This window comes from Moschus berezovskii, chromosome X, assembly GCF_049115385.1.
Source record: "Moschus berezovskii isolate FMDL1 chromosome X, NW_MosBer_1.0, whole genome shotgun sequence".
In the NCBI taxonomy this organism is placed as follows: Eukaryota; Metazoa; Chordata; class Mammalia; order Artiodactyla; family Moschidae; genus Moschus; species Moschus berezovskii.
In genome coordinates, this window is record NC_142488.1 from 47,334,158 (window position 1) to 47,406,246 (window position 72,089).

At 39.9% G+C, this 72,089-nt stretch overlaps 1 protein-coding gene and 1 long non-coding RNA gene across 2 annotated transcripts; one reads left to right on the plus strand and one right to left on the minus strand.

Annotated features, from left to right (window-relative positions):
• The first annotated feature begins 12,967 nt into the window (after positions 1–12,967).
• On the plus strand, positions 12,968–16,940 carry LOC129534865 (uncharacterized). The gene is made up of 3 exons (XR_008681511.2): positions 12,968–13,114; positions 14,038–14,216; positions 15,791–16,940. It is a non-coding gene; the product is annotated as an uncharacterized LOC129534865 (long non-coding RNA).
• Positions 16,941–17,524: 584 nt separating this feature from the next.
• VSIG4 (V-set and immunoglobulin domain containing 4) lies at positions 17,525–48,639 on the minus strand. Its single transcript, XM_055393376.2, is given in 8 exon segments — positions 17,525–19,305; positions 19,642–19,663; positions 22,862–22,966; positions 25,678–25,755; positions 26,386–26,448; positions 42,360–42,638; positions 43,409–43,765; positions 48,488–48,639. Coding segments are annotated over 8 exon segments (1,197 nt in total). The 5' UTR covers positions 48,543–48,639; the 3' UTR covers positions 17,525–19,067.
• Positions 48,640–72,089: the final 23,450 nt, after the last annotated feature.

A 72,089-nucleotide genomic window follows, 5' to 3' on the forward strand; every position in this document is an offset into this window, starting at 1 on the left:
CTGGCATTTGGTATAGAAGAACGTAAGAGTATTGGTTTGATCTTCAAGTACTCAACTGCTAAATGAATGACTTGACATGTATCATTTTGAGCACTCTGAACTTCATTTTTCTCATTTGTGGAAGAGGAAGAACAACTCCTACCTCCTAGAATGATTGTGAAGGTTACATGAAAAGATGTGCATAAAGCATCCATCACAGCGCCTCAGACATAATAGCCATTATCCAACTGTTAGCTACCTTCCCCCACTTCCTCTGTTTCCCTAATCCTATCAACACAATGCTTGAGTCTCCAGATGCTGCTCCCCATTTCTTCTCCCTATTTATACTTAATAGATAATGAAAATGTGAGAAAACCTGTGGATGCTGGGAATCCATGCCACAGTGCGCAAGAGCTGAGATGTCTTGGATAGAGTCAAACTATCCAGAGGGGCCCACAGAGCACCCCTCATCCCACCTCCTTTACCAAGCACTGAGACAAACCAGGCAGCTTTCTAAGATGTCTGATAGCATCAGTGGGTCAGAGAAGTGGGCCTAATTAGTACTTAGAGACTTTTGGGCTTCTGAATAAGTCTTTGCCTGTCAGACAGATGGCATTTGCTTTACACTACTAACAGAAGATTCCCCTACAGGAAGACTCAGGGAGACTCAGGTTCAGGCTCAGGTTCAGCCTCAAAGGGTCCTAGAGTAAAGTCCCAAAACAGGTCCAGTGAAATCCCCAGCCATATGAAAAATGTCATCCCTCACATTCATAGTATCATTTTACAGTTTAGAAAATTTATTTCACATCTTAGGTTAGAATTTATGTATATATTTTTGTGTTTAATATAAATATTGTTTATAATAAAATTGCAAATTATATAATAAATATATATAGTAAAGAATACGATATATACATGAAATAATTTTAATGTATATATCTATATTACATAAGGACTTCCTGGGGGCTCACTGGTAAAAGAATCCTCCTGACAATGCAGGAGACACAAGAGGTGCCAGTTTGATCCCTGGGTCAGGAAGATCCCCTAGTGGAGGAAATGGCAATCCATTCCAGTATTCTTGCCTGGAGAATCTCATGGACAGAGGAGTCTTGCTGGCTATAGTCCACAGGGTTGCAAAGAGTCAGATATGACTGAACAGCTGAACGCATACACACATACATATTAAATAAGCCAAACCCAGAGAACTTTACTTAGTCTGGGTCATCCTCGAGATCTCAGTTTTAGACAGTTTGGAAGGAAGACTTACCTCAACTCATGCAAAATTAGATTTACTATTATTTTCTCTTATAAGGCTCTATATTTATCCTACATAAATCTTGATTTTTTACTGTGAGATTGTTTGGTGAATGCCTTTTTCTCTCACTAGAGCAAGAATTCTGGGAGTGTAGTGTCCTGGTCAATTGTATTATCTTTGGTATCTCTATCACTCAGACCATTTGACAAATTCATAAATGAGAAAAGGGGGTTCGTGAAGACCATCTGTGCTTAGTTGTTCAGTCATGCCAGACTTCTTGTGACCCTGTGGACTGTAGCCCACCAGGCTCCTCTGTTCATGGAAATTCTCCAAGCAAGAATACTGGAGTGGGTTGCCATGCCCTCCTCCAGGGGATCTTCCCAACCCAGGGATCAAACTCAGGTGTCCAGTGTTACAGGCAGATTCTTTACTGACTGAGCCACCAGGGAAGCCCTGAAAATAATCTAGTCTGCCAAATTTATAAACAAGAGCAAAGAAGGGAATTCCCCAAGTTCATACTATAAGCCATGACATATAGTATGCCATGGTTGAGCCTGGAACTCAGCTCTCCTGCCACTGTTTCCAGAGTTTTCTTCAATGAATCTTTAATCTTGATTAATTAAGATCCCAGGTCATTAGGAACCAGGGTCAAGGGATGGTCAAGTCATTCAGTATTTACATGTCACCTCATTTTCAGGCCTGTACAACAGGAATAATTATTTTTCATTAACAAATATTTATTGAATGTTTACTATAAGCAAGGCACTAGAGTTTTGTCTGTGAATAAGTTAAAATCACTGCCCTCCTGGAGTTTGGTAGAAGACAAATACAATGAGCAAAAATATAAAATGTTAGAAGCAAGGTCAAAAGACAAATGGTAAACTATTGAAAACATTTGCAATTCTTATTATGTACAAAGAGAGAAATCTATCTAATATATAAAGAACTCTCAACTACAGGAAATATAAATCACTAACTTTATAGAAAAAGTGGATATTACAGAGCTGGTTCTTGACCTCATGGAACTTGTAATCTAGTGGGAGAACCCCCTTTTCTCAAAGGTTAGGGAGAGTGGCTGGATTGTATGGTTTTAAGAGACCAAAGGAGATGGTGAGCTTTGAGTAGCTCTTCTCATGCTTTCTTAGGTGCACATCTAATAAGAGTCTAAATCTCAGCTCTGTCACTTACTAAATATGTGACTCTAAGGGAAATTGCTTAATCTTTTTGAGCTTCTATGTCCTCATTTTGTGAACAGGGAATAATTCTAATTCTACAAGTTTATTGAGAGGAGTGATAAAATAGATGTGAGAGTATGAAGTATATAAGTACTCAACAATACTTTTTTTTTCTCTTCCATTTCCCACATCTCATTCTGCCTAGAACTGAGAATAGAAGAGCAGTGCCTTTTCTTCCACAAATATTTAGCTACTTTTTCTTCTTACCTTGTAATGTCTGGCCTTGAAGGAATTCTCAGCTATGTCATTCTGCTGAGTCCCATGAAGTACCTGTTTATTAGTTACATTTTGAGATGGGGAAACGCATAGTCAGAAACATTAGTAATTTACCTACAGCTGTCAAGTGGCAAACAGAAGTTCAAATCCAGGTCTTTGAACTTCAAACTCAATGCTCTTGTCACTATAGTACAAGTCTTTAGGTGACAATCTGCAATGTCTGCCACCAATCGAGTGCCCACTTTTAGCATCTTTGTTATTTGTAACTTAATCTAACTGTAACACTATTAGCAAGAGACATTTGACCATCTACATTATAACACCTTCTTAGGGATTAGAAAATTTCAGAATATTCATTGGAGATTCTGAATTACCTATTGCCATACTAATAGCTGACACTCCTTAGATGAGCCTATGGAAACTAACATGCCAATATAGGACAAGAACATTAAGCAAAAAGGTTCATGGTGATTATTAGCTGTGGTGTAAGTACAAAGATTTGGCCTAAATTCTTTTTTTGTCCCCACAAATTCACCATTCTTGCCCTTTGTTTAGTCAGAGGAAACACTAGGAAGATGAAAATGGGATGAACATGGTTTGCATGCCAAGTCAGTGATACCAGGGGCACCCATCCCAGTCTGAATTTAGAGACTATATATTTTAAAGAAATGCAATTTTATTTCTTCCAGATATATCCAATGGGCTATGACAAGTTTTTCCTAGTTCCTTCATTCACTGTCCACAACTGTTGCCTATGGGTTTTTACCTTTAGGTGAACCATTGTAGGAAATAGATAGGAGTGTGTGGCTAGTTTCTTCAGTTAGTTCTGTCATAAATGGAAGCTTCTGAAGAACTCTGATTGGTGGTAAGGTATCATCACAATAATGTAAAGTAATTATCAACCAGTTAAATAAATTAATTAATTTTAAAAAGAAGAAGTGAAGAGTACAACCAACCTGCTTTTCTAAGTCTTAAACAACTCTCTAGAACTCCTATCTTATTTACTTTTTTTGACTGCACTGCTTGACTTGTGGAGTCTTAGTTTCCTTTTCAGGTGTTGAACCTGCACCCTAGTCAGTGAAAACATGGAGTTCTAACCACCAAACCACCAGGGAATTCCCATTCATATATTTAGTTTTTTCTTTCCAAGAAGCTAAGCAAAGGTCAGCTCAGACCCTCTAATAGTCATAAATTGGAAATTAATTAAGATTTTTCAGGATAAGACTATCCTTGTAGATTGAGATAATAACTGACTTGAGTTTGCTGTTTGTTAACCAGAGCCATATTAAATATTTTTGTAGATTGTTTTAAAAATCTCACCCTTCTTAAATTGTTGCATAGCCTTTGGGCAAGTGACATGACCTTGAACTTCAGCTCTTCATATGTCATATGAGGTTAATTTTAGTATCTTCCTCATAAAGTTGTTGTGAAGATATTGCATAAACTAATACATACAAAAGGCTTTAGACAGTACCTGGCACTTAATAAAATTTTTGGTAAGTACAAAGCCTTTGCCTTGTTTCTCAGAGAAAACGTTTGGTGAGTTGGACAAACTTTGGGGCTGCTTTACAATATTGCATTGGTTTTGCCATGCATTGACATGAATTCGCCACAGGTGTACATGTGTTCTCCATCCTGAACCCCTCTCCCAACTTCTTCCCCATATCATCCCTCTGGGTCATCCCAGTGCACTATGTTCTTTTTTACCTCTGCAATTTTACTTGTATTCTTCTTTCTGCCTGGAATGTCCTTCTCTGACTATTGATCTTAATTATCTTTCAAGGCACTTTTTGAATGCTGCCTCTTCTGTGAAGTCTCTAGTCCAAGCAACTGGAATTAATTTTTCTTTCCACACCCTTTACTCCAGAGTTCTTTGCTTTGAAGATGAAAGAGTACTGCACCACCTGTACCTTCTCTGGTTTCTCATGTCTCATTGGATAAGTTTCAAACTCTCAACAGTATACAAGGGCTTCTTAAGTTTGATCTCCTCTTTACTTCTCTTACATTGCTTTGAGCTATTCTTTCCTTTCCTTACTCTATTCTAGACCACATCAACCTCCTTATCTTCTTGGAATATGCCACATATTTTCCCACCTTAGAGATTTTACATAAGCTGTTTCTTCTGTCTAGAATAGCTTTTCACAATTATTTTCTTGGCCCATTCCTTTTTATTCTTCAGTCTCACTTCAAAAATTACTCCCTCTGAGAGGTTTTCTTGACCTATTCAAGCCTTGTGGATTAGGTTCCCTGTGTCCTAACTTTCTGAGATTCCCCATTTCTTGTCATATTTACCTATAACTATTTGTTCAACAACTATTTTTCACCACACTGAAAGTGCCAAGAAGGGAGGCATCTTATGCGTTTTGTTCTCTGTATTCCGAGTGCCCCACATCATGCCTGATATTTAAAATAAATATATATATTTGTTGAGTGAATGAATCTAGTCCAGCCTCATTTTAGATATGGCTCATAGAGGGAGAAGGTTTTACTCAAGGTCACATAAAGAATCAGTGGCAAAGAAGACTGTAGTCTACATCTCCTGACTTCAGGTGCAGTGCCCTTTTCCTTATATTCACTCCACTATAGTACTTGTTCTTTGTATTAATCTGGATCCTAGGATAGGCTATAAATTCCTTGAGAGCAGGGACTGCATCTTGTACTTTTGCTATCCAGTTGTGGTAGCTACTAGCTACATGTGGTGATTGAATTTCTTTTTAAATTTATTTGTTTTAATTGGAGGCTAATTACTTTACATTATTGTATTGGTTTTGCCATACAATGACACGAATCTGCCCCGGGTGTACATGTGTTCCCCATCTTGAACCCCCCCTCCCTCCCCATTCCATCCCTCTGGTTCATCCCAGTACACCAGCCCCAAGCATCCTGTATCATGTATTGAACCTGGACTGGCGATTAATTTAACATATGATAATATACATGTTTCAATGTTGTCATGAACTGTAAGTTTAAAATGCACACAACATTTTAGAGTGTAGAATACCTCATTAAAACATATTTTCATTGCTTACTGGTTAAGAAAACAACTTGGATGCATTGGGATGAACAGTGAACAAGAAAATTTTCCATGAACAAGATGGGGAACACATGTACACACGGGGCAGATTCATGTCAGTGTATGGCAAAACCAATACAATAATGTAGGTAAAAAAATAATACTATCAAAATTGCTTTCATCTATTTTTTCAAATTTCTAATGTGGCTATTAGAAAATTTGTGGCTTATGTTATATTTCTATTAGATGTATACTACTGCTCTGTTGTGTATATATATGTGTGTGTGTGTGTGTGTGTGTGTGTGTATTTCCCACCCCAACCCCCAACCGGTACCAATTGTAGAGCTTTGCAGCTGATAAGTACTCGACACACGCATGTTGAATAAACTTGAGCTATAGTTGGTATATTAATTGCTGCCATGTTTCTTGTCACTCTCACTGGGTTTTGGGGAACCTCACAGTGAACCCTCTGCCCTCAAGCTTATGAGTACATGAAGTTCTTCGATCTTGGACTGAGGGTGCCCTATGCATTGCATCAGCCTTTGGGTTTCCTTTCAGAGGAAGCCCCAGTGCAATCATATACACAACAATCACCAAGGTTGAGGTGGAGTGTTTGGACACTGGCTTCTTGCACAGGAAGTGGCCTCAGCATTGCAATTGTCCCTGGGGCCTTTTCTTGACAGGCTTCCTATAGCGGATGGGGGTAAATGAGCAGGAAGTTGAACTCAGTGTTGAGAGGGGCTTCTCATTTCTTTTATAGGAGTGAAGTAGGCTAAGGAATGTGGGGATCTTGCGCTCCTTCATTTGCTTATGCACTGATGCATTCACTTATTCAACTCATGGTTACAGAGCAACTATTTCATTCTTGGTCCTGTGAAGTAAGGAAGGGATCAGACACAGTCTCTATTTAGCAGTTCTTGGGCTGGCAAAGAGGCAGGCAAAGCCAGGAGCAATTAATTTTGTCAAGAGTGGGTGGTCACAGAAGGCTTTCCAAGGACAGTAATCATCATTATTTTCTCTATCCATCTTTAAAAATATAGGTAAAATCCTTCTTTTCTAAGAAGTTTTCTAATCACCACCACCTTTTCAATCCCTGCCCTGGGAGAATCATGGCTTTCTCACTCACTCTTCTGATAGCACTTTGTACCTTCATCAAATTACTTGTCTCACACTGTAGAAGTATTTATTTCCTTGGATGCATGCCTACATCCCTCTCCTCTCTAGCTTGAGAATTCCTTAATATGATGTGGTGGCTGGTGCCCAAATAAGCTGTGCATGATTTTTCAAGGACATATAATTAATGAGTTTCAGAGCTGGATCTATAACCCAGGGGCTATAACACAACATCTAAGACATAGGAATTCTGACTCAAAATTCAGTGTTTTTTTTTTTTTTTCATTCCAGCACTGAGTGAATAAATGAATGTATCTACAGTGTGAGACTCCAGCACCTTCTGCCTGCTCCCCTTATCCACCTCTCTTCCCCCATATCTTGTCTCATAAGTACAGTCAAGCCAAAGAACATCCAAAATGAATGAATTCTATATCTTTTGGTTGGACAACAGACCTAAAGGAAAAGTTCCTTTTGTGTGTTGCTGCAAATTTGGCCCTTCCCAGCATGTTTTGTATTTGTGAGGTAAAAAGAGGCTCTGAGTAGTGCTATGCTATTTGCTTTAATTCAGACCTTTTGCACAGTAGGCATGAGTTGTAGATCCTCCTGACTCAGAACACTCCTTTTTCATGGACCTACTATGAAGCTCAAATTTGCCATCGTGCAGAGTACATCATATGAAACTCCAAGCTGAATAAATCAAAAGCTGGAATCAAGATTGTTGGGAGAAATATCAACAACCTCAGACACATAGATGATATCACTCTAATGGGAGAAAGTGAAGAGGAACAAAAAAGCCTCTTTTTTATTATTGGAGGCTAATTACTTTAAAATATTATATTGGTTGGTTTTGCCATACGTTGACATGAATCCATCCCGGGTGTACATGTGTTCCCCATCTTGAAACCCCCTCCCACCTCCCTCCCCATCCCACCCCTCTGGGTCATCCCAGTGCACCAGCCCCGAGCATCTTGTCTCATGTATCAAAACTGGACTGGCGATTCATTTCACATATGATAATATACATGTTTCAATGCCATTCTCCCAAGTCATCCCACCCTCAACCTTTCCCACAGAGTCCAAAAGACTGTTTTATACACTTGTGTCTCTTTTGCTGTCTCGTATACAGGGTTATCATTATCATTTTTCTAAATTCCATATATATGCATTAGTATACTGTATTGGTGTTTTTCTTTCTGGCTTACTTCACTCTGTACAATAGGCTCCAGTTTCATCCACCTCATTAGAACTGATTCAAAAGTATTCTTTTTAATGGCTGAATAATACTCCATTGTGTATATGTACCAAAGCTTTCTTATCCATTCATCTGCAGATGGACATCTAGGTTGTTTCCATGTCCTCCCTATTATAAACAGTGCTGCAATGAACATTGGAGTACGTGTGTTTCTTTCAATTCTGGTTTCTTCAGTGTGTGTGCCCAGGAGTGTGATTGCTGGGTCGTATGGCAGTCCTATTTCCAATTTTTTGAGGAATCTCCACACTGTTCTCCATAGTGGCTGTACTAGTTTGCATTCCCACCAACAGTGTAAGAGGGTTCCCTTCTCTCCACACCCTCTCCAGCATTTATTGCATGTAGACTTTTGGATAGCAGCCATTCTGACTGGTGTGTAATGGTATCTCATTGTGGTTTTGATTTGCATTTCTCTGATTATGAGGGATGTTGAGCATCTTTTCATGTGTTTTTTAGCCATCTGTTTGTCTTCTTTGGAGAAATGTCTGTAGTTCTTTGGCCCATTTTTTGATTGGGTCCTTTATTTTTCTAGAATTGAGCTGCAGGAGCTGCTTGTATATTTTGGAGATTAATTCTTTGTCAGTTGTTTCATTTGCTATTATTTTCTCCCATTCTGCAGGCTGTCTTTTCACCTTGCTTATAGTTTCCTTTGCTGTGCAGAAGCTTTTAATTTTAATTAGGTCCCATTAGTTTATTTTTGCTTTTATTTCCAATATTCTGGGAGGTGGGTCATGGAAGATCCTGCTGTGATTTATGTCGGAGAGTGTTTTGCCTATGTTCTCCTCTAGGAGTTTTATAGTTTCTGGTCTTGCATTTAGATCTTTAATCCATTTTGAGTTTATTTTTGTGTGTGGTGTTAGGAAGTGTCCTAGTTTCATTCTTTTACAAGTGGCTAACCAGTTTTCCCAGCACCACTAGAAATGGACAAATTCTTAGAAAAGTACAACTTTCTAAAACTGAACCAGGAAGAAATAGAAAATCTTAACAGACCTATCACAAGCATGGAAATAGAAGATGTAATCTGAAATCTTCCAGCAAACAAAAGCCCAGGTCCAGATGGCTTCACAGCTGAATTCTTCCAAAAATTTAGAGAAGAGCTAACACCTATTCTACTCAAACTCTTCCAGAAAATTGCTGAGGAAGGGAAACTTCCTAACTCATTCTATGAGGCCACCATCACCCTAATACCAAAACCTGACAAAGATGCCACAAAAAAAGAAAACTACAGGCCAATATCACTGATGAACATAGATGCAAAAATCCTTAACAAAATTCTAGGAATCATAATCCCACAACACATTAAGAAGATCATACATCATGACCAAGTAGGCTTTATCCCAGGAATGCAAGGATTCTTCAATATCCGCAAATCAATCAACGTAATACACCACATTAACAAACTGAAAAATAAAAATCTTATGATTATCTCAATAGATTCAGAGAAAGCCTTCGACAATATTCAACATCCATTTATGATAAAAACCCTCCAGAAGATGGGAATAGAAGGGACATACCTCAACATAATAAAAGCTGTATATGACAAACCCACAGCAAACATTATCCTCAATGGTGAAAAATTTAAAGCATTTCCCCTAAAGTCAGGAACAAGACAAGGGTGTCCACTCTCACCACTACAATTCAACATAGTTCTGGAAGTTTTGGCCACAGCAATCAGAGCAGAAAAAGACAAAAAGCCTCTTGATGAGGGTAAAAGAGGAGAGTGAAAAAGTTGGCTTAAAACTCAACATTCAAAAAACTAACATTATGGCATCCAGTCCTATCACTTCATGGCAAATATAAGGGATAAAAGTGGAAGCAGTGACAGATTTTATTTTCTTAGCCTTCAAAATTACTGTGGATGGTGACTACAACCAGGAAATTAAAGACATTTGCTCCTTGAAAAGAAAGTTATGACAAACCTAGACAGCATTAAAAAGCAGAGACAACTCTCTTTGCCAACAAAGGTCTGTATAGTCAAAGCTCTGGTTTTCCCAGTAGTCATGTATGGATGTGAGAGTTGGACCATAAAGAAGGTTGAGTGCTCAAGAACTGATGCCTTCAAACTGTGGTCCTGGAGAAGACTCTTTAGAGTCCCTTGGGCAGCAAGGAGATCAAAGCAGTCAATCGTAAAGAAAATCAACCCTGAATATTCATTGGAAATGTTGATGCTGAAGCTCTAATAATTTGATCACCTGATGTGAAGAGCTGACTCATTGGAAAAGCCTCTGATGGGAAAGAATGAAGGCAAAAGAAGAAGGGGGCAGTAGAGAATGAGATGGTTAGATAGCATCACCGACTCAATGGACATGAATCTGAGCAAACTACAAGAGATAGTGAAGGACAGGAAAGTCTGTCACGCTGTCCATGGGACAGAAAAGAGTCAAACACGAGTTAGCAACTCAATAACAACAATTGCTACTTTAATTGAAGATGTTGTTTCCAGAGGGCCCCTGTTAAAAATCTAGGAGAGTACCTTAACTGAAAATGAGAGAAAAAAAAAAAAAAAGAGTGGGTAGCTGAAATTACTCAATCTATAGGATATAAGTAGAGAGGAAGGGTCCCTCCCTAGGACAGAGCTCAAAAGACAACCCTGAGTCCACCCCAAGTTTTAGTAAGAAGCAACAACAACAACAAAGGAACTGAATCTTTCTAGAAGATAGATCTGGGGAAACTAGTCTCAAAGACTAAACCAATAAATTATTCTGGTAGAAGAAAGTTTCGACAGAGCAGTGTGAATGTGAATGAATCCCTATTCAAGCTATCCCCTAGAGCCTCTAGGCCCTGCATATGCAGAGAAGACCATAGTGAGAGAGGAGCAGCAATGGAAGGGGTTATAAAGGAACCAGGGAATGTTTGAGTTGGAGAGGCCACCAAGATCATCTAGTTCAATCTCTGTTGGTTAAGTGGGAAACTAAGATTGCAGCCATGAAATTAAAAGACGCTTACTCCTTGGAAGAAAAGTTATGACTAGCCTAGATAGCATATTAAAAAGCAGAGACATTACTTTGCCAACCAAGGTCCGTCTAGTCAAGGCTATGGTTTTTCCTGTGGTCATGTATGGATGTGAGAGTTGGACTGTGAAGAAAGCTGATCGCTGAAGAATTGATGCTTTTGAACTGTGGTATTGGAGAAGACTCTTGAGAGTCCCTTGTACTTCAAGGAGATCCAACCAGTCTATTCTAAAGGAGATCAATCCTGGGTGTTCATTGGAAGGACTGATGCTAAAGCTGAAACTGCAATACTTTGGCCACCTCATGCGACGAGTTGACTCACTGGAAAAGACTCTGATGCTGGGAAAGGTTGGGGGCAGGAGGAGAAGGGGACGACAGAGAATGAGATGGCTGGATGGCATCACCGACTCTATGGACATGAGTTTGAGTGAACTCTGGGAGTTGGTGATGGACAGGGAGGCCTGGTTGCGGAGAGTCGGACATGACTGAGCGACTGAACTGAACTGAACTGAAAATTAAGGGAGGGAACAGAGCTGACAGATCTGGGAGTAGGACACAAAACTCCTAGCTCCTAGGATGTTGTTTTTTTTTTTTTTCTCTTGAACCTGAATTTATACTACGGTATGTGGCTTGGATAGATTATTCAGTGAGTCTTGAGTACTGCAAAGAGTCCTATTTCTGCTCTGTAGACTAAGGACTGAGACTTGGGCACTGCAATCATTGAGAGTGATCATGCAAATATAGCCTGAAAACATAGCAGGAATTGCCTCTATGATATGCCATCTGCCATGTCATCAGGTTTCACGATGTAGTGTCCTGCATAGTGGGAATTCAGTCTTCCTGGCTGTGAATGGGAACTACCCAAGGATTGCAAGCAAGAGGATCAAGGAAATTATTTACTTTCTCCTCATGACTGTCATGTTCCTCATGAATCCTGAAGTTGAGTTTAAGGTTCTGGCATTATCTTCTCCTTCTCAAGGTCAATTACTTTCTTTGTAATCAACATGAGAGAGTAGAAGAAGCCTAATGTTTGGAATCAGAAAGACTTGAGTGCAAATTCTGCCTTCTCAATTATTTCCCAGTTTTGTTTCTTTAGGCAAGACACTTTACTTCTATGTGTTTCATTTTCCTCACCTATAAATAGGAATAATGATAATACCATACAAGATGGTTCTTGAGTAAATAATACATGCAAAACACATAATGAGAGCATTATGCAAAACATATAATAAATGCTTTGTAGGTGTGAAATTTCTTTTTTCATTCTGTCTTAAATTCCCTAGATGCCAGAATGCAACCTGTGGGCAGAACTGTGATAATAAGGCCAGCTTCAAATGTATGTGATCTGTAAAGTTTCACAGGGCTTCATGCTTAAAAAAGACCCCAAACTTAGCTTAATGTTCTGCTGTCACCATCTTGATTTCCTTTTCTTTTTTTTTTTTTTTACAAGGAGCCCTTCATTTTGTACCTGTAAATTTATCCCTGTGAATTATGTTTTGTGTCAATGGAGTTAAAATGAATGTTTCAGGAACAGGAAACATTCTGACAGGGTGAGAGAACACATGAATTTGGAGTTGACAGAAATAGATTTAAGTTCTATGTATGCCACTAATTTGCTTTTATATATCAGGCATTTTCTTTTATTCTTCAGAGGATTAGTTTCTAAATTTTGCCAATTTTCATTTGACAATGTCTTAGCTTTGACATTTCAGGACTCCTTCAATAATTCTGAGGAAACCTCTCTGGCCATCGGCAGAACTTAGGGCAGCCAGAGTTCTCTACTCTGACTTTCTGAAGCTTGGGGAATTAGTACCTGGTGGAGTTCAGTGGCAGTGGGCAAGGACATAGCAGTGGGGACTGTTGCTGCAGTAGGAGACCCTTTCACAACGGCACTGTTTTGTCATTTTGCACTCAGATTTCCGTTGGCTAACCTCAGCCTTATCTTCCTCATTTCTGTTTCCTCTTGAAGACACCAAAAGCCCTTCAAAACATAGGACCTTCCTGTTCAAAACATAAAGCCCAGTTCCCTCTGACTTCTGCAGGATGGCTCATCATCAGGGAACCTATGCCTCCTACAAGATGAAGGCACCAATTCAGTAACAGGTATAGTATCCACTTGCCCTCTCTTTTTGGGTTCCCAAATTGAGGCAGTGTCCATGGCTACTAAAGGTGGCTTGGATCTACCCATCTCATTCTCTTTGGACACTTCTCATGAATCCTGGATCAAGGGTAGGGGAGAAGAAGGGTCCGATTGGTCCCCTTCTGTCCTGAATCCTAAAATGGTAATAACAGACAGTTTAGGAGATAGCCAAATGGGCGTGGAAATTTCTCTGGAACCAGGAGTCAGGATATTTGAATAGCAGTTCTGGTTTTGCTGTTTATGCATTATGTATCTTTGAATGAGTCCTTTCCCTGTTCTAGGACACATATCTTTGGCCTCTTCTGCAAAAAATAAGAGGGGGAGGATTAGATGAATTGTGTCCAGAGACTCTTTTAGTTTTTATATTTCTTATTTTGAAGGTTGTCAGCCCTCTGTTGAGAAGGGATGTGAAAGTGATGCTGAGTAAATATCTCTGGGTGAGGCTGAGCAGGGGGTTTAACTATGCCTGAAAAAAAAATCCATACTGCTTCCAGTGTGAGGAGGCCCAGCTGCGTCAGTTGCAGGGCAAGTCTTACTACTTGGTGTGTTAGACCTCCCAGGGTAGGCAGAGAACAGATGATATTTTATGTAGTGTAACAGACCAAGAGAAAAACTTTCAGTGTCCCTCAATACTGCTCCATGTAGATATCCACCTCTTCTTCCTATCGATTTGGCCAGCTTTCCTCAGCTAAACCTGCTTTCATTATATTCTATGGGAGAGGCATGGACTAGAACATCAAAAGTGGAAATAAAACCAATATAGTTTCAGCTCAACTACTGATTCTTTCCATTAGTACTGGGACAAAATGGTTTATAAGGCTCTTAAATTTCATGTACTAAAAAAGAATCTTTAACCTCTTCATATCTCTCTTCCTTTTTGATGAAGTCACAAAGGGTGTTCAGAAGGCTGTGGGCACCTCCAGTTTATCCAGGTCTTCTCACAAAAGCTGGTAGTCAATAATGATGATAATAGAAGAAAGACATCAGTACAGTTCTCTCTCTCCAGCCACCCTGAACTCAAACTCTATTAATCAGCTTCCTTGGCTGGCTTCTCCAGGGACTAAGGTAAGCTTTCTGTGAGCTCCTATACGAAAGGCTCTGGAAAGGTCACCAGACACTTTTACAACAATTTTTGCCAGGTAAGTTTTCTTGTTACCATTTCCAGGGGAGACAACTGAAGCTCAAAGGACAACTGAAACCTAAGGGAAAACTTTCCCAAAGTCATGGTTGGCTAATTGGTGCCCACAGCAGCATTAGAATCAAAGTTTGTCTGATTCTTCCACTATGGCATATCTGGTGATCATGATTGCTGCTTTGGCTAAAAAAGCCACACTTCTGAGTTGCTTGGAATGGATTGGGTAGGTAGAGAGGGAAATGATTGGATAGGTAGAGAGGTAGAGGGTGGAAAATACTGTTTAGAGCTTTAAGTTTGAAGTCACTCTCAGATATCAAATTGGAGGAGCATTTCACCCCTTTGAGGCTTCCTGGTGGTGCTAGTGGTAAAGAACCTGCCTACCAATGCAGGAGACATGAAATGCGGGTTCGATCTGTGGAGTGGGATGATCCCCTGGAGGAGGGCATAGCAACCCACTCCAGTATTCTTGCCTGGAGAATCCCATGGACAGAGGAACCTGGTGGGTTACAGTCCACGGGGTTGCAAAGAGTCAGATTCAACTGAAGCAACATAGCACACATGCACACACATCATCCCCTTACCAACATATATTCAACTGAAAGAGTTAAGGTTTATTTTTTTTTTTACAAAAATGCATTTTGCTGTTTCATTTACAGAGAAGTTCCTCTGCCTTGTCTTATCTGGGATAAGGCCTTCTCGCCTCATGGGGCAGTTTTATATTCCTTGGAATATTTGCAATTTTCATGCCAGTTTTTAATATAAGCCAGTTACTTTCTCATAGATCAACTACCTCACCTGGGAAGGGGAAGAATTTGACACAGACAACCCGGAACTTTTAGCAACAGGATTTGGGCATTGCTAAGGGAATTCTCTCAGAAGTTCCAGGCATGCATGATCATGCTCCTGGTAGCTTCTTTATTTTTCTGATGACTGCACTGAATGATCCCAGTACCTGACTGCCAAGTCCACTGCCAACAGTACTTACACCCATTTTGTGGATGTGGAAAACTAGAGTTCAGAGAGATGAAATGATTTATCCAAGATTTCTCAACTACTTAATGGAAGAACCAGAATTCATGCCCACGCTTAGCCTAAAAGCCTTTGTTCATAGCCATAACACTGTGAGAACATAACACACTGAGTAACACACATAGCACACATAGCATAGAACACTGTGCGAACTGTGACAATAGGAAGGTGGGACATGGACATTAATTCTGGGACTTGGTCCTTTCCTGTGCAGAGAACCTCACGGTAGCTCAGGACCCCTAGAAATGCCATAGCTATAGGACTAAGGGCTAAGAATCCCCCAACTGGGCACTGGGACTTCACCTGCAGTATCAACTGGGCTTTCCATATATACCGTAAAGATCCTTCTTCTGGTTAAAAGCCTTATTGCCTATTTCATTTACGTGCTTATTCTGGTCATTCACCTAGTCCCTACAGCCTCTGCAGTTTCCCTGGTGCTCAGAGTGTGACTCCTTTCTCTCTCTTTCCCTCCAAGGTCACATCTTCCAGGAAGGTCTCGCCTCCCCACTGAAGCCCCTGACCCAGCCTCCTGCAGTGCCATGCTCCGTGTATTTGACAAGCTGAGTTGGACACTCCATGTAGTAGTGTCAGTTTGTCAAATACCCCAAGTGCGGCATATGCCTAGCAGCTCCAGGCCGGGACACTTGAGATACAACAGAAGAGAGACAGCTGGATACAAGAACACTCAGCAAATACCAACTAAGTTCTCAGAAGTTATTTTCGGGTGACTTTAAGGGAAATAAACCATTATATGTGAAGGTGTGGGGGAAAAATGAACCAGCTCTGCTACACAGTGTGGCAGCCCTAGGGGGACACAGTAGTCTTGAAAATGCATTTGGGCATTTTCAAGGGATGCAAATGTTCTTTGATTCATTCTTTCTTCACATTCCCCTCCCAGAGTCACCTAGCAAGGACATCAGGACTTGGGCACCCAATTTCTTGACACTCAATCTTGACTTCTAAACACAATTTGACCTTACTTATCTCTCTCCTTTTCCTCATGCTCTTTCTCCTCCTGGGAACACCTTCTTTATTTCTCTCTTCTCATCCAATTCTTTCCCATACTTCCTGGCCCAGCCAAAGTCCAGCATCTCCAAAGACTTTTGAAAGTTAACTTATATTCTTTCCTGCTTCGTTCTTCAACACACTCCTTGCCTGGGTGCTTGTATGTACCCATTTATCTCTTACTGCCCAATGGAACCTTTTGAATTGTTAGTGAACTTCTAAGGGAGGTATTTTTAAATTCTCCACTAGATTGTGAACTCCTAGAGAACGATACTCTTTCCATGATTGCTCTCTCCCCATTTCTACCCTACTCCAACCTCAGCACAGTACTCTAGTCACAGAAAATACTTAATAAATGCTTACTGATTGAAATACTTTCCATGAGTCCCTTAGCCTTGGGCCTTTGGGTCAAATGCTACCCAGGAACTTTGTGAAAAAACAATTAAATTTTTGTAACTACAATGCTATAGGGTGTGTGAGGTAACTGCCAACATGGAGGGTTTTATCCCTGAGAAACAGGGTCAAGAGTTGGAGGATGAGGGCAAAAAAGCAGACTCAGAGAGCAAATAAATTTTGGAATCACTTGGTAGCAAAAAGCTATATAGGTACTTTATGGTAGGATTTTTCAGAGACTTTAATATTGAAATATTGCTTTGGAAATCTCCAAGAGAGCCATAGAGTGAAACATTTCCCATGCCTATCTGCTTATGGAATTTTTTTCTGTGGGTCATTTCCTGGGTTTTGTATTTCATGGAACAAAATTTGAGAAACTACCTTAGAGGAACTTTATATTTTTCCTCTCTTCTGGATATCTTGTCTTTTTCCCAACCAGCTACTTGCCTAAGACAGGTCCAATGTTATCACATCACTTTTAATTATTCTATACTGTGTATTTGGACTAGGTCTATACTTAGGACTTTCATATATATATATATATAATATATATACGATCATATGATTATATATATATATGATCCTAGCTCTGTAATTTTATCTTTTGTGTGACATTTAATCAACTTGTAGTATCCATGTTAACTGGCTTCATTAAAATAATTTAGATGTTTGCTTTCATATTTTTCTATTCTGGAACAATTTATGTAGCAAAAGCAAAAGACATACAGGCCCTGGGGATGGAAGTGCTCCTTGATTCATTACTTTCATTCCTGTAAAACAAAGGGCTCCTTGTTCACTTTTGTGTATAATTTTGACTTTGTAATCAGTGTATGGGGGGCAGCTGTTGGTTAAATCTGAAATGACCTTGGAGTTGCATTGTAATCAAAAGTGGTGCATGTCGGCTTCCACAGAGGGTGAAGAAGTTGATTTGACATGAATTACCTGAGGAAAAATTGAACTTGCCCAGAACAGGTCTTCACTGAGGAGAATGATTTAAAAAGTACATCGCGTGTGTACATATTCAGAAAGATAAACACAGACACACATGCTCACACTCCTAGTATCTATTCCTGCTTGAGAAGAAAGACTTCCATGCTGTGACCTTCACCTCACATTGTAAGAAGGGGTCAGGAGATAAACATGACCTATGAAAAGTATAACTTTTCCAAAGATTTCAGGAATCTAGGAAGTAAAAATCCCTGAGGGTGATGCATCCATAGTTTGGAAAGAAGGAGAGCTCTTTATCTGTGCACCCCCAGCCCCCGAGACAGAAGAAAGTTTCCTTTTTTTACGGTTTCCAATTAACCTGGGAAGAGTCATCCAGGTGGAGCTGGCAGGATGATTAAGAGGAGACTAGAAGGCAGTCGGCACCCCACTCCAGTGCTCCTGCCTGGAAAATCCCATGCACGGAGGATCCTGGTGGGCTGCAGTCCTTGGGGTCGCTAAGAGTTGGCCACGACTGAGCGACTTCACTTTCACTTTTCACTTTCATGCACTGGAGAAGGAAATGGCAACCCACTCCAGTGTTCTTGACTGGAGAATCCCAGGGACGGGGGAGCCTGGTGGGCTGCTGTCTATGGGGTCGCACAGAGTCGGACACGACTGAAGCGACTTAGCAGCAGCAGCAGAAGACAGTTGAATACTCTTTTACCAAAGATTTATTGTGTTTCAGTGAGCTCACTGCTGAAATGAAGTAAGCATAGCATGGGTGTGAGGGAAGAAAACCAAAAAAGCAAAGGTTATATCCATACTCCCAGGGCCTCAACCATCTCAGCTAGTTCCACTTTAATCACTCTTGGTAGGTACTTGAGAGAGGACCAATATGACCAATGTTGTTATTATGCTTAGATATTTATTGAGCATCAAAAGAATACCAGAGCACTAGGCTCACAGTACAGGATCAGAACTGAAACCTGGTCTGTTTCATGATAATCTTGATTCAAAGCTTTCTGGCACTAGAGAAAGGGAAGTGACCTGAACCCAACTCATCCTCTGAGCTGGCAGAGCTGAGTCTCCCTCTGGTCGTTCAGTGGTAAGAGGCCAAAGTTGAGTGGCATCTGGAGGCATGGTGACCAAGTCCTAGTGCTATGGGTACTTTCTTCTGGTGTTTGGAGAAAAGCAATTGAAGCTGTAGGCAGTAATACTAGAAGGGTCTAGGGCATGACCCAGCAGCAGGCTTTCTTGAGGTACATATGGCAACTTCTTAGGCAAAACCAGTTACTCTTAGCAACCCCATTGTTGGCAAGGAAGACATGTTGGACTAACCAGGAAGAAACAGCAAGGAAAGGGGCCATGTAGAATGCCTGGGCTGAATAGGCAATTATGTCAATAGACACCAGCCCAGTAGGACATTTTTAGCAGACATTCTTGCCCTTGGTGACTAGAAGCTCATAGTCCAGGGGATCTGTATGCAGCAGACAAGCATAGTCACTGTTGATCTGGGTGATGCTCTGGTACTCCTGACCCAGGCAAGGCTTATCAGAGTAGTCATTGCCCAGAGTCTGGGAAGCTGGCTCTTCGTTGGAGCAGCCATTTGCGAAGAGGGCCACCCTCATTGTTTCACCAGAGTCACTGGCCTCCTTGGCATGAAACCTGTGGTCCAAGAGCCCACCACCCATGAGAAGAAAATTGAATCTGGTACCTTGGTTTCCCACTTTTCTGTCCCAATTATTGACAACTGACCATGAGGCACCTGCCACCCAAGGATTCTTGGAACAGAGGGCTAGTGGACTTGGATTATTTTGTTTGTTCACTGGGTCAGGACAGTACCACAGGAGGTGCTTCTGAGAGGAAAGAAAGTGCCTTGACCTTGAAGGCCTCTGGTCTTAATATTGGGTCTGTACCAAACCCCCTTGCCTCTATGCCAATAACCAACAAACTTGAAGACAAGGAACAGGTCAGAAGATAGAAGATGAGAAGCTATCTTACCTGGCCACTTCATAGACATGATCTAGAAAAAAAAAGAAGAATCAGGTCAGAAGTCTCCATAGGGAATGGGTAAGGGCCAAACGCGAGTCCCTGTGAAAAGAAAAGGAGAGAGGAGACAGAAAGGGGGATCTTAATATGTCTCAGCCTTCCAACAAATAGGAGCTGTCAGGAAAGTGGTTTGAAATACAGATTTACATGTTTTTCAACAGATGCAGATTTACCCAGGAAAGGAAGAGGAAGCACACTTGATCACTGTCATCTTTGGCACAATCTGACTCTGGACATTGGGCTAGAGCTTGTTGTGATGGGGGGAGGGACACTGGAACTGGATCCACTCTCCACTCAGGAGTCTTGCCAAATATCTTTCAGGGAGTCCTTATGAAAAACATGGCAGCCATTTAGGCCCAGACAAAAGGTCCTGAATTATCAGTCTGATGCCTGGGACTATAGCTTGAGTCATTCTCAAGTGCACTTATCCCCATCCTGCATCCAGGAAAGATCTTGGAATAAGTCACCATTGCCCCCTAGTGTCTGTGGAGGAGAAGTCTCTACATTCCTTGTAGGCTTAAAAGCTCTGTGCTGCTGCTGCTGCTGCTAAGTCACTTCAGTCGTGTCTGACTCTGTGTGATCCCATAGACGGAAGCCCACCAGGCTCCCCTGTCCCTGGGATTCTCCAGGCAAGAACACTGGAGTGGGTTGCCATTTCCTTCTCCAATGTGTGAAAGTGGAAAGTGAAAAGTGAAAGTGAAGTCGCTCAGTGGTGTCCAACCCTTAGCGACCCCACGGACTGCAGCCTACCAGGCTCCTCCATCCATGGGATTTTTCTAGGCAAGAGTACTAGAGTGGCTTGCCATTGCCTTCTCTGAAAAGCTCTATAGCCTGGTACAAAGATGGATGTCTCTTAGTACTGCCCTCTCAGTTCAGTTCAGTTCAGTCGCTCAGTCGTGTCTGACTCTTCGGGACCCCATGGATCACAGCATGCCAGGCCTTCCTGTCTATCACCAACTTCCGGAGTTCACTCAAACTCATGTTCATCGAGTCAGAGATGCCATCCAGCCATCTCATTCTCTGTCGTCACCTTCTCCTCCTGCCCCCAATCCCTCCCAGCATCGGGTGCTTGTAATCTTTCAGAGATGAAACTGGGAATGTATACATTAAACCACAACAAAGCAAAACCAGAATGCTGCAGGTCTTTTGTTTTGTGATAAAGCCTTACATTTCCATGTTTTACCTCCCTGATTGACCCTGCAGCTTTCATATTGTAAGATCTTTTTCATTTTTATATGCTTAGTGCATGGTACATAGTAGGTACTCAGAAACTACATGTTAAATTGAGATGACGCCCTGAGGCTGTCTCCCTTACAGAGAGATAGAATGAAGGAACTGTGGAAAGGCAATCCAGGAAGGAAAAAGTATAAAGACATGAGGTGTGTCACCTATTTGCCTGTTTGACTCCAGTGACTGGGAATGAAATTAGGTCTAAGAGAATGGTGGGGGTTGACAAGATAGGCCAGAGCCACATTACAGAGGGCCTTCAATGGGATGCTACATATTGACCTCTGTCCTCTGAGTCATGGGGAGCTCTGGACTGTTTTTGAAAGGGAAATAATCTAATATGGTTACAGTTTATACTCAGTCTTATTGAGACTATGATGAATGTTTTCCTTTTAGTAACTCCTAGGACTTGTGGGAACTTAAGATAATCCTAGGAGTTACTGAAAGGAAAACATTCATCATAGTCTCAATAAGACTGAGAGTTGGACTGTGAAGAAGGCTGATTGCCGAAGAATTGATGCCTTTGAACTGTGGTGCTGGAGAAGAATCTTGAGAGTCCCTTGGACTGCAAGGAGATCCAACCAGTCCATTCTAAAGGAGATCGATCCTGGGTGTTCATTGGAAAGACTGATGCTAAAGCTGAAACTCCAATACTTTGGCCACCTCATGCGACAAGTTGACTCACTGGAAAAGACTCTGATGCTGAGAAAGGTTGGGGGCGGGAGGAGAAGGGGACGACAGAGAATGAGATGGCTGGATGGAGTCACCAACTCTATGGACATGAATTTGAGTGAACTCTGGGAGTTGGTGATGGACAGTGAGGCCTGGCGTGTTGTGATTCATGGGGTCACGGAGAGTCGGACATGACTGAGCGACTGAACTGGACTGAACTGAAGATATCTCCACTTCCAAGTTTAGCCTCATGGGTCATAGCCATGGTAATTGGCCAAGACAAGAGTTTTTACTTCAAACACAGGAGAAGGAGAAACTCAAGGCTTCCTCCTCTTTTTGGGTTGGAGACACCTATGGTAAAAATCAGACTATTAGGGAGTAGGAGCTACTTCAAAGGAAGAGACACACAAATGCTAGTTAAAATGACTAGTGCAAAAGGAATTGAGGTGTAGTTAGGCTTTACTTAGAAATAATCATTAAGATTATATTTTTCCTCTGTTGGCAAACAGATGTTAAATGACCCTGAACAACTACACTGTAATCCTGTCACTGCCTGGCTTAAATTTTTAAAGTGATTTTTAATGCAAGCCTTAGAGAAGAAATTGCAAATTCCTTAACCTGTCATTCAAGACTTCTAGAATCAGGAATTATCTTATCTTTTCCTTTGTATTTCTCTATTGCTTGGCTACATGAATTTTCTCTATTGATGACTCCACTCACATTTATCTTTTACAATTTCACCCCTTTATTCATGTAATTTCATGTATTTGTAGAATATTGTCCCTTTCAATGGCTTTCTTCCCCCAAGGTATGGTCTAAGTCCCACCTCTTTCTGAAAGCCCTTGATATTCTACCCCTAAATGATTCTCCTGTCCCTCGGATCCCTTTAGCATTGATTATCTTCTCCAAGCTTTGAGTTCATAGCCCTTATAGCTATGTATTATTATTTATAAACTCCATGACTCTACCTTGATTCCATTAGTTAAACTGTAAATAACTTGAGGCAAGTAATTTTGACTTCTCCTTCTCTTGCATCCTCATTAAAAATCCACTATGTAGATACTGTGCCAGGTTGAGTAAAAAGATTTGTGAATTAACTTTCATATGTTTTACTCTTATTGCATGTCTGTCTCCGTGGGTTCTCTATCCTCACTTTCAGGATAGGCTGGGGACCCTTTGAAGTGCCTAACAGTGCTTGATACAGAGATTATGCTCAACTGTACTGCTGAATGAAAGAATAAGCAAAAGCCACCCATTCATATTCATCACTCACCCTGTTGGGATGTCTTCCGGCAGACCATGATAAAAGTCATGGTGATGAACACTATACAGCACAAGGAGATGATGAGAATTATGGCAAAGATAGACAAGCCTTTTCCTAAGGGGCAAAACAAGACCAAGTGGTATCTGGTTGAAAACAGTCCAGAAACAGAGACTCCAAGGATCAGTCCAGACTACCTCACAGTTCTTTCTTTTCCATCTTCTCCTAATTTTCTTAGCTAGCCAGAGAGACAAACAAACCCCTGGATCCATGAGAAAGCCTTGAGAGAAGCTAGAGACTCCATGTATATGCAAGTTATTTCAGATCCACTCATTGATGGCTGATTGGCCTGGGCATTTGAACCAGTACTCAATGCTTTCCATGGGACCAAGACAAGAGGCTTTTCACATCTTCTTAGGAGAAAGTGCTTCCCAGTTTCATAAAAACACTGCCTTATTGAGATTAGGATCAATTGCTTCTAGTCACAATGATTCTTTTATTCAAACACTCTGTCCAAGTATTCAGGTTTCTTAATCCTCAAAACATATTTCCACTGAGTCTCCTGGGTTACCTATCTGAATCATGTCTACAAGTTGAAGGAAATCCCTGGACTAGGCTTCCAGTCCAGGATCTGTTATTTATTTGCTGTACGACTGTGGTAGGCAGAATAAGTGTCCTCCAAAGATGTTCATATTCATATCCCCACTATGTTAATTTACATTGTAGGGAAGAATTAAGGTTGCAGATATATTTAAGGTTGTTAATTCATTGACTTTGAAGTGGGGAGATTATCTTGAAATATCTGGGTGGGCTCAATGGAATCTCAAGGGTCTCCCAAAAGTGGAAGAAGGAAACAGAAGAGGGGATGATAGTGAGATATTTGAAGATGCTACATTGCTAGTTTTGAAAATGGTGGAAGGTAACCAGAAGCCAAGGAAAGAAGGCAACCTCTAGAAACTGAAAGGAGGTCAAAGAAACTGATTATCCCCAGTCTCCAAACAGAACGCAGACCAATTATACCTTGATTTTAGCCCAGTGTGTCAGACTTCTGATGTCCAGAAGTATAGGCTAATACATTTGTGTTATTTTAAGGTGCTAAGTATGGGAGGCCTGGAGTGCTGTGATTCATGGGGTCGCAAAGAGTCGGACACGACTGAGCGACTGAACTGATCTGAAGTATGGGGTACATTTTCAGCAGTCATAGAAGGCTAAATACGTAGAAGTCATAGAAGAATAAATACAATGACTTTAATCAGATTTTTGACTAATACCTTAGTTCCTCCATGCTGCTGCTGCTGCTGCTGCTAAGTCGCTTCAGTCGTGTCTGACTCTGTGCGACCCCATAGATGGCAGCCTACCAGGCTCCTCCATCCATGGGATTTTCCAGGCAAGAGTACTGGAGTGGGGTGCCACTGCCTTCTCCGAGTTTCCCCATAAGTTCAATGAAAATATTGGATGATGTCTAATGCATTTGTAGTTATAATATTCTGAATCTAGGGAGTGAGGTCAGGGGATATGGATGGAGAGGGAAAGGAATCCCAGTGTCCTTAGGATTTACTGCTGCAACTGACTTTGTTTTCTCTAGATCCCAAAATATTATATCTTAGAAATCTGATATTTGTGGTCCTTAGAGCTCTAATTGGATTCGAGAGAACCCAAGCTATAAAAAATGATACAAATCAAGGGAAGGTTCCTCAGTGCAGAGAGTCAAGCTGTAAAATAATTAATAGAAGATGTAGGACATAAACCCCAAATATTAGAGTATCCATTCCTCCAAAAGTTATTTTCTCATCTTCTCAAATCAACTGTCTTAAGGAGTATCTTCTAGCCCCCCTCTTCTATGGATATTGCCATAGGAGAGACATGGAACTATAGAAGTCTTCAAGCCAAAAGTGACAACACAAAAATGGAACACAAAATAAGTTTAAGCTGTGACCTGAGACAACCAAGAAACTCTGCAACCAGGAGGGCAGAAATACAGAGGCATTAAGAAGTCCACCATTAATGACACACAACCAGAGGATAAGACCAGGAGTGACAGTCATCAAACTATTATGTACCTATCAATCAAAACAGATACCTACTGTAGACCTGGAGTCTTAGAGGTCTCCAGGCATCAATACTTTTGTTGCAGAACCATGGGGTTGGTATAGAGAGTTCTGAGGGATGGGCCAAGGCAGCCAAGGTGATAATGTGAAACGGTGATTAAGGGAAACATCTAGCATCAACTAGTATTGTTGATGAAATAAAATGATATAAAATAGAAGTATTTCATTGTTTTAATAATCAATGTAGTTAAACCACTGCATACCAGCTATTAGCTCCAGGTGAAAACCCAAAGAACTTATCTTTGGGGTTTGCATCTCTGAGACTTTGACTTAGGGATCCTTGAAACTTTGAAGGAATCAGAAATCAGCTACAAGCTTCTTGGTGACCTCTGAAGAATAACTCAAGTAATGAAGCCTTGCCACTACCCTTACCTTGTTCAATGCCTGTTTCCCTAGGAGAGCTGGCTGAAGTCATAGTCCCATTCTAATTCTTACATAGAATGTTTAGGAAGTATATTATGCCAACAGAGAACTAAGAACACATCTATCACTATCCTTAAACACATTCTGACTTTGATCATTCCTGTATCTGTATCTTTCTCTCTCCTTTCTCCATTCTAACCACCTCATCTGTCTCTAGGACCTTTGATCATAGCCTAGAACAGAGAAGGTAACAGTTTGCAGAGTAGAATGACATAGAATACTGTGCATACTGGAAAGTTTTTGTTGCAAAGTTAAGAGCCAAAAAAGGAAGAATAGAAGCGTTAACATTTCCCTTACCTGGTCCAGAACTTGTCTTTCCAATATAACCGTCCACTTCAGTTATTCTGCCCCAGGATGTATTCACTTTGGATGTTGCTATAACAACAGGATTATTAGGGTCAGAGGCCTCTCTTCCAGATAGGAACTTTCAAGATGGACGGTGGCTGCACAGATTGCAGTTCTTCTATGGGTATCTGTGCTAAGATTTCCAGAATTCCTGGCCATGTTATTGACCACTATTATTGGGTTGGAAAAAAATTTCATTTGGGTTTTTCCATAATATCTTACAGAAAAACTTGATTGAACTTTTTTGCCAATTCAATACAATAATGTAATAGCTTATATTATTTTTTTTTTTACTGTTGGTGGGAAGAAGGCCCATAGAGGAGAGAAAATATACCTGAAGTCCCATAGCAATTCAGACTAGGAACAGAGCAGAAGTCAGTTTTCTTTTTCCACTTTTCCTATAGGGTTATTCAAATTCTCTCCTTCTTTTTGCCTCAGAAATTTTTACAAAGAAATATATATATATATATATATATATATTGATGATTCACTTCTTCATGACCCTTAAGTCTTTTTATTTCCATGTCTTTATTGCTATGTTTCTTCTGAAGAACCCAGTGACCTCTTATTACCTGTCTAATGGCATTGAGCCTCCTCCCTTGGCGTCCATGACACCATTTCAGACCTTCTCTATTCCCACAGAACCCCAGTAAAACTCACCTTCCAAGGGGGTTTGCATGGTTGGAAGTGACTTAGTCTTGGTCTCAAGTGGCTTTGAGGAATCTGCAAGGAAAAGGGAGTCCATTCAAGGGCCCTGGCACCCGTGAGTGAACAGTTGAATGTTTTAGGAAAAAAAAATGGGAAATAAGTAATGGCCTGTCAGATGCGTAATTAATGTGTATGGGGAAAACATTTTAACTAACTTCCAGCTGAAATTTAGCTACTTATTCTCTTGAGAGGGTCTTAGAAGTATTACAAAGAAGGTGGTTGTGGTGAGTTAGTAAAGATAATAGAGTAAGAACCTCCAAATACTTACTTCTTCACAAAAGCAGTGAAATGACTGACAAAAATTTTTCGTAACTTTTTTTCTTTAAGATTTTGGAAAAATAGCCAAAGATTTGAATCAACCCAGGTAGCATTTATGGAAGAAAAACATTCCAGTCTTGTTAAGTAAGGCAAGTATTGTTGCATCTTAATTTACCCCAGCTCTATTACCCTGTCCCAGAACAGTAGTAGCCTTGAAAATAAGCCTTGTTCAAGGTGCTAGACTTAACAGAACAGATTTAATTCCCCCCCAAAATTGTCATTATTTGACTTCTGTGGCAGTTCCCTGAAAGACCTGATTCAAAAGGCTTGTCTTTATTGATCATCCAGTGCTAAAACTTTTACCAGGGAAGGGGTGTGTTTGTCAGACAGATGCCTGGAGCATTAGACAACAACTGAACTAAACAAGAGGCTTGCCAAAAAGCTTAAAAGAAAAACAACAGCAACAACAAAGTAATTAATGTTCAGAGACTTTGAAAATCTCTGACACATCCCTGGAATCTGGAAAGCCAAGACATGCATAGGATTGTATGCATGCTCAGGAAAGACATGAGAATGTCATATGTTCTTATCTCTGACTAGCCTTGAGGCTCTGCATTAGCAGGAAATGAAGGCTACAGCACAGTTATAAACTTCCTGGGTAAGCGTTGAAAACAGTTAAACAGGCAACAGAACCCTTGGAGTTTTATTGATTCCAAGTATTTAAAGATATCTGTCCAATCAATAGTTGACCACTAAATTGATCAGAGACTTCAGTGGCAATCCATGGCAAGAATACAAGAGACTACATTGAATTAGCTCAGACAGTTACTGAACAAACAAATAGCAATTAGTACAGAAAGCAGTGATAAAAGCAAGCCCTGGAGAGAGAGAAAGAGACTCAGAATTCTAGATTTGTCACATTATATTATTTAAAAAGTCAAATTTTCAACAAAATATGAGACATGCAAAGAAACTAGAAAGTATGGAGCTTCTGGTTCAAGATGGCAGAGTAGAGCACCATCTCCTGCGAGAGAACCAAAATCGAAACTAGCTGTTGATGAAAGTGAAAGAGGAGAGTGAAAAGGTTGGCTTGAAGCTCAACATTCAGAAAACAAAGATCATGGCATCTGGTCCCATCACTTCATGGGAAATAGATGGGGAAACAGTGGAAACAGTATCAGACTTAATATTTTGGGCTCCAAAATTACTGCAGATGCTGATTACAGCCATGAAATTAAAAGATGCTTATTCCTTGGAAGCAAAGTTATGACCAACCTAGATAGTATATTAAAAAGCAGAGACATTACTTTGCCAACAAAGGTCCGTCTAGTCAAGGCTATGGTTTTTCCCGTGGTCATATATGGATGTGAGAGTTGGACTGTGAAGAAGGCTGATCACCAAAGAATTGATGCTTTTGAACCGTGGTGCTGGAGAAGACTTGAGAGTCCCTTGGACTGCAAGGAGATCCACCCAGTCCATTCTAAAGGAGATCGATCCTGGGTGTTCACTGGAAGGACTGATGCTAAAGCTGAAACTGCAATACTTTGGCCACCTCGTGTGACGAGTTGACTCACTGGAAAAGACTCTGATGCTGGGAAGGATTGGGGGCTGGAGGAGAAGGGGATGACAGAGAATGAGATAGCTGGATGGCATCACCGACTCAAAGGACATGAGTTTGAGTGAACTCCGGTAGTTGGTGATGGACAGGGAGGCCTGGCGTGCTGTGATTCATGGGGTCGCAAAGAGTCGGACACGACTGAGCGACTGAACTGAACTGAATCATCAACAGGAGGGTGCTGGAACCTACCAAAAAAGACACTCCACATCCAAAGACAAAGAAGCCAAAGCAAGATGGGAAAGGGGGCACAATCACAATAAAATAAAATCCCTTACCCACCGGGTGGGTGAACCACAATCTGGAGAAAAATCATACCAAAGAAGTTTTCCCACTGTTCTTAAGGTTCTGAACCCCATGTCAGTCTCCCCAGCCTGGGGACCCAACAGACTGGGAATACGCCAGGAATCTGACTCTGAAGGCCAGCAGTATTTGATTATAAGACTTCCACAGGACTGGGAGAAACAGAGACTCCAGTCTTAGAGGGCACAAACGAAAGCTTGTGTGCACTAAGACTCAGAGGAAGGGAGCAGTGAGCCCACAGGAGATTGAATCAAAACTACTTGCTAGTATTGGAGGGTCTCCTGTGGAGGCATGGGTCTGCAGAGAATCACCATAGGGATGGGAGCACTGGCAACACCAGTCTGGGAAGGTCCCCCTTGGTGTAAATCCTTTTGGGTTGCCATTAACCAGAGCACAGAGCCTGTAGACCTGAGGGCTGGGTCACCTCTGGCCAAAAAACTACCAGGAAAGGAGTGCAACGCCACCCATCAGCAGATAATTGAATTAAAGCTTTACTGAGCAAGGCTCTGCCCACCAGAGCAAGACCCAGTTTTTCCCACCACCAGTCCCTCCCATCAGGAGGCTCCTCCATCAAGAGGGCAAACAGAGAAGAGAGAAGATGCACAGTCTGACAGTAACCTAATTACAGAAAGTTAATCATCATGAAAAAATAGAAAGTTATGTCCCAGATGAAGGGACAAGATAAAACCCCAGAAAAATAGCTAAAGGAAGTGGAGATAGGCAAACTTCCAGGAAAAGAATTCTGAGCAATGATAGTGAAGATGATTCAGGATCTCAGATAAAGAATGGAGGCAAATATAGAGAAGATGCAAGAGATGTTTACCAAAGACCTACAAGAACTGAAGAACAAACAGGTAAATAATACACTAGAAGAAATCCATAGCAGAATAACTGAGGCAGAAGAACAGATAACTGGACATAAAGGTGAAAATCACTGCAGCAAAACACAATATAGAGAAAAGAATGAAAAGAAATGAAGATAGCCAGACCAAAAAAAAAAAAGATAATTGCAATTGCAAGCCATAATGGGAACATGATTAGCCTAATAATATCAAATAATTACATACAACTCAGGGGGGAAGATCAAGCAGAGTGATAAGTGGAAGTACACACATTCACATATTTTCATCTACTCAGCCAGTCTATGTCTTTTGTTTGGTGCATTTAATTCATTTTCATTTAAGTGCAAAATTTTACAGTTTTCGTGTTTTGGGTTCATTTTCTGTAGGTAGATCTTTTCCTTCTTTTGCTTCCTGCTTGGAGAAGTTCCTTTAGCATTTGTTGTAAAGCTGGTTTGGTGGTGCTGAATTCTCTTAACTTTTGCTTGTCTGGAAAGCTTTTGATTTCTCCATCCAATCTTAAGGAGAGAGTCTTGCTGGGTAGAGTATTCTATTTTTCCCACCACCAGTCCCTCCCATCAGGAGTCTTACACAACTGTAAATAATATGTATAATAGATATATTTTAGAAAACTTATGAACTTTTGCCTAACTAAAAACAAAATTGTGACAGTTTGATTCCACTTATTTGATTTAGTATGAACAAAATGCTAGATTTATAATTAAAAAAATAGGCAAGAAGCGGCAAAGGTTTACTATGTAGCACAGGGAAATATAGTCAATATCTTATATTACCCTATAATGGAAAATAATTTCAAAGATATTATATGCATATATGTATAACTGAATCACTCAAAAATTTCTACGTTTTGAAATTAAGTATTGTTTACCAGTTTTTCTAAATGTCCTATGGACATCTAATAGCAACATGTGAGATATAAAATTTTAAATACATTTTGTAGGATATAAAGTTAATGTAAATTTATATAAATAGAAATCAACTGTATTTAAATTATTGACTACATCATCAAGATGCTCCTATTATTATCTTTTTCTGCATTTGATAACATTTCTGCATTCTCAGTGAAATGTTAGTATTTCTCACTATGATTATATATTTTTTCTTTTCCCTTATATTTCTTCTGAGATATTTGGTTTATGTATCTTTGTTTCTTTGCTGTTAGGTACCTCATGGTTTATGATATCTATCTTTGTAAATTGTACTTTTAATCTTTAAAAATATTCATCTTTGTTTAATTTAAAAATAAATAAATTTATTAGAATTTTTAAAAAGAAACTAGAAAATATAGTCCATAAACATGTAAAAAATACAATGAATAGAAACTTTCTCTGAGTAAGTACAGATACTGGACTCATTAGAAAAAAATACTTTAAATCAACTAAATTTGTTATTTAAAAGAGAAATAAAGGAAACTATGTCTAAAAACTAAAATAATGAAGGCAATTCAAACCAAGTTGTTGTTCTGTCACTCAGTTATGTCTGATTTTTTGTGACCACATGGGCTGCAACACACTAGATTTCCCTATCCTTCACTGTCTCCCAAAGTTTGCTCAAATTTATGTCCATTGTGTCAGTGATGCTATCTAACCATCTCATCTGCTGAAATGCTCTTCTCCTTTTCTCTTCAAATTTTCCCCAGCATCAGGGTCTTTTCCAATGAGTCGGCTCTTCCCATCAGATAGCCAAAGTACTGGAGCTTCAACATCAGTCCTTCCAAAGAATATTCCATTACTTTAAGAATCTTCCACACTTTGTGGTGATGAACACAGTCAAAGGCTTTAGTGTTGTCAATGAAGCAGAAGTAGATATTTTCATGGAATTCCTTTGCTTTCTCTGTGATCCAACAAACGTTGGCAATTTGATCTCTGGTTACTCTGCCTTTTCTAAACCCAGCTTGCACATCTGGATGTTATCAATTCATGTACTGCTGAAGTCTAGCTTGAAGGATTTTGAGCATAACCTTACTGGCATGTGAAATGAGTGCAACTGTACGGTAGATTGAACAATCTTTGGTATTGCCCTTCTTTGGGATTGGAATGAAAACTGGCCTTTCCTGTCCTGTGGCCACTGCTGAGTTTTCTATATTTGCTTACATATTGAGTGCAGAACTTTTACAGCGTCCTCTTTTGGGATTTTAAATAACTCAACTAGAATCCCATCATATTCATTAGCTGTGTCTGTGGTCATGTTCTTAAGGCCCACTTGACTTCACAGTCCAGAATGTCTGGCTCTAGGTGAGTGACCACACCTTCATAGTGATCTGGGTCATTAAGACCTCTTTTGTAGAGTTCTGACACTTTTTAATTTTTTCTGCTTCTGTTAATTCCCTACCGTTTATGTCATCTCTCATGCCAAACCTTTCAAGAAATGTTTCCTTGATCTCTCCAATTTTCTTAAAGAAATCTCTAGTCTTTCCCATTCTATTGTCATCTTATACTTCTTTGCATTGTTCATTTAAGAAGACCTTATCTCTTCTTGCTATTCTCTAGAACTCTGCATTCAGTTGGGTATATCTTTCCCTTTCTCCCATGCCTTTCAGTTCTCTTCTTCCCTCAACTATTTGGAAAGCCTCCTCAGACAAACATTTTGTCTTCTTGCATTTCCTTTTCTTTGGGATAGTTTTGGTCACGTCCTCCTGTGCAATGTTGCAAACTTCAAACCAAGTAGAAAATGCCATTAAACAAAAATTATAAAACAGGAACACCAAAAAAAAAAAAAAAAACAGGAACAAACTAGAAATCCTGGAGATGAAAGATACAATAACTGAAAAAATGCATGCATGTTGAGTTGCTTAAGTCATGTATGACTCTTTACAATCTTATGGACTATAGCTTGTCAGGTTCCTCCCTTCATGGGATTTTCCAGGCAAGAATACTGGAGTGGGTAGGCATGCCTTCCTACAGGGGCTCTTCCTGATCCAGGAATCAAACTTGCATCTCTTATGTTTCCTGCATTGACAGATGGGTTCTTTACCACTTCCAACACCTGGGAAGCCCAAGCTGAAAGAATAAAACCCACTAAAAAGAACTCACTAAAACAGATTTAAACAGGCAGAAGAAAGAATCAGCAAAGCTGATGACAATTAAAATTAGCAGATTAGAGAAACATAAAGGAAAGTGAATGAAGAAAAATGACCAGCACCTCAGAGAACTGCAGGACACCATTAAATGTACCAATATACACATAATGGAAGTTATAGAAGAGGATAGAAAAGCATAGACACATATTTTAAAATGCTATGTAATGTCAAAAATCTTTTGATATTTTTATTTTTTACTGACATTTTAATTTTCATTACTTTTTAATTCTTATTCAGTTGTGTCTGACTCTTTTCAACCCCACTGACTGCAGCCCCATCTGACTCTTTGCAACCCCATTGACTGTAGCACACAAGGCTTCCCTGTCCTTCACTATCTCCCTGAGCTTGCTTAAACTCATGTCCATTGAGTCCATGATGTCATCCAAACATCTCACCCTCTGTCACACCTTTCTCCTCCTGCTCTCAACATTTCTCAGCATCGGGGTCTTTTCCAGTGAATCTTCTTGGCCAAAGTATTGGAGCTTCAGCTTCAGCACCAGTCCTTCCAATGACTATTTGGGACGGATTTCCTTTAGGATTGACTGGTTTGATCTCCTTGCTGTCTAAAGAATTCTCAAGAGTCTTTTACAACACAACCGTTCAAAAGCATCAATTCTTCGGTGCTCAGTCTTCTTTATGGTCCAACTCTCACATCTGTACATAACTATTGGAAAAATGATAGCTTTGACTAAAAAGATTTTGTAGGCAAACTAATGTCTCTGCTTTTTAATACACTGTCTAGGTTTGTCAGAGCTTTCCTTCAAAGGAGAGAATGCCTTAATTTCATGACAGCAGTCACCATCCACAGTGATTTTGGACCCCAAGAAAATATAATCTGTCACTGTTTCCATTGTTTGCCCATCTATTTGCCATAAAGTAGTGGGAATGGATGCCATGATTTTAATTTTTTTTAAATATTGAGTTTTAAACTAGCTCTTTCACTCTCCTCTTTCATCTTCATCAAGAGGCTCTTTATTTCTTCTTTGGTTTCTGGCATTAGGGTGATATTGCCTGCATATTTGAGGTTTTTGATATTTCTCCTGGCAGTCTTGATTCCAGTTTGTTATACATCCAGCCCAGCATTTCACATGATGTACTCTGCATAGAAGTTAAATAAATACACATACAATGTGTTAAAATGCAAAGACATGGCTATACTGACAAAGGTGATACCACTGTAATGGCAGAAAGCAAAGAAGGACTAAAAAGCCTCTTGATGAAGGTGAAATAGAAGAATGAAAAAGCTTGCTTAATACTCAACATTCAAAAAACAAAGATCATGGCATCTGGTCCCATACTTCATGGCAATTAGAAGGGAAAAAAGTAGAAGCAGTTGCAGATTTTATTTTCTTGGGTTCCAAAATTACTGGTGATGGTGACTGCAGCCATGAAATTAAAAGACACTAGCTCCTTGGAAGGAAAGGTATGACAAGCCGAGAGAGCATATTAAAAAGTAGAGACACCAGTTTGCCAATGAAGTTCTGTACAGTCAAAACTATTGTTTTTCCCGTAGTCATGTACAAATATGAAAGTTGAACCATAAAGAATGTGAGTGCTGAAAAATCGACGCTTTCAAATTGTGATACTGGAGAAGACTCTTGAGAGTCCCTAGGACTGCAAGGTGATCAAACCAGTCAATCTTAAAGGAAATCAGCTCTGAATATTCATTGGAATGACTGATGCTTAAACTGAAGCTCCAATATTTTGCCCACCCCATGTGAAAAGACAACTCATTGGAAAAGACTCTGATGCTGGCAAAGATTGAAGGCAAAAAGAGAAGAGAGTGGTTGAGGGTGAGATGGTTAGATGGCATCATCAACACGATGGACATGAATTTGAGCAAACTCCAAGTGATAGTGAAGGACGGGGGAAATTGGTATTCTGCAGTTCATGGGGTCTCATCACAAAGGTTCAGACATGACTTAGCAACTGAACAACAACATTTCAGTATCAATTTCCATCTGTCTCCTAAAAAAAAGAAGCAAAAATGAACAAATGGGACCTAATTTAATCCTTTTCTACAGCAAAAAAAAAAAAAAAAATCAAAGAAACAAAAGAGAGCCTACTGAACGAGAGAAAATATTTGCAACTAAGAATGATAAAGTGTTAATGTCCAAAATATATATAGAGATGCTCATATAACTCAATATAACAACAACAAAAAATAACTCGATTGGAAAACCATCAGTTCAGTTCAGTTGCTCAGTCATGTCTGACTCTGTGCAACCCCATGGACTGCAACAAGCCAGGCCTTCCTCCCTGTCCATCACTAATACCTGGAGTTCACTCAAACTCATGTACTTTGCATCAGTGATGCCATTCAACCATCTCATCTTCTGATGTCCCCTTCTCCTTCCACCTTCAATCTCTCCCAGCATCAGGGTCTTTCCAAATGAGTCAGTTCTTCTCATCAGGTGGCCAAAGGATTGGAGTTTCAGCTTCAGGATCAGCCTTTCCAATGAATATTCAGGACTGATTTCCTTTAGGATGGACTGGTTGGAACTTCTTGAAGTCCAAGGGATTTTCAAGAGTCTTCTTCAACACCACAGTTCAAAAGCATCAATTCTTCAGTGCTCAGCTTTCTTTGTAGCCCAACATTCACATCCATACATGACTACTGAAAAAATTGTAGCTTTGACTAGATGGAACTTTGTTGGCAAAGTAATGTCTCTCCTTTTTAATATGCTGTCTAGGTTGGTCATAACTTTTCTTCCAATGAGCAAGGCTCTTTTAATTTCATGGCTGCAATAAACATCTGCAGTGATTTTGGAGCCCCCTCCCCCCCCCCGCCAAATAAAGTCTCTCACTGTTTCCACTATTTCACAATCTGTTTGCCATGAAGTGATGGGACCAGATGACATAACATTAGTTTTCTGAATGTTGAGCTTTAAGCCAACTTTTTCACTCTCTTCTTCCAATTTCATCAAAAGGCTCTTTAGTTCTTCTTCACCTTCTGACATTTAGGGGGTGCCATCTGCATATCAGAGCTTATTGATATTCTCCCGACAATCTTGATTCCAGTTGTGCTTCATCCAGCCCAGCGTTTCTCATGATGCACTCTGCATATAAGTTAAATAAGCAGGGTGACAATATACAGCCTTGATATACTCCTTTCCTGATTTGGAGCCAGTCAGTCATTCCATGTCCAGTTCTAACTGTTGCTTCCTGACCTGCATAAAGATTTCTCAAGAGGCAGGACAAGTGGTCTAGTATTCCTATCTCTTTCAGAATTTTCCAGAATTTGTTGTGGTCCACACAAAGTCTTTGGCATAGTCAATAAAGCAGAAATGGATATTTTTCTGGAACTCGTGCTTTTTCGATGATCCAGCGGATGTTGGCAATTTGATCTCTGGTTCCTCTGCCTTTTCTAAATCCAGTTTGAACATCTGGAGCTTCATGATTCATGTACTGTTAAAGCCTGGCTTGGAGAATTTTCAGCATTACTTTACTAGGATGTGAAATGAGTGCAATTGTGTGGTAGTTTGAGCATCCTTTGGCATTGCCTTTCATTGGGATTGAAATGAAGACTGATTTTTCCAGTCCTGTGGCCACTGCTAAGTTTTCCAAATTTGCTGGTATATTGAGTGCAGCACTTTCACAGCATTATCTTTTATAATTTGAAAATGAGTCAAGATAATACACTCTCTTAATAAAATAAAGAAGGAAAGAAATACACAATCATTTCAATAGACACAGAACATGACTTGACATGATTCAATACCTTTTGATTATAAAAAACACTCAGAAAGCTAGGAATAAGGACCTGTTCTCAACACAAGGAACATTTACCAAAATAAAGGCATCTGTCATCATATTTAATGTTGAAAGAAAGAATATTTTCTTGTAAGATCAAAAAGAAGGCAATGATTCCCATTCTTGCCATGTTTTTTTCACCATTGTACTGTAGGTACTAGCCAGAGAAATTGTGCCAGAATAACAAATAAAAGGCATCCAAATTGGAAAGAAAGGAATAAAAGTTTTTCTATTTTCAGATGACAAAAAAATATATAGAAAAATCTAAAGAATCCACAAAACAATGATTAGAGCAAATAAATGTTTAGCAATATTGTAGGATATACGATCAACATACAAATATCAGTTGTACTTCTGCACCCTAGCAACGAACAACCCAAATATAAAATTAAGGAAACAATTTTGAAAATAAAAAGATACCCAAATTGGAAAGGAAGAAGTAAAATTCTCGCTATTTGAAAAGAGACATGATACTGTATAAAGACAATCCTAGGAGATCCAACCAGTTCATTCTAAAGGAGATCAATCCTGGGTGTTCATTGGAGGGACTGATACTAAAGCTGAAACTGCAATACTTTGGCCACCTCATGTGACGAGTTGACTCACTGGAAAAGACTCTGCTGCTGGGAAAGGTTGGGGGCGGGAGGAGAAGGGGACGACAGAGAATGAGATGGCTGGATGGCATCACCGACTCTGTGGACATGAGTTTGAGTGAACTCTGGGAGTTGGTGATGGACAGGGAGGCCTGGCGTGCTGTGATTCATGGGGTCGCGGAGAGTTGGACACGACTGAGTGACTGAACTGAACTGAACTGAAAGGCCACCAGAAATCTTTTAAAATTAATAAATGAATTCAGTAAAATAATAAAATACAAAATCAATATACAGAAATTTGTGGCATTTCTATATGCTAATTACTCTCAGAAAGATAAGTGAAGACAATAATCCAATTTATAATTGTATAAAAAATTAAAATACTTAGCAATAAATTTAACAAAGATGTTAAAAGACGTAAAACGAAAACTATAAGACACTGAGAAAATAAATTGAAAACACAAATAAATAAGGAGATATCCATTTTTTCTGGATTGGAAAAATTAATATTTTAAAAATATACTATACAAAACAATCTACAGATTAAATATATCCTTGTCCAAATTCCAATGGTACATTTCACAGAACTGAAACAAACAATTCTAAAATTTATGTGGAATCACAAAAAAATGCAGAATACCTAAAACAATCTTGAGAAAGAAGAATAAAGCTGGAGGCATCATGTTCCCTGATTTCAAACTATACTTCAAAACTGTAGTAATCAAAACAGTATGATACTGGCACAAAAATAGACACACAGATCATTGGAACAAAATTGAGAGCCTAGAAATAAGCTCACACTTGCACGGACAATTAATTTATGACAAAGGAGCAAAGATGTGAATAAAGAGGTCTTGGTCTTTGGAGATTTGGAAGTAAGTGATGACTCCAGTTTACAAAGTTATATTGGGCTAAATAAGGAGGGACAGACAATAAAAACTACCTGTTTTAGTAGGTTGGTAGTGGCCACAGGAGAGATGGCGGTGGCAGATGTAAAGTTTTATTTAATGACACATATGTTGAAATGAAGGTGTTAGTCACTCAGTAATGTCCAACTCTTTGTAACCCCATGGGTTGTAGCCAGCCAGGCTCCTCTGTCCACGGGATTCTCCAGGCAAGAATACTGGAGTGGGTTGCCATGCCCTCTTTAAGGGGATCTTCCAAACCCAGGAATTGAACCCAGGACTCTCTGTGAGATTCTTTAACATCTGAGCCACTGTGGATGTTATTTGCATATATATGTACTTTCAGTTCAGTTCAGTCACTCAGTCGTGTCTGACTCTTCACGACCCGATGAATCGCGGAAAGCCAGGCCTCCCTGTCCATCACCAACTCCCGGAGTTCACTCAAACTCATATGCATCGAGTTGGTGATGCCATCCAGCCATCTCATCCTCTGTTGTCCCCTTCTCCTCCTGCCCCCAATCCCTCCCAGCATCAGAGCCTTTTCCAGTGAGTCAAATCTTCGCATGAGGTGGCCAAAGTATTGGAGTTTCAGCTTCAGCATCATTCCTTCCAATGAACACCCAGGACTGAACTCCTTAAGGATGGACTGGTTGGATCTCCTTGCAGTCCAAGGGACTCTCAAGAGTCTTCTCCAACACCACAGTTCAAAAACATCAATTCTTTGGCAATCAGCTTTCTTCACAGTCCAACTCTCACATCCATACATGACCACTGGAAAACCCATAGCCTTGACTAGACAGACCTTTGTTGGCAAAGTAATGTCTCTGCTTTTTAATATGTTGTCTAAGTTGGTTATAACTTTCCTTCCAAGGAGTAAGCGTCTTTTAATTTCATGGCTGCAATCACCATCTGCAGTGATTTTGGAGCCCCCCCAAATAAAGTCTGACTCTGTTCCCACTGTTTCCCCATCTATTTCCCATGAAGTGATGGGACCAGATGCCATGATCTTAGTTTTCTGAATGAGCGGTGGCTGCACGGGTTCAGGAGGGCTGAGAGGAGCTACTCCATGTTCAAGGTCAGGAGGGGTGGCCGTGAGGAGATATCCCTCGTCCAAGATAAGGAGCAGTGGCTGCACTTTGCTGGAGCAGCCATGAAGAGATACCCCACGACCAAGGTAAGAGAAACCCAAGTAAGACGGTAGGTGTTGCGAGAAGGCATCAGAGGGCAGACACACTGAAACCATAATCACAGAAAACTAGTAACTCCGATCACACTGACCACAGCCTTGTCTCTCTCAATGAAACTAAGCCATGTCGTGTGGGGCCACCCAAGACGGGTGGGTCACGGTGGAGAGGTCTGACAGAATGTGGTCCACTGGAGAAGGAAAAGGCAAACCACTTCAGTATTATTGTCTTGAGAACCCCATGTACAGCATGAAAAGTCAAAATGGTAGGATACTGAATGAGGAACTCCCCAGGTCGGTAAGTGCCCAATATGCTACTGGAGATCAGTGGAGAAATAACTCCAGAAAGAATGAAGGGGTGGAGCCAAAGCAAAAAAAGAAAAACCCAGTGGTGGATGTGACTGGTGATAGAAGCAAGGTCCGATGTTGTAAAGAGAAATACCGCGTAGGAACCTGAAATGTTAGGTCCATGAATCAAGGCAAATTGGAAGTGGTCAAACAGGAGATGGCAAGAGTGAACACCGACATTCTAGGAATCAGCGAACTAAAATGGACTAGAGTGGGTGAATTTAGCACAGATGACCATTATACCTACTACTGTGAGCAGGAATCCCTTAGAAGAAATGGAGTAGCCATCATGGTCAACAAAAGAGTCCAAAATGCAGTACTTGGATGCAATCTCAAAAACGATAGAATGATCTCTGTTCGTTTCCAAGGCAAACCATTCAATATCACAGTAATCCAAGCCTATGCCCCAACCTGTAACGCTGAAGAAGCTGAAGTTGAACAGTTCTATGAAGACCTACAAGACCTTTTAGAAATAACACCCCAAAAAGGTGTCCTTTTCTTTACAGGGGACTGGAATGCAAAAGTAGGAAGTCAAGAAGCACGTGGAGTAACAGGCAAATTTGCCCTTGGAGTATGGAAAGAAGCAGGGCAAAGGCTAATAGAGTTCTGCCAAGAGAACACACTATTCATAGCAAACACCCTCTTCAACAACACAAGAGAAGACTTACACATGGACATCACCAGATCATCAACACCGAAATCAGATTGATTATATTCTTTGCAGCCAAAGATGGAGAAGCTCTATACATTCAGCAAAAACAAGACTGGATGCTGACTGTGGCTCAGATCATGAACTCCTTATTGCCAAATTCAGACTTAAATTGAAAAAAGTAAGGAAATCCACTAGACCATTCAGGTATGACCTAAATCAAATCCCTTATGATTATACAGTGGAAGTGAGAAACAGATTTAAGGGACTAGATCTGATAGATAGAGTGCCTGATGACCTATGGATGGAGATTCGTGACATTGCACAGGAGACAGGAATCAAGACCAACCCCATGGAAAAGAAATGCAAAAAAGCAAAATGGTGTCTAAGGAGGCCTTACAAATATGTATATTAGGCTTACATAATACACATATACATCTGTTATATTTGGCTTAGGTAGAGGATAATGGATGGAAAAGGGCGTTAGAATAGTTGCAGTTAAGAGCTGAGGTAGATGATTTTTCTGTGGAGAGAAAGATATATCTTATTATGAGCCAGGAGGGAATGAATGAGCAAGAGAATGTCAAAGCAGAGAGGGTGCTTGATAGAATTCACATCTGAGAGTGGGGATCTGGATCTTCTCAAGTAAGGAGAAGGTGACCTCATCTTTTGGGAGCAGGGCTGAAACATGAAATAAGGCAGAAATTGTTCTGAATAGCTGTTATAAGGAATGGGACATAGATGAGCAAATAGACTGACAAACAGCACAGGGACAGGCAGTAGATGACACAGAGTATGAAACTAAAGTGGGGCCAATGCATCTCTAATTTTTCCAGAATTGGAAAATAACACAGAGTGTGACGTATATGTAGGACAGAGATGAATCAGGTTACCAGACTTAAGGAACCATGTTGAGGTGGAAGAGAAGGCAGATACAGGAAGCCAACAGGAAGTAACTTGGATCAGAGAGCAGGAAAGGATGTAACTTCTCTGGGCCTCAATTTCCTTATCCGTCAGTAGAGATCAGTTGTGAGCACTGCCTAACAGTTTTATTGCTTGTAAACACGGACTGGAAAAGGAGTAGACAGGCTGATTGGTTGTGAGCAAGGTCATGCCCAAATGGGCTAGAAAGACATTTATATAAAGGTGAGAATGTTCAACTTGTCTCTTTATGAAGCACACTTTTTTAAAAAAACTTTCTGGCCATGTCTTTCTCTGTTTGACCAGATTGTCATCTCTCAGAGACCTGGGCCAGTGTCCATAAATTTCTCTCAGGATGAGACTGCCCTTATTCCTTCCTAAACTAATGGACCAAAACTTAGAGCACACACATCCTCACTACATCTAAACTTTGGCAAACAAATCCCTGCAGGCCAAACAGGAGTCTCAAACCAATATCAGCCTCCTAACCCAAGTGGAAGGAGACAGTTTGCTTACTTTTGTTACACAGAGATATCCCCTGAGGATAATAATTTTCAGGAGGCTCTGAGGATAATCTCCTAAAGGAAGTTAGCCCTCAGCGTGTTTTGGGAAATAAAAACCTTCTTGGAATAAGTATCTTCCCTTCCAAGGAAATTTCTTGGAAGGCAACAAGATTCATTTGGCCATGTCACTGCTGGACTGTTCATTTAAATCCCAGTCTATAATCTTTATGTACACAGTTTGAAGTGTTTCCAAATAATTCTGCAATAAACATTCAGACCTTGATTAGACTTCAACCAGAACTTGAATTTGGCTTTAGGGAAAAAGAGGGGAGGTTTAAAGAAACTATGCAGAGATCTGGGCTTTATTTCACAAAGCAAAACTGAACAATCAACCAACAAAATAAAAACAACAACAGCAAAAAAAAAGCCATCAAAGCACAGCAAAAACAAACCAATAAGAAGTGTCCCAAATGGTGCCCAGAAAGTGTTATAGGTTCAATCACGAGAGGCAATCAGACATAGTGGAAGAACATGAAATCTGAGTACAAATCCTGCCTTGAACTTCTAAGGAGTAAGCCCTTGGACAAGTAGATTTCCCTTTCTAACTTTCAGTTTCTTCTATAAAATAAGGGAAATGGTAGCTATCTCATGAGATAATTGTGGGATTCAATGAGAAAGCATGTGCCAACTTCTTGTGCATTGTATATGACAAATAAGGGTACTTAGTAACTATTACCTTTCCCTTTACCATCTTCATCTACTTCATCTACAACATGACAGGCAATGTCTCCAGTGTTATTGTGCCAGTCCAGAATTTTTCCTTAGTAATTGAACAACCCAGGACTCCCTCCCCACTCTGCCTCAATCAATTTTCTCTGGGGTAAGAACTTTATGTTGATATATCTCTGGAACAAGGTAGTCCACTGAGATTCTCACCAAGAAAGAATGTTGCTCACCTTTGACCACAAATTTCACAATGTGACTGTGCTGCTCAGAGCCTAACCAGCCCTTGACAGTACAGAAATAGGAACCTGAGTTATCTACCACTGCAGACTTCAGTAAGATACTGAAGATTCCTACTTTGATGGGTACTTGGTTGTTAGAATATTCCTTGCATCAAACGTAACTGATGGGGGGAGAACTCCAAGCCTGGCATTGAAGGCTAATCCTCATTCCTTTGGGTACTGTGAAGCCATATCCACTGCCAGTTGTCACTGTGGGTTTAGAAACAGATACTGCAAAGGGAAGACAAAAGAGCAGGCTCTGGGAAGTTACAATGATGTGAGAACACAAGGTTGTCATCCATGTTGAGTCTAGGGTTATGAATATCTCTGCAAAGGGAACTAAAAAGAGCTGCTGATGTGGGGAATAAAAGGGAATAAGGTAACTTAAATAAAAAGAATTTCCTTGGAAAGAGTAGGTATCATTTGTATTATTTGGGTATTTGTCCTATCTGGAGTTAAAAAAATAAACTGACTAAAACAAAGCCCAGGTTTTTTGTTTTGTTTTCCTTTTTCATTTTGCTTTGTTTGCTTGTTTTTGTTCAGAGTTTTTGGTTTATCTGAAGTTTTGGATTACCAGGGGTCAGATTTTCGTAAAATCGTCAAACTAGCTAAGCTTATCTTGACTAATCCATGCATACCCTTCCCCAGAGTTTCTCTGCCAACATTTTTCCATTCTTTGATAACCTGATCGGATATACTTATTTTTATGAGTTTCAAGAGAGTCCAAGGATACAATCAGGCTATGGGTGCTGGAATTTCTGGGACACTTGAAGGAGTAGAGATTTGAAGGCCAGAAAGCCTTTCCAACATTTATTCAATTCTGCCACGAGAGTGATAACCCTGAGAATATCCTGTTCACTACCTCTGATTAGCACATATAACTGAAGAGAGACTATGTAGAGGTAAACTAAGGTCTCTGGGTTTCTCAGGATTTTCTAGGATTGCAGTCCTTTATTGGGTCTTTGCTTACCAGTACTTTCTTAACACCCATAATGACTCACGTTTCTGGACTCGGAGTTCAATGATCTTATCTCTCACAACTTGGTTGCCATCAGGGGTCTGCCAAGTGACTTCACATGTGTAGTGGCTCCGGTCATCCATCTCCAGTGCATTCAGTTGGAGGGACACATCTCCTGGAACCTCATGATTTACATGCAGGCGGCCCCGGTACTTTGCTTGCTGGATATGGTCTCCAGAGGGGTCACGTAGAAAAATGGTGACTGAGTCAGATCCACGTTCTACCAGCCACTTTACTAAGACTTGTGTATAGCCTTGCAGAGGACCATAGGTACAGGGAATATTTACATCCCCTTTCCAAGGCCCTGTCACACTCTCAGGCACTTCCAGGATGGGATGTCCTGAAGAGGGAGGAACAGAAGAAGGAAGAGGACACAGATGGTACACTCATCTGAGAGCTAAGATGGCAGTGGCAGGCTTCAAGAGGGTTCTGAGAAACACACCCTTAACTCATATGTTCAGATTTCCCATGATCTTTTGTTCTCTGCCAGTTCTCATCATTCAAAACCAGTCCTTAGAAGGAAAGCCCTAAAGTTTTTTTTAGCACTTGTGAGTTTCAAGTTCTTTTCCTATTACTGCCTTGCTTTGAAGTGACCCTGTGTAAGTCAATTTACACCATGGTGGACTTATCTTTTTCATATATTATATAGAAATTCTGAATGGAATGATCTCTAAGGATCCTACAAACTCTAATATTCTGTAAATTCATGAAAAAAAAAAAAACACCTCTTTCAACATTTTCCAAAAGAAGTATGGGAGCAAACGCTGAGCAATCAGGTCTGAGCTATTTTACTGCATGTAATTATGCACTTGGAGAAATGCGGTGGATTCAGGGTTCAGAAAGAAAGGACTATCTACCCTGCTTATTCCTCACTGCTCACTCAGAAAGGCTTGGTGATTGGGTCTTTGCACTAAAATTATTTTCTGGGAGGGAAAAAAGAGACAGGCAAAGGACAATTCTCAGGGTGGAAACTTGTATAAGATGCATTTCTGTTTAGCAAAATCATTAGTTATTGTCAAATGTTAAAAACATGAAATTTGTAAGCTTGATAATTTTTCTGATTTCTATCCTTTCTTTATCTTCCTTTTGGTTTCTCTGAGTTCTCAGCAAAAGTACATTGGAAAATTTCATCCTGAGGAGGAATGGAGAGGAAAATATCTGGAAGGGAAAAGATTCTGAGTATAATCCTAGAGCTGACTGGTAGGAATGGTGGTAGGGCCAAAGGGTGATTGTTTCTTGGCTTGCTGGGAAAGGAAACTAAGGGGGAAAAGTTGGGAGTGTCGAGAGAGACACCACCTTCCATCAACAATTTCCATGCATAAGCTCATATCTTGAGGATTTTGTGTTTTATTTAACTGGAGTTAGAAATGAGGAATTGTATTTAGATATGTCTTTATATCTCTCTTAAAAGAGGTAGTTTCAAAGTGTAGAAAGTAAAAGAGTTAGTCGGTCAGGTATATCTGACTCTTTGTAACTCCATGGAGTGTAGCCCACCACGCTCTTCTGTCCATAGAATTCTCCAGATAAGGATCCTGGAGTAGGTAGCAATTCCCTTTTCCACAGGATGCTCCTGACCCAGGGATCAAACCCTAGTCTCCTGCATTGCAGATAGATTCTTTACCATTTGAGGCACCAGGGAAACACTTACCAAATAAAAGATTTTTTATATAGCCTAAGATTCCCAGGCTTTAATCAAACAGATGAAAGATAGAGTGGGGGCATGTGTTCTAGCTCCCAGAATGTATTGCCAAATACCAGGGCTTCTATCAATGGGAATGCTAAAGTCTAGCCTTTGGCCTGTGCCCTCAACAGAGACTCTAGTACATCTCCTTTACAACCTGCTGGGACCTACCAAGTTATGGACAGGTAATAGGTCATCCCTTGGTTGTAGGGAAACTAGAGAGGACAGTTTAGCAACAAGGCGGCTTGGCAGCCAATGTGAAATGTACGTCAAATTAAGAAATACTCATCACTTTCCTGGAAAGTTGGGTAGGGGAAAATCTATTTCAGGAAATTCCCAACTCTTGAGGATACACTTTGCCCATTATGGATCCTTGCAAACCACCAAATGATGAGGTACTTCGTACGACAGGGTTTGAAGTACTAGGCAGGATGGCATTTGGAGACTTCCAGTATGGCATAGTTAGAAGGGCTTTTAGAATCCACCTAGTCACATTCCTTAATGGTACATATGGACAAGCTGAGGCTCAGTGAAAGAAAGATGCTTACTGAAAGTCATACAGAAAGTAGAGGCACAGCCAGGCCTGGAGGACTAGAATGAAGTCTTTCAGATGCCACACTGCCTCCTTACTTTTTAAACTGATTAATCTACCAGCCATAACTGAAACCAGCACCTTGTTATCTGGGCCTATTTGATATGTTTTAACAGTGCTATCCTCGGGCTGGAAAATATCCTACTGACAGCCCCCAAAATAATTATCTCATCTGCCAACTGCTTTCTGAGAAACATTTCCCAGAACTTCAGAGCTTATCTCTCCTCCCTCAGGAGACTGAATATTATTCAAATATTTCATCCCTTCAGAAGAAAGAAGAGGGCTGGGCATTGACTCAAAGGACTTTGTTGGAAAATGTTTTGACTTGAGAAAGAAGGGCTAGTGCTGGGGCCCACACTAGTCCTGTGACCTGGACTTTAAAAAGTAAAGAGAGCTGTGGCTTGTGTGATGATCCTAAAACAAGGAAAGGCCTGGTTTAGGTGGGAGGTTAAGCACCTTTATGAGATCCATTATGGGCTCCATTTAAAATTTTCATCCTCATATCATCAAACAGGCAGTGAGATCTTCTGATGACCCTGAACATCTGTGTCTGGCCTCTCTCCCTCTATTAGAATGCCCACTCAACAGAGGATTAGCTTACATAATAGATATTTGAAAAATGTTTATAGTGTTTATAAAATGAAAATATTAGGAATTATTGTTATTATTTCAACATATATCTTAAATCGAGAGGCTTTTTAGAAATGAAGCCACATTCCTCCAGAACTGTCCACCTGGCAGGGTGTTTTGAGATCAGCCAAACTGATCTCCTCACTATACAGATGAGCTGGGGACACTGAGATTAAGGGAGAAGGAAGGTGTTATCGGCCATTCAGTTTGTTTCCAGTCTCAGGTCTGTGGTGTAAGACTCTCCACACAAATGATAGACCTGCTTCTAGGTCTAAATAATCTCCACAAGCTGTGGAGGGAACAATACACACACACACATACACACACACACACATGATTTAAATTTAACATTTACAAAATGATCCTCTGAGCTCCAGTCCTGTCTCTTTAATTCCCAGCTCAAATCAACTGATTTGGGGAAAGTAGAGATGTGCACTCTAAAATGTATTAGAGAGTTAAAATATTGTAGTTGTAGAAAGAACACTAATTTTTAGGAGCATTAACTCTGCTGCTAATGCTCTGTGGCCTGGAGCAAATTATTTTCCTTCTTGGGTGACTTAATTTAGTGTCTCTTCTAACTCTGAGGTTCTAGAATTTGATGGATGACAGAGTCCCAGGACAAGGTGATTTAATCTGAGTCAGTTATGGAAAGCTGGATTCTTTCTAACTACATAAATAGCACCAAGTTAGCACTCATCTAGTCTCTCCCTCTAAGGATATGGAATAAGCAGAGATGAAACAAGGACCCTTTTACCTTATTGCGAGTTTCACTTAGCTATTACTCAGGCTTAGTGTTTCCTAAAGGGAGAAGGAAATGGCAACCCACTGCAGTATTCTTGTCAAGAGAATCCCATGGACAGAGGAGCCTGGTGGGCTCCTCTGTCCACGGGGTCGCACAGAGTCGGGCATGACTGAAACAACTTAGCATGCATTGGAGAGGGAAATGGCAACCCACTCCAGTATTCTTGCCTGGAGAATCCCGTGGACTGAGGAGCCTGGTGGGTTGTTGTCCATGGAGTCGCACAGAGTCGGGCATAACTGAAGTGACTTAGCATGCATGCATGTATTGGAGAGGGAAATGGCAATCCACTCCAGTATTCTTGCCTGAAGAATCCCAGGGACAGAGGAATCTGGTGGGTTGCCATCTATGGGGTCACACAGAATCGGACACGACTGAAGTGACTTAGCAGCAGCATCTGTTTTTCTAAAAGTCTTCTTCAGTTCTCAAGGGTATAAATGAAGATACAGTAGGATTTCAGAAAATGATGCTGCTATGAGATAGCCAATACTCTTTTGGTGTATAAGTCCAGCATTAAGATGGACAAATTACCTCTGACAAATTGGGCCATGTCCACAAGGAAGTGAGTCATCCTAAGAAGTGGTAAAAAGCCAAGTCCTGTGAAGACCAGTTGAAGGAGCTAAAGCTGTTTAACTTGGAGAAGAGATGAATCAAAGGAACATTGTTTCTGTCCACAGCATTCTAAAGACCTGTCACAACATGGAGAAGATATATTCTTTGTGTCTCCAAGAAACAGGGCTGGGATCCTTTGATAGAAGCCACAAGATAATTGATTTAGTTTAACACAAGGAAGAATTTTCTAACAGTTGATTGGATAGACTTGATGGTCTGGACAGGTAGTGGATTCTCAGTCACTGCAAGTATGTGAACAAATATCTGAGCACTTATTCATAATACTGAATGGTGAATCTAGGTTACTTCTAAGGTCCCATCTAGCTCCTAACAACATTACTTATTCAGAGGCTGTATATCTTAACAAAGATCCAAACTGGGGAGCATAGAGATAAATGTATAGTGGCAGAATTTTAGCTGAAGAGCAATAAATGGGGAAGGGAATTAAGTGGCGTTGGGAACATTTTTAATGTCCCTGAGATACAACAAATACTAGAAAATAACGTGCATGTTTTACAGGGGAGAATCCTTTCCATTTTCTACCCAAACTTATCTCCTGGCTTCTTCAATAACTTTCAACCACTTCCCTCCCTTCTGCCCAAAACTGAGAATCTGGAGCATTGGCTGAGAACAATCACTCATTTAGCAGGAGTAGGCTTTCCTCAGTAGGCATTCAATCCCACCTCTCCCCACTCCCCCATTTTTGCCTGTGCCAAAATGGCAGCCAGGACCCCTTTTGCTACTTTACCATAGATGACCACCAGTAGGTGGTTCAGGAGCAGCAGGCCCAGTAAAAGCCCCATCACAGTCAGAGCCACTTCTGTCCTTTCTTCTAGCCTCCTGATAGTAAAAAATGAACTCCTGATGGCTTCCAGAGTCTGTGCTTGCTTACTTCCTTTTCTTCCTTATATCTCTCACATGGACTCCCAGTCTCATCTAACATTCCCCTTCCTTCCCTATTTCAGTACAAGTCACATGAGCACCCCCTCCCTACCCTGCCTGGGGTTGGAGTTTTAACTGTGAGTGAAGCAATTCTTCCCCTTGCTAAAGAATTGACTTGACTTTCCCTGGAGCCAATAGGAGTTTCTGGTCTTTGATTTCCCAAGCTGTGCTTATTTTGTGTTTCCTCAACACGATGAGGTTGAGGAATAACCTTTGGGATGAGTGTGCTCCCTCCACTATGAGAGTATTTTCCTTCCTGGTGTGCCCAGGTAGAATAGATCAACTATGCTGGCCTATGCAGTATTCAGCAGTCATACTGTTAACCCCTGTCTATTCAGTCTATGCAAATAAACAAGTGGTTGGAGATGGGTGTCTATGGGCCTCAGAATGCAGGAGATTAAGTTTATGAAAGATATTTTTATACATCAGTGCTTAAATAATTTGTAAGCCCATGAATAATGCTGTTATTGGGGAATATACCCCCACGTCTCCTATAGGAAAAGCTTTCTCTGATAGCTCTGCCTCTTTAGTGGTAAGGGTAAAGTTTCCATTACTGCTCACAAGGAATCTTTTATTTATTTCTTTAATTGGAAAGTTAGATCGGGTATCCAGTGTACTTGCCAATTGATTTGACAGTGGTATGCTCTATTAGATTGAGCATACCACTAGTATGTTTTTTAATGGTTTTACACTGGTACATACACCTGACCTGTAAAAGAGTGATATTAAGCCTTATTTTAGAAACTTAATTACTTCTCTTCACAGGCCTCAGGGTGACTTTAAGTCCACCAGAAGTCTACTTCTAGGTTTGGCACTGCTAACAATTCACTAATCTTTGAAAATATAACACTTCCAAGAGGAAAAATACACCCAACAAATTCACACTGAAGTGGGTCTCCAAAGAGAGACACTGTCTCCTTCACTCCTGTGTGTAACCATCCCTAGTGCCTGTCAAGATGATTTGAGGCTGGACAAGGGCTAAGAGGAGCTTCTAGCATTTCAGATTCTGCCATTATCACATGGAATTCTATTAAGTCTCTCTGGCTTCCAAATTCAGTTCCCCTTGTCTGGCTGTCCCTTGCTTTTTGGTTACTTCATTTAGTCTACCTCACTGGAACTTTTAGTCATTCTTTCCCATAAGGTCGTCAGTCAGGGAACTCTGAAATTTGGAGAATCCTGCTTTTGAATTTCCCAACCAACATCCTACTACCATCACCACCATTCACACACACACACACACACACACACACACACACACACACACACACACACCTCTTCACCTACAAAGTCTTTTCTTGATGAAGAGCTGGAACCCCATGTCCCCTTGGACTGGTGTCAATTTCTGTCTGGCCTGGTGATTGCATTATTTAACTGCCTCTTGCCTTTTGTTAGGATCTCCTAGATCTGAACATAAATAAAGGTCCTCAAGAGCATGCACAACATTTCTCTAGGGAAGACTTACAGTCTTGCAGTAGTCTCACTAACTCTGTTGAGAAAGAAGAACATTGAAGGGAAATTTAGCAAGTCCATTGAAGGTGAAATTAGAAATCCCAGAGACAGACCTGATTCTGCATCTTTCTGAGACTTTAGACAAGTTAAATCTTTCTGCACCTCAACTTCCCCAATTGTAACATGAGCACTGCTAAACTTGATATTTGTATATTTTCTGATCTTTAAAAATAAAACTATAATATACTTAGAGTAACAAGTATAACTATGACAGCTACTATTTCTTAATCATTTGCTTTTCCAGGCACTTTACTACGCACTTAGTGCAGATTATTTCATTTGGTATCTACAATCTCCTAGGTAGGGATTATGGTATTATTGTACTCATTCTTGTGTCTCTTTTCTCACTCTATTCTTCCTTATGCTATTATACTTTTTCTTTGTAGAACTTGTCACTACTTGGCAGATTGTATATTTACTGGTTTATTTGTTTGTTGTCTGTTCTCCACTCTAGACTGTAAACACTATGAAGACATATTTGCTATGATATCCTTAGTGACTAGAATAGTGACTAACTGAAATTAAAAGATGCTTACTCCTTGGAAGGAAAGTTATGACCAAACTAAATAGCATATTAAAAAGCAGAGACATTAGTTTGCCAACAAAGGTCCATCTAGTCAAGACTATGGTTTTTCCAGTGGTCATGTATGGATGTGAGAGTTGGACTGTGAAGAAAGCTGATCGCCGAAGAATTGATGCTTTTGAACTGTGGTGCTGGAGAAGACTCTTGAGAGTCCCTTGGACTGCAAGGAGATCCAACCAATCCATTCTAAAGGAGATCAATCCTGGGTGTTCATTGGAAGGACTGATGCTAAAGTTGAAACTCTAATACTTTGGCCACCTCATGCGACGAGTTGACTCACTGGAAAAGACTCTGATGCTGGGAAAGATTGGGGGCTGGAGGAGACGGGGACGACAGAGAATGAGATGGCTGGATGGCATCACCGACTCGATGGACATGAGTTTGAGTGAACTCTGCGAGTTGGTGATGGACAGGGAGGCCTGGTGTGCTGTGATTGTTGGGGTCGCAAATAGTCGGACACGACTGAGTGACTGAACTGAACTGAAAGTTTTTTCATGAATGAATTGCACAAGTCACCATTTTAAAAATGAGACAGAAGCCCAAAATAGTGAAATTAGTTACCTGTATAGAGCTACCTAGACAAGATTCAAACGCATATCTGTATGTCTCTAAAAATGATATTGTTAAGCACAGTGTGCACGAGTACCTTGGGTTTGAATGAGCTGGAAGAAACCAGTGGTACAAAAAGGAAATCCACACAGGTCCTGCTCAAGAACATGCATACATACAAACCCATAAACCCATTAATATCACATACAAACATAGATGCATATACATAAGGACAAATACATATATACATGTGTATACATGTGTGTGTGCTAAGCTGCTATAGTTGTGGACAACTCTTTGTGGAACTATGGTCTGTAGCCCACCAAGCTCCTCTGTCCACGGGGATTCTCCAGACAAGAATACTGAAGTGGGTTGCCATGCCTTCCTTCAGGGTATCTTCCTGAACTAGGGATCAAACTGGCAACTCATGTTTCCTGCATTGGCAGTCGGATTCTTTACCACTAGTACCACATCAATTCACTTCAGTTCAGTCGCTCAGTCATGTCCAACTCATTGAGACCCCATGGATTGCAGCACGCCAGGTCACCCTGTTTATCACTAACTCCTGGGGTTTAATCAAATTCACGTCCATGAGTCGGTGATGCCATCCGACCATCTCATCTTCTGTCGTCCCCTTCTCCTTCCACCTTCAAACTTTCCCAGCATAAGGGTTTTCCCAAATGAGTCAGTTCATCACATCAGGTGGCCAAAGTATTGGAGTTTCAGCTTCAGGATCAGTCCTTCCAAGGAATATTCAGGACTGATTTCCTTTAGGATGGACTGGTTGGATCTCCTTGCAGTCCAAGGGACTCTCAAGAGTCTTTTCCAGCACCACAGTTCAAAAGCATCATCTTTGGAGTTCAGCTTTTTTTATACTCCAACTCTCACATCCATACATGACTACTGAAAAAACCATAGCCTTGATTAGATGGACCTTTGTTGGCGAAGTAATGTCTCTGCTTTTTAATATGCTGTCTAGGTTGGTCATAACTTTTCTTCCAAGGAGTAAGCATCTTTTATTTTCATGGCTGCAATCACCATCTGCAGTGATTTTGCAGCCCAAGGAAATAAAGTTTGCCACTGTTTCCATTGTTTCCCCATCTATTTGCCATGAAGTAATGGGACCAGATGACATGATCTTAGTTTTCTGAATATTGAGTTTTAAGTAAAATTTTTAGTCTCCTCTTTCACGTTCATCAAGAGGCTCTTTAGTTCTTTGCTTTCTGCCATAAGGGTGGTGTCATCTGCATATTTGTGGTTATTGATATTTATCCTGGCAATCTTGATTGCAAGTTGTGCTTCATCCAGCCTAGCATTTCTCATGATGTACTCTGCATATAAGTTAAATAAGCAGGATGACAATATACAGCCTTGACATACTCCTTTCCTGATTTGGAACCAGTCTGTAATTCCATGTTCAGTTCTAACTGTTGTTTCCTGACCTGCATACAGATTTCTCAAGAGGCAGGACAGGTGATCTGGTATTCCTATCTCTTTCAGAATTTTCCAGAGTTTGTTGTGGTCCACGTAGTCAAAGGCTTTGCCATAGTCAATAAAGCAGAAATAGATGTTTTTCTGGAACTCTCTTGCTTTCTTGATCTAGAGGATGTTGGCAATTTGATCTCTGGTTCCTCCTACTTTTTAAAATCCACCTTGAACATCTGAAGCTTCGTGATTCATGTACTGTTGAAGACTGGCTTGGAGAATTTTCAGCATTACTTTACTAACCTATGAGATGAGTGCAATTGTGTGGTAGTTTGATCATTCTTTGGCGTTGCCTTGCTTTGGGATTGGACTGAAAACTGAACTTTTCCAGTCTTGTGGCCACTGCTGAGCTTTCCAAATTTGCTGGCATATTGAGAGCAGCACTTTCACAGCATCATCTTTTATTATTTGAAATAGCTCAACTGGAATTTCATCACCTCCACTAGCTTTGTTCATAGTGATGCTTCCTAAGGACCACTTGACTTTGCATTCCAGAATGTCTCTCTCTAGGTTGGTGATCACACCATTGTGACTTTCTGGGTTGTGAAAATAGTTTTGGTTTAGTTCTTCTGTGTATTCTTGTAACCTTTTCTTAATATCTTCTGCTTCTGTTAGGTCCATGACATTTCTGTCCTTTATTGTGCCTATCTTTGAATGAAATGTTCCTTTGGTGTTTCTAATTTTCTTGAAGAGATCTCTAGTCTTTCCCAGTCTATTGTTTTCCTCTATTTCATTGCATTGATGGCTGAGGAAGGCTTTCTTATGTCTCTTTGCTATTCTTTGGAACACTGAATTCACATAGGTATATCTTTCCTTTTCTCCTTTGCCGTTTGCTTCTCTTCTGTTCACAACTATTTGTAAGTCCTCCTCGGAGAGCCACTTGGCTTTTTTGCATTTATTTTCCTTGATGATGGTTTTGATCCCTGCCTCCTGTACAATGTCACAAACCTCCGTCCATAGTTCTTCAAGCACTCTGTCTATCAGATCTAACCCCTTGAATCTGTTTGTCACTTCCACTGTATAATCATAAGGGATTTAATTTAGGACATACCCGAATGGTCTAGTGGTTTTCCCTACTTTCTTCAATATAAGTCTGGATTTGGCAATAAGGAGTTCATGATCTGAGCCACAGTCAGTTCCCAGTCTTGTTTTTGCTGACTTTATAGAACTTCTCCATCTTTGGCTGCAAAGAATATAATCAATCTGATTTCGGTATTGACCATCTGGGGATGTCCATGTGTAGAGTCTTCTCTTGTGTTGTTGGAAGAGGGTGTTTGCTATGACAAGTGCATTCTCTTGGCAAAACTCTATTAGCCTTTGCCTTGCTTCATTCTGTCCTCCAAGGCCAAATTTGCCTATTACTCCAGGTATTTCTTGACTTCCTACTTTTGCATTCCAGTCCCCTATAATGAAAAGGACATTTTTTTTGTGTGTGTGTGTTAGTTCTAGAAGGTCTTGTAGGTCTTCACAGAACCATTCAACTTCAGTTTCTTCAGCATTACTGGTCGGGGCATAGACTTGGATTACTCTGATGTTAAATGATTTGCCTTGGAAACGAACATAGATCATTCTGTCATTTTTGAGATTGCATCCAAGTACTGCATTTCAGACTCTTTTGTTAACCCTCATGGCTACTCCATTTCTTCAAAGGGATTCTTGCCCACAGTAGTAGATATAAAGGTCATATTAGTTAAATTCACCCATTCCAGTCCATTTTAGTTCGCTGACTCCTAAAATGTCAATGTTCACTCTTGCCATCTCCTGTTTGACCACTTCCAATTTGCCTTGATTCATGGACCTAACATTCCAGGTTCCTATGCAATATTAGTCTTTACAGCATCAGGCTTTACTTCCATCACCAGTCACATCCACAACTGGATGTTGTTTTTGCTTTGGCTCCATCTCTTCATTCTTTCTGGAGTTGTTTCTCCACTGATCTCCAGTAGCATATTGGGCACCTACCAACCTGGGGAATTCATCTTTTAGTGCCCTATCTTTTTGCCTTTTCATACTGTTTACGGGTTCTCAAGGCAAGAATACTGAAGTGGTTTGTCCTTCCCTTTTCCAGTGGACCACATTTTGTCAGAACTCTCCATCATGACCCGTCCATCTTGGGTGGCCCTACCCGGCATGGCTCATGCTTTCATTGAGTTAGACAAGGCTGTGGTCCATGTGATCAGATTGGTTAGTTACCTGTTATTGTGGTTTTCCGTCTGTCTACCCTTTGATGCAGAAGGGCAAGAGGTTTATCGAAGCTTCCTGATGGGATAGACTGACTGAGGGGGAAACTGGGTCTTGTTCTGATGTGTGGGGCCATATTCAGTAAATCTTTAATTCAGTTTTCTGTAGATGGGTGGAGCTGCGTTCCCTCCCTGTTATTTGACCTGCAGCCACACTATGGTGGAGATAGTGAAAATAATGGCCACCCCCTTCAAAAGGTCCCATGCATGCATTGCTACACTCAGTACCCCTATCCATGCAGCAGGCCACCACTGACCCACACCTCATCCAGAGACTCCTGGACACTCATGGACAAGTCTGGGCCAGTCTCTTGTGGCGTCCTGGTGCACACAAGGTTTGTTTGAGCCCTCTGAGCGTTTCTGGTGGGTATGGGGTTTGATTCTAAACATGATTTTGCCCCTCCTACTGTCTTGCTGAGGCTTCTCCTTTGTTCTTGGACGTGGGGTATCTCCTCACAGTTGATTGAGCACCGTGCAGCCACTGCTCCAGCACCTACTGTCTTGATGGACTTCTCTGACTTTGGACGTGGGGTACCTCTTCACTTTAACTCCCACGCCACGCAGCTAGCACCACAAGGGAGGTCCCATATATGTATGCATATGTGTGCATACATATGAGTATATAATGACAAGAAGCATAAATATTAATACATGGACACAAAACACATGAAATTACATGCAGAAAAAAAAATACAGACACATAAGCAGTCATATAGACACACAAATATACACAGACATACACATGGACACAAAAACAAGGGTTGAAACACAGACCCATGTGCTGTGCTAAGTTTTGTCAGTCATGTCCAACTGTTTGGGACCCTATGGATTGTAGCCTACCGGGCTTCTCTGTCCATGGAGATTCTCCAGGTAAGAATACTGGAGTGGGTTGCCATGTCCTCCTCCAGGGTATCTTTCCCACCCAGGGATTGTATCCGTGTCTCCTGCAGCTTCTGCATTGAAGTCATATATATTCTTTACCACTGAGCTACCAGGGAAGCCATAAACCATAGGACAACCTAAAGACTTTCAACCCTTTCAAAAACAAGCATTGAAACACAGATCCATATATCTAAGCAAAACAGAAGACAACAGCAGAAGGATGTGTATATATATGCAAACACTCACACACACATATAAAACATAACTCAAACATTAACCAAAGAAACATAAAAAAAGAAGGAGATCCATTCAAAAGTAAACTAACAACAGCCCTCACATACTAAATGATAAGGGAATGATAGAAATTTATTTGTACAGTAGGTACACAGAGATGGTAAAAATTCCTATGGACTTCACTGGCTTAAAAAGACTTCTGAGAATAGCTGAAATGTGGATTGGAACCTTAGATTTTGTTAGCACTAGCTAGGCAAAGAGGATGGAGAAGAAATTATTGATTTCAGTCATAGAAAGAGTTTTGGAATCAAGTAAATCTGGGTTACAATTTCAACTGTGCTTGATTCCAAAGCTCTTTCTATGACTGAACACTTAGAAAGTACAAGAGTATATAAGAGAATAAGAAGCCAAGTAAAAACTTTCTGAAAAGCACAGAATAGTTGTCAGACGTCTCTTGGGGCTAAATAGGAAAAACCCAAAGTTCAAGTGGGAAAAACAGTTTTGGAGTTGATATATCTGTACCTTAAATATGGGGGTGTTATAAACATGCACACAAGACTAGATTCATTGATTGCATGTATGTACAAAGAATGCAAAACAAAAAAAAAAATAAAAATGAAGCAAATATTAATATATGCCACCAGTTTTTTTTTTTTTTTGATTGAACAATAAAAAGCAAAGTTTCTCTTACTCTGATTCTTAAAGTGACAGAAAAAAGGAAGTGAGACATTTGTGCTGACTAAGTGGGTGGATGTGATGTATACACACTGTCCACATTTCATGTGCTTGCTACTTCCATTTATTTTACCCACTGACTTGGATAGTTGAATAAGAAACCCTGACATCCTATTGTCTAGGAAGATCCCTGACAGTCTAAGCCTGCCAATGTTTCCCTTCAGTTCACTTCAGTTCAGTCGCTCAGTCGTGTCCGACTCTTTGCGACCCCATGAACTGCAGCACGCCAGGTCTCCCTGTCCATCATCAGCGCCCAGAGTTCACTCAAATCCATGTCCATTGAGTCGGTGATGCCATCTAACCATCTCATCCTCTGTCATCCCCTTCTCCTCCTGTCCTCAATCTTTCCCAACATCAGGGTCTTTTCAAATGAGTCAACTCTTTGCCTCAGGTGGCCAAAGTACTGGAGTTTCACCCCTCTCGTGAATGAACTTTCAATTTAACCCCAATTCATTTCACTAAAATGTTTTATTACTGACTTGTGTCAGGTTTGTCTTAGGTTCCTTACATGGATTATGTCCCTTATTTAACCCTTAAACCTTAAGGTTATGAGGAAGGTACTAATTTTATTCATATTTTACAGATAATCAGGGTAAAATATCTACATTGTGGAATATAGATAGCTTTCTTGAGGCTTTATAGCTAATTTGAATCAGAGTTGGGAATTGAACCTATGCAGTCTGTAGTCACAGTCCATATTTTGAGTTACTCCTATCAATACTGTGTCTTGTACTATGAGTTTTTTTTTTAAGTTTATTTATTTTTAACTGAAAGATAATCGCTTTACAATATTGTGTTGATTTCTGTTGTATTTTAACATGAATCAGGCATAGGTGTACATATGTTCTCTCCCTCTTGAATCTCTATAATTCTGGGCCCAGCCAAGGGCCTGGTATGTACCAGATGCTTAGTGTCTGATAGGTTTAACAAAATTGAAGACAGAAGGTGATATAACTGAGAGTTTAAAATACTATAAAGTCTACACAGAATGAATAATTAAATTCCCAAAAGATTATGAAAACTTTTGAGCAGAAGCTGGTGACATTTGTAATGAACTTTGAAGACGTGATGGATCTTCTCTAGGAAGAATTGGGGGCAAAGGTGGTTTCTTCAAGCTCAAGTTCAGGGTGGAACAGGGCCACTTTTGCATGGATGGATGACTTCCTTTTCAGCACTTCTACCCTTGACTAACATGATAGATTTTAGCCTTCAGATATGAGAAGCTATTTTGCCTTCAGACAAGATTTGAACTATGACACATCAAAAGCTACATTATTGCACGCCATGTTACAACATTTCTACTGTGAAAAGCATAAGTTTACATTCCTTAAGCACACATCATCTGGAGGATTTTAAGAAAATAGCTGTACCCGTATTGGTAGATAGAAACAAATAAGTCATTATTAAAATTTCATTAACAGATAGGATAATATACAGAGTTAGAAGATAGATTTAGTTGTTGCCTAGGACTGGGAGATATGGGAAGGGATAAGAGCTACTGATAATAGGTAAAGTTTTCTTTTGGGAGTTATGAAATATTCTGAAATTGATTATGATCATAATTATACTACTTTGTGAATATATTAAAATGATTAAGTTATATACTCTGAATAAGTAAACTTTCTAGTTTGTAAAATATATATCAATAAAGCTGTAAAAAAGTTCATTACACTTTTGGAGAAATTTTTAAAGGTCTAGGAAAAAATTATAATCTAATATTAAGCAATGAAGTGTAATATGAAACTGTATATAAGTTATGATCTTAATTAGGTTAAATATATGATGTACTTGCCTATAATGCCTCAAAAAACTTTAAAGTTTTTTTTAAATTTTCCCATTTTTCCCAATGATTATATTTTTTTAAATAATTTATTTTTGTAATTATATTAAGTGGAAAATAAGCATCAAATATTAATATTTGCTTTTAGTTGGCGGGCTTAAATAAGTTTTCTTTTGTACTTGTTGCTTTTCATAATTTTCTGAAATTAAAATGCATTATTTTAATAAACAGATTAAAAAGCCATTTTAAAAAACTATAAGATACCCATTGTATATAATAATATCTACCAATAAATAAAAATGATTTGAGTTATAGCACCTTTAAAGGTGGAGCCATTGTCACTCTGAACTTTAGAGTTTAAAATTCTGCTCATATCATGAGAAGTCAGTACAGTAAGTTTTCACCCATTATTAAACTTAAGAGCTTTGGGCACTAGCCAAACAATAGAAGCTACAGGCTGTTGGTGAGGTCCTTGGGGTTTTGTCAGCACTCCCAAGGCCATACCTTTTCTTTCAGTAACAAACAGATTAAACTCTAACCCTGTGGGCAAGCTTAAAGCAGGAGCTTGTAAGAGAGCAGCTTGAAGAGTCTTAAAAGTCTTTTGAGTCTCTGGTGCCAAAACCAGCTTATCAGTCTAGGCCTGTTGAGTTTCAGTTAGAAGTATATATAAAAGCCAGGGAAGTTCCCCATAACCAGGGAATCCAAATGTGCCAATAGACTGTAATGTCCAAGAATCCTATTAGTAGTCTTAAAGTCATCAGTTCAGTTCAGTTCAGTCACTCAGTCGTGTCCGACTCTTTGCAACCCCATAAATCACAGCACGCCAGGCCTCCCTGTCCATTACCAACTCCCGGAGTTCACTCAAAGTCATGTTCATCGAGTCGGTGATGTCATCCAGCCATCTCATTCTCTGTCGTCCCCGTCTCCTCCCGTCCCCAACCCCTCCCAGCATCAGAGTCTTTTCCAGTGAGTCAACTCTTCACATGAGGTGGCCAAAGTATTGGAGTTTCAGCTTCAGCATCAGTCCTTCCAATGAACACCCAGGATTGATCTCCTCTAGAATGGACTGGTTGGATCTCCTTTCAGTCCAAGGGACTCCCAAGAGTCTTCTCCAGCACCACAGTTCAAAAGCATAAATTCTCCAGCGATCAGCTTTCTTCACAGTCCAACTCTCACATCCATACATGACCACGGGAAAAACCAGAACCTTGACTAGACGGACCTTTGTTAGCAAAGTAATGTCTCTACTTTTTAATATACTATCTAGGTTGGTCATAACTTTCCTTCCAAGGAGCAAGCGTCTTTTAATTTCATGGCTGCAATCAGCATCTACAGTGATTTTGGAGCCCCCAAAAATAGTCTGACACTGTTTCCACTGTTTCCCCATCTATTTCCCATGAAATGATGGGACCAGATGCCATGATCTTTGTTTTTCTGAATGTTGAGCTTCAAGCCAACCTTTTCACTCTCCTCTTTCACTTTCATCAAGAGGCTTCTTAGTTCCTCTTCACTTTCTGCCATAGGTAGAGAATTATTTAGTATAGTTTTAACTCTAGAAAACATCCTTCAAATCAATGACTGAAAACTATTTGGCTCATTCAGGAATTTCAGACAATAAAGTATAAGGATTAGGCACTTATTATTCATATATCTTGAACAAGTCTCCACTTAGCATTGGACATTTTTAGACCCAAAGTAGGAGTGTTGCATGGAATGTTACAGGGAATTAATAGCCCTTGTTCTTTTAAATTTTCAATGATGAGTTTTAACCCTTCCTAAACCTCAGGTTTTTGTGGATACTGCTTTTGATATGGAAATAGGTGAGGGTCTTTGAACTTGATAACCACAGGAACAGCATTTTGTGCTCTACCCTCAGTTTTTCCATCAGTCCACGCACTAGAATTTACATTTTTTTCAATTAATGGGAGAAAGAGTAGGCTCCATATTCATGAAAACAGAGGCGTAAGCCTTTCTCAGTATATCCCTCCCCAGAAGGAATGAGGGGGACTCTAGCAAGATTAGAAACCCGTGAAAAAACAGCACAGAGTCCAAGTTTCAGCTTAGAGGACAACTGAAATAATAACATTTGGCTCATCCAAACAGCCCCACTATAGTAGTGGGTCAGGAGAAAAGTGGACCAGGGGCTTCATTGAGCACAAAAAAAGTTGCCCCAGTGTTCAAAAGGAAATCGACTGATTGTTCCTCCCTCCACAGTTGTTAATGTACAGGATTCCTCAGGTGTAATTAGGATGGTAACTTGTGTCTGGACCCCCAGGCACCTTTAGTCCTGATTTCCTTGAGAGTCCGACCTTTGGGGCCTATGCTCAGCTATGGTTTTTCCAGTAGTTATGTATAGATGTGAGAGTTGTACTATAAAGAAAGCTGAGCACCAAAGAACTGATTTATTTGAACTGTGGTGTTGGAGAATACTCTGGAGAGTCCCTTGAACTGCAAGGAGATCAAACCAGTCAACCCTAAAGAAAACCAGTCCAGAATATTCATTGGAAGGACTGATGCTAAAGATGAAGCTCCAATACTTTGGCCACCTGATGTGAAGAACTGACTCCTTGGAAAAGACCCTGATGCTGGGAAAGATTGAAGGCAAGAGGAGAAGGGGATGACAGAGGATGAGATGGTTGGATGGCATCATTGACTTGATCAACATGAGTTTAAGCAAACTTCAGGAGCCGGTGATAGAGAAGCTTGGCATGCTGCAGTCCAAGGGGTTACAAAGTGTTGGACATAACAGCAATTGAACTGATATGAACCAGTGAAAATTTTAGCAATTGTTAGAGGACAAATTCACAAGAAGTAATACAGTTGGCTAGCTAACACATGGAAATATGCTAAACCTCACCTGTAATAGACAGAAGATAAAAACAGTTGTCATTGCCCATTGTTCGTGGAGGTGTGGGGAAAAGGCAGTCTCCCATGAGGATGGCCAGAGTGTAGACATGTGCCTCCATTTTGGAAGACAATATGGGCAATATCTATCAGTATTAAATAAGCATATTTACTGAGCTATTCAATTTTTTAAATTAACTTTAAGACATCATTGTACAGAAACATTTAGACATGATACAATGAAATACAAAAAGGATGTTTATTGTGTCTTTCCTTATAATAGGGAAAATTAAAAGGAGCAAATCAATATAGAAGTGAATATGTCCATTGATACAAACTATAATTTAGAATTATTTAAATAATTTAATATAATTTAAATAAATTGCAGTTTATCAGTATAATAAAGAATACATGAGAATATATATTTATATATATATGAAAAGAAAGGGGAGGTAAAGATATCTCCACATAGCAGTGTTTAATAATAATGGACACAATGCTTATTTGCTCATATTTACACTTCTAAAGCAAATATCTAGGGATCTAAATTTCAAACACAAAAATACACTATTCACACAGTCCGCTGAACACAGGGTAGGCAAGGCTAAAGCTAAGAAAGAGGCTGGGAGAAGATGCATGGAACTGTAGGAAATGCAGAGACATTTATTCTCTCCTGGCTGGCATGGAAGCCATAACACAGCCTCTTTCCTTGCTAATGCAGCAGCTGTAGTAGCAGTCATAACATAACCATAATGTAGCCATTGCATATCCTCACATAACATAACCATGTTGTCACTCCAATGTAGCCCCAATGCAGCAGCAAAACCTTCCCAGATGGTGCCCATATAAGTGTACCACACAAAGTAGCCCATGTATAAGTGTACTGTACAAAGAAGTCCATGGCCAAGTGAGTACCCTGTGATGCACATGTGCAGTGCTATATGTGATCTCAGCTGTTATAAAGTCATTGTTTACAGAACATGGGGCTAGAAGGTGTGAGAGTGTAGGGAAAGAGAGCCTGACTGATGCCATCTTGTTAATTTCCCCCCACCTAATAACTAAAAAAATAATAAAATGAAAGGGGTCAATCTATATGCACAGATACAAAAAGAGGTCTACAATATACTCAACTGAATAAAGAGCAAATTTTATAAGAGAATTTATGAATTCTTTTATAAATTACATATTTGTATATACATGGGGAGCAAATTTTAAACTGTAATCTATAGGGTGGATTTACAGGAGACTTTCACTTTGTACAAAGGAAGAGGACTGAGTTTTAATCCTAGATATGCTACTTACTAAGGCCTAAGACCTTATGCAAATCACTTCATCTCTCTAAGCTCAGTTTTCTCATATGTGATAGAGAGCTAAAATTTGAGCATATTTCATAAGGTTGTGTTGAAAATAAAATGGAAAATGCATATAAATCCTCAATAAATATCAGCTATTTCTGCTTTGTATTATTCTGATTTTTAATAATTTCATGCACTGTTGCTGATATCAGAGAAAATGGTGAAAAATAGGCAACCTACATTCAAATAATGGTTTTGTGGCTTTATCAGAGTAGCCAGTAAAGTCAGTAGAAATTTGAAAACCTCCCTATGAGGTAAGAGTATCTGGTAACCTACATAAGTGCATACTAGATGGAAAAGCTTTAAATATCTATTCTTAAGGATTATTGGAAACTGAAATATTTTACATCATTATACAAACTCTATCTGTTGTTATTATTACTCGATATGATACAGAGGCTCTTAAGTTTAGTAACTTAGTCAGGGTCAAACATAGTGGAACCAGGAACCTAAACCTGTTCTTTATGCCTCCAAGTTTGTGCTTTTTCATATCGTATGACACTGTCCAGATTATTTCAAGTGGAGAGCAAGTAAACTTTCCCTGGTGTATCCCCTTAGTCCCTTGCAAAGCCATCAACTTTCACATACCGAGACTATTTCTTTGCTTTAGGGACTAGAAGGTGGAAGTAGAACTCCCTAAGTTCTGTTTTGGGACATTTCTGAACTAAGCCAAGAGTGTGTCCTACTAGGTCATGGGCTTTCACTGACCACAGAAGTTGAGAACTCTTGAGCAAATCAGTTTCTTCTGTCTCACTGGTTTGAAAGCAAAGCAGAAGTGGCAAAAGCTGACAAAGCTCAGCTGGAGCACAGATGTTGAAATGGACAAAAATAACATGCCCTCATGAACATGATCAACAGAAATGTTCTAAACAATTATTTTCCAAAGTTTATACTTAGTATTTTATCCCTAATCTTAGAGGGAGTAGGTATTCTTCCTTTTTCTGTCCTCTACTTTTCCAGGTGCCTCATTGTGCTGCTCTCACGTTTTTATCCGTATGGTCAAATTTCTCATTGAGGTTCTGTGTAGCTCAATGTTGGTCTCTTAACAGTTTCTCCTCATGGACATAGCTATCTCAAATTTATCTTTACATCTACAAGAAAAAACTTTTTACTATCTTTTCTCAGTCTGTAAAGCTCCTCACCAAGTTCTCCTCCTCATCTGGCTTTTATTATCTAAGTCCTTAAATCTAAATTTAATTATCCCACATATTCGAGCAGAAGGCAGATGTTAGACACTCAGTCATGTCCAACTCTTTTCAACCCCATGTTGAAAGTTCCTAAGTCCATAGAATTTGCCAGGCAAGAATACTAGAGTGGGTTTCCATTCCCTTTTCCAGGGTATTTTCCCTACTCAGGGATTGAACCAGGATCTCTTGTGTCTCCTGCATTGATGGGTAGATTCTAAATTTTATTATCTGCTAGAATGTGACCTCTCTGAGGCAGGAATGTTGTGTATTATGTTTACTGATATCATAAGTTTCTAGAACAGAAACACTTGGGGTTAATAAATATTTGTTGAGTGAGTAAATGTATGAATATTCTAAGGTCTTGTTCATTCTTTTCCTGGCTCAAACATGAATCAAACCTGTATCTAAAGTATTTACTGTTGTTTAGTCACTAAGTCATGTCTGACTCTTTTGTGACCTCATGGACTGTAGACTGCCAGGCTCCTCTGTTCATGGGATTTCCCAGGCAGGAATACTGGAGTGGCTTACCATTTCCTTCTTGAGTTGATCTTTCTGACCAAGGGACCAAAACTGTCTCTTGCATCTTCTGCATTGGCAAGTGGATTATTTAGCACTAAGCCATCAGGGAAGCCCACAGAGGCTATATATTCTAAGGAATAAGACTCTATATTTTTCTCAAAAACTACTCACTGCTGTATTTGTTCTTCTGTCCACATCCTCATTCAGTTTTTGAGTACCTACCATGTGCCTGAACCTAAGCTGGTGACAAAATTACAAAAGTGAGTAAAAAGTATTCATGTTTTCAGGAAACAGAGAATATAAAATGGGACATAGACACAAAGACGAACTAGAGGTCTAGTTCAATCCAGTTGCTCAGTCATGTCCAACTTTTTGTGACCCCATGGATTGCAGCACACCAGGCTTCCCTGTCCATCACCAACTCCAGGGACTTGCTAAAACCCATGTCCATCAAATCAGTGATGCCATCCAACCATCTCGTCCTCTGTCGTTCCCTTCTCCTCCTGCCTTCAATCTTTCCCAGCATCAGGGTCTTTTCAAATGAGTCAGTTCTTTCCATCAGGTGGCCAAAATATTGGAGCTTCAGCTTCAGCGTGAGTCTTTCCAATGAACATTCAGGACTGATTTCCTTTAGGGTTGACTGGTTTGATCTCCTTGCTGTCCAAGGGACTCTCAAGAGTCTTCTCCAACACCACAGTTCAAAAAAATCAGTTCTTTGGTACTCAGCTTTCGTTTTGGTCCAACTCTTACATCTGTACATGACTACCAGAAAATCCATAGCTTTGACTATATGGACTTTTGTCGACAAAGTAATTTCTCTGTTTTTTAATATGCTGTCTAGGTTTGCCATAGCTTTTCTTCCATGCAGCAAGTGTATTTTAATTTCATGGCTGCAGTCACCATCTGCAGTGATTTTGGAGTTCAAGAAAATAAATTCTGTCACTGTTTCCATTGTTTCCCCATCTATTTGCCATGAAGTGATGGGACTGGATATCAAGATCTTAGTTTTCTGAATGTTGAGTTTTAATGCAGCTTTTTCACTCTCCGCTTTCAATTTTATCAAGAGACTCTTTAGTTCCTCTTCAATCTCTGTCATAAATATGGTGTTATCTGAATATCTGAGGTTATTGTTATTTCTCTTGGCAATCTTGATTCCATCTTATGCTTCATTGGGCCCATATTTTGCATAATGTACTCTGTATATAAGTTAAATAAGCAGGGTGACAATATACAGCCTTGACACAATCCTTTCGCAATTTGTTACCAGTCCATTGCTCCACGTCTGATTCTAACTGTTGCTTTTGACCTGCATACAGATTTCTCAGGAGGCAGGTAAGGTGCTCTGGTATTTCCATGTCGTGAAGAATTTTCCACCATTTGTTGTTATCCACACAGTCAAAGGCTTTAGCGTAGTCAAAGAAGAAGTAGATGCTTTTCTGGAATTCACTTGCTTTTCCTATGTTACAACAGATGTTGGTAATTTGATCTCTGGTTCTTCTATTTTTTCTAAATCCAACTTGAACATCTGGAATTTCTCAGTTCATGTACTGTTGAGACCTGCCTTGGAGAATATTGAGCATTACTTTGCTAGCATGTGAGATGAGTGGAATAGTGCGGTAGTCTGTACATTCTTTGGCTTTGCCTTTCTTTGGAATTGCAATGAAAACTGACCTTTTCTAGTTCTGTGGCCACTGCTGAGTTTTCCAAATTTGCTGACATAATGAGTGCAGCACTTTTACACCATCATCTTTTAGGATTTGAAATAGCTCAACTGGAATGCCATCACCTCCACTAGCTTTGTTCGTAATGATGCTTCCTAAGGCCCACTTGACTTTGCACTCTGGGATGTTTGGCTCTATGTGAGTGATCACACCATGGTAGTTATCTGGGTCATTAAGACCTTTTTTGTATAGTTCTTCTGTGTATTGCCACCTTTTCTTAATATCTTCTGCTTCTATTAAGTCCATACTGTTTCTGTCTTTTATTGTGCACATTTTTGCGTGAAATGTTCCCTTGGTATCTAATTTTCTTGAAGAGATCTCTAGTCTTTCCCATTTTTTCCTCTTTTTCTTTGCATTGATCACTTAGGAAGGCTTTCTTAACTCTCCTTGCTATTCTTTGGAACTCTGCATTCAGATGCATTTATCTTTCCTTTTCTCCTTGGCCTTTTGCTTCTCTTCTTTTCTCAGCTATTTGTAAGCCCTCCTCAAACAATCATTTTGCCTTTTTGCATTTCTTTTTCTTGGGGATGGTCTTGATCCCTGCCTTCTGTACAATGTTATGAACCTCTATCCATAGTTTTCAGGCACTCTGTCTGTCAGATCTAATCCCTTTAATTTATTTGTCACTTCCAGTGTATAATCATAAGGGATTTAGCTTAGATCATACCTGTATGATCTAGTGGTTTCCCCTACTTTCTTCAATTTAAATCTGAATTTGGTAATAAGGAGTTCATGATCTGAGTCATAGTTAGTTCTTGGTCTTTTTCTTTTTTTGCTGACTGTATGGAGCTTCTTCATCTTTCCGTTCCATCGCTCAGTCGTGTCCGACTCTATGTGACCCGGTGGACTCTAGCCTACCAGGCTTCTCCATCCATGGGATTCTCCAGGCGACAAACTGGAGTGGGTTACCGTTTCCTTCTCCAGGGGATCTTCCCGACCCAGGGATCAAACCCGGGTCTCCCACATTGAAGGCAGACGCTTTAACCTCTAAGCCACCAGGGAAGCCCTCTTCATCTTTAGCTGCAAAGAATATAATCAATCTGATTTCAGTATTGACATCTGGCTATATCCATGTGCAAAATGGTCTCTTGTTGGAAGAGGTTTTTCGCTATGACCAGTGCATTCACTGGACAAGACTCTGTCATCTTTTGACCTGCATCATTTTGTACTCCAAGGCCAAACTTTCCTGCTACTCTAGATATCTCTTGACTTCCTACATTTGCATTCCAGTCCCCTGTGATGAAAAGGACATAGTTTTTGGTGCTAGTTCTAGAAGGTTTTTTAGGTCCTCATACAATTGTTCAAACTCAGTTTCTTCAGCATTAGTGGTTGGGGCATAGACTTGTATTGCTGCAATATTGAATGGTTTTCCTTGGAAATGTACAGAGATCATCCTGTCATTTTTGAGGTTGCACCCAAATACTGCATTTTGGGCTCTTTTGTTGACTATCTGGGCCAGAACATTTCTTCTAAGGGATGGAAATGGGAAAATTTAGATGACCATTATGTCTACTACTCTGGGCAAGAATCCCTTATAAGAAATGGAGTAGCCCTCTTAGTCAAAAGAAGAGTTTGAAATGCAGTACTTGGGTGCAGTCTCAAAAATGACAGGGTAATCTCTGTTCACTTCCAAGGAAAACCGTTCAATATCAAAGCAATCCAAGTCTATGCCCCAACAACTAATGCTGAAGTTGGAGAAGGGACTGGCAAACCACTTCAGTATTCTTGCCTTGAGAACGTCATGAATAGTATGAAGAGGCTAATATATATATATATATATATATATATATATATATATATATATATATATATATATAAAACATTGAAAGATGAACTCCCCAGGTCAGTAGGTGCCCAACATGCTGCTGGAGAAGATTGGAGAATTAATTCCAGAAAGAATGAAGGGATGGAGACAAAGCGAGAAAAATGCCTAGTTGTGGATGTGACTGGCAATGTGTGTAAAATCCGATGTTGTAAAGAAAAATATTACATAGTAACATGGAATATAAGGTCCATGAATCAAGGTAAATTAGAAGTCTTCAAACAAGAGATGGCAAGAGTGAACACTGACATTTTAGAAATTTGTGAACTAAAATGGACTAGACTTCTAAGCTGCATATTAGTGCCATGTTGTATATACCCAGGCTAGTCTGAGAGTGGAAAAGTGGAGAGATCACTTTTAATTCTGTCCGTTAATATCACCTGTAATTCTGTATGGCAGCTTAAACCAACTAAATATTAACAGAAAAATAGGTAGGTGCCATTAGCATGAATTTCCATGACTGTAACTAAAATGTCCCCTTCCCTTAATATTCCTCCCAGCCTTTTCTTCTCTATAATATAAAATCCCAGTTATATTTACCTTGCTTCATAGGTCATTATCTCATGACCTTCAGCACTTTCTTAGGGTGCTTATTAGGGTTTCTTCTTAAGGACTATTCCAGTAAGCTATGATAGTCAACCTCATGACTGAGAAGTTGGGAAATTAAAGGACTCTCATTTGTACTGGGGAGAAGGCAATGGCAACCCACTCCAGTACTCTTGCCTGGAAAATCCCATGGATGGAGGAGCCTGGTAGGCTGCAGTCCATGGGGTCGCTAAGAGTCAGACATGACTGAGCGACTTCACTTTCACTTTTCACTTTCATGCATTGGAGAAGGAAATGGCAACCCACTCCAGTGTTCTTGCCTGGAGAATCCCAGGGATTGAGGAGCCTGGTGGGCTGCCGTCTATGGGGTCGCACAGAGTCGGACACGACTGAAGCGCCTTAGCAGCAGCAGCAGCAGAAGCAGCAAGTGTGCTGACTGAGATAGAGAAATGCCCTTGATGACCTAATAGTGAAATCAGTCCTGCATTCCCATAGATCATTAAGCAACTGGGATGATTTAGCAACAAGTTGGGGTTGAGAGAAAGAGGTAACAATGAAAGAAATAACAAAGATAGAATTAAACAGAGTCACCAGAATGCATGGAGTTCAAGAGGTCACCATCCTCACTTGCAATTCCTTGACTGGCTTTTTAACTATCACCTAAAGGAAAAGTGGTGATATTAAATTTATTATTATGTTACTTTGTTAAGCAGTTCCTGACTGGTACTACTGAAGATGATTTACAAACAGATCTAAAAGCCCAGCTACTTTTGGCAAAACTGGATCAATGGAACTATACCACTGCTGTGTCACATAAGTGTCCAACAGTAGTACCACAGTACTACAATAACAGATGCTGCTTTCTTCAATATACATGGACCACATAACTCAAACACAGCTGTTGCCCATATTGACTTTCAAGGCTGTTACAAGGAAATAGAGCTTTATGGTTAATCTTACTTCTATTTGTTTGTCTCCCTTTAATTGTTATTATCTTTCAAAATGAGAGTTATATCAATATATAACTGAGACGTGAAAAAGACATTGTCAATAGCAATTTATTTTCCCAAAAATTTGATAAATATTTTATATCTTTCAGGTATTAGGAAGAAGTATTTGTGTATAATTCTCATACTATTTGGGGACACATAGCCCTGTTGCTGTGGTGGAAGACACTTCAAGGGTTAAATTGGTTCTAATTGCTCAGGGTAAATTCCAAACTTTATAGATTCAGAAAGTTACTCTTGTCAACTTTGATGAATGATGTCAAATTAATCAAATACATAAAGCAGTGTTTCTCAGTGTGGTTATACCTCAGAATCACCTGGGGAATTTTAAAATACCAGTGCCCAGATATTACCTCGGAGAAGGCAATGGCAACCCACTCCAGTACTCTTGCCTGGAAAATCCCATGGATGGAGGAGCCTGGTAGGCTGCAGTCCATGGGGTCGCTAAGAGTCAGACATGACTGAGCGACTTCACTTTCACTTTTCACTTTCATGCATTGGAGAAGGAAATGACAACCCACTCCAGTGATCTTGCCTTGAGAATCACAGGGACGGGGGAACCTGGTGGGCTGCCGTCTATGGGGTCGCATAGGGTCGGACACAACTGAAGCGACTTAGCAGCAGCAGATATTACCTCAGAGAAGTTAAATTGGAGCCTTTTGACATGGGTCGCCGACACCAGTATTTTGTAAACTTTCCAGCTGATTCCAATATGCCTCCAAGTTTGAGAACCATTGCATTAAAGAGGCCACTGTGTAAATCCAAATGTCATTTGGTTACTGTGATGACAGTAAGATTCAACTAACAAGAATTCCAGGGATTGCCATTTCTTCTTTCTTCCCCATTTTTGATATGGACATTAATAAATATTATCCTGAGAAATCAAGTTAAGTACTACCATTTGTGGGCATGTGATCAAAATGTAGAATCAGGGTCTCACCAGTTGTGGGATGAATTTTATAATTTGGGAAAGTACATAAATAAAATAAAGGGTAAGGCGAGATCCTGGAATGAGATAACAGATAACACATATCCTTGTATAATCAGCAAGCTTTAGAACTACTATTACATAATACTATCCTATATGTAAAGGGATACAACCATATCAATTCTTTGATAAGATTCCTACTCTATAATTTCCTGTTGTAATTTGTTTATTTAATGTAAACCAATGTGACTTAAAATTTTATTTTAGCAAGCTCATTTCCTATTCAATTTGTTGGAATACATATGTCATGAAACAAGCAATAACTGCACTTACCATGATAAGATAAAAAATAATTAGAACAGGAAACGTCTTGGAGTATTTATATTGAGTCTTCACAGCAGTGTGAAATAAATACATTTTTAAAATAAATGAATATTGGATGATAGAAAAACGAAAGAAGTAAAATGACTAAAAGTATTTCAATCACAGAAACAAAGACAGAATCCTTGCCCAGTATGTGGATATCTTCCACAAGGAAATATAATAGGTTTGGGGTTTTCAAAAGAATTGAAATAGCCTCTTGCATTATTTCAAGCACTTTCTCTAGGCATATTTCTCAATTCTAAGTGGAATGATCCAGACTGAGCATCCGATTTTATTGGATGTTTAGGCAATTATTTTCACAAGACCTTATAGTCCTATCCAAGCATTATGAGATGGGTCTCTGATCAACATAGAGCTTGTTTGATGGCTTATTCATTTAGGCACTCAAAATACTTGAGAGCCTACTGTGTTCTAGGTCCTAGGGAAAGAGGAGAAAACACGATAAAGTCCCTGCTCTTAGAGCTTACAATGTAGTGAGGAGGACTAAACAAGAAACATGTAAGCAAATAAAATAGATGTCCTTTTAATTATCATCAAAGCTTGTATAGAGGGAACATATTTCAAAATAATAATAAAAACATTTATGACAAACCCACAGCTAACATCACATTCAATGTTGAAAAACTAAAAATCTTTCCTCTAAAATCAAGAACAAGACAAGAAAGCCCTCTTGTCACTTCCATTTAACATAGTATTGGAAGTCCTAACCATAGGAATCAGACGTGAAAAGGAAGTAAAATGTATCCAAAATGGAAGGGAAGAAGTTAAACTGTCACTTAGAATATGACATGATACTATATATAGAAATTCCTAAAATCTCCATAAAAAATATGGGAACTAATAAACAAATTCTGTAAAGTTGTAGGTTGCAATATTAATATGCAAAAATCTATTGCTTTTATATATACTAGCAATGAAATATCGGAAAGTGAAAGCAAAAAATCCGGTTTAAAACTGCATCAAAAATATTAAAATACCTAGGAATAAACTTACCCAAGTGAAAGAACACTCTAAAAAAAGAAAACATTGACAAAGGAAACCAAAGATGATACAAATGAATGGAAAGATATCACACATTCTAGGATTGAATTATTTAAT